Raw genomic sequence first — 72,089 nt, 5'->3', positions numbered from 1 at the left:
GCTAGAGAGCATACGAAAGTCTTCTGGAAGTGGATGAAAGAAGAGGTTGCCAAAAAGAGGAATATTTTAAATAAAAATTAGAAGTTCTTGCAATGGGCCCTAATCAATCAGCTAAGAGATATGGTGGGTATGTAATCAATGGTTACAGATACCATACAAAGAACAGGGATGCTAGATGCACAACACAAAATAGTGGTGTGTTTTTAACGGCCGTGACGACCAGTTTTGCAAGCTTAAAAGATCAGAACCCAATTATTGGAGAAGTCAATTACTATGGAGCAATTGAAGAGATAGTGGAACTTGATTATTGGGGGGAATTTTCTGCAGTTTTGTTTAAGTGTTGTTGGTACCAAGAAGAAAAGGACTTGTATGGGCTGACTCGAGTGAATTTTAATCAAAAATGCCAGAAATCCGATCCATATGTCATGGCTTCACAAGTATAACATGTATTCTATGTAGAAGATCCAGTTGAAAATATGATGTACAATGTCATCAAGAAACTTTCGCAGGACTGGTGTGATGTAGAAGATGATCAAGAACAAGATGAATCAGTTATACATGATGCACACCTTGGTACAGAAATGGAAAATGAATACGAGGAGATTTGGTCAAGGGATAATGTTCCAACCAGACAAGTCCTTATCGAGACAGACATAGTCCAAGCCCCTACCTAAAATGTTTATGCAAAAAGTTAAATTTATTGATTTTCATTAAATTGTACTTTTTAATGTGATCAAAGGGCTACTTGCATACTAATGTTTATTTGTGTACTGTAATTATCGAACTTAATCTTTATTGTAATGTTAATGAAGTCAAATTAATTAAGTTAAGTCCAGGAAGTTTATTTCTATACATTTAAGTGCTTTTTATCCTTTGTGTTTTATGACTTGCCATTTTATTTAATCAAATTTGAACCTTGTGCACTCTCTTTTCGTACTTTAATATATCTGTTTTCTTATTTTTTTATAGGATGGAAAAAGTAGTTCATCTCAGATTCCACCATCAAGGTGAATTTCAGGGTACACACTGTGTTCATGGGGAAGAGACTATTATATGGGCTGTCGACACTGAAAAATTCTCATATACAGTCCTAATGGAGCACGTGAAAGATGACCTTGAGTATTCAGAAATCGGAGGAATTTATGCTGGTCCAGAGGGTGATTGAAAGTTGTTGACTAGTGATGTGGAGCTTAATCGATTGGTTGACCAAACACACAGTGGAGATCATATTGATTTTTACATCGATAATGTCATTGACATGACTGTAAAGCCAATGCCAAAAATGCAGCCCCATGTGGTCATGAGGCCAAGACCTAATCTATTTGTAGGTACATGCATCTTTTTTTTGCAACTATATAACCTTGTTTGCAATGTATTTTACAGTAGTTTACATTATATAAACTTTTACTTTAAACTCTTGTGTAACTACCTCATTTTTTGTAGCTAAAAACCACCAAAGCGCCAATTCATGACGACTCATCAACTACAGCTACAACATCAGCATAACAAAAAAATAAAGTTGGTTTCAGATAAGAAAGGGCCACTAGAAGCAACTCGAAAGTCACCACGACTTCATAAATTGGGAGAATGCAATGAGACACCTGTGACTTGTAAGCCTTCAGCTGTCAAAAGGAAATTGGATTTACGCAAACCACATGTAACAGAAACAATGGGAGAAAATGAGGTTCAGGTTAGATATGTTCCTATAGTAAATTCTCAATAACATATAAAATAGTACTTTCCGAATAAAGATATGTGACAAAATTTTTAATTTTTATATGCAGAGTGAGAGGACCATTCTACCCCCTCCACCACCTCTAACAGACTATGAAAGAGAGAGGGCAGTAAGAGTGAAGATGAATAATGAAGTTCTATGTGCTCTGAAGTTGCCTACACTGTCAGCGGGATTAAAAAGATGCAAGGGAAATGAGAAATCCCAAGATAAAAGTGAAGATTATGATCCAAGAAAGTATGCAGGACACGATGCGGTTAGTGAAGGTGAAGCATCAGTGACTCCACCAAAGGTTTATTGTACCCATAGTTCTTTATTTATAAGTTTCTGCATTAGAATTCGATTATTGGGACGTAATAAATTTTGTTTTGCAGGGTAAAAAGAAGACAAACAAGAAAAAGCTGTTAATGGGACATGGACCAACAACACGTTCCCAAGCCAATTCAGCCAAGCCTGCAACTCAGGACGCAAGTGAGAAGGAGGACACATGTCGATCTGTACATGTAACATCTCCAGCTCCTATAGTTGACTTACCAGAAGTAGATGACGACAAACGTTCAATGGCTGCTTTTTGGGCTATGCGAAAATGACAAAAGGAAAAGGCTAAAAAGGGAAAAGCTCAACAAGAAATAACTGAAAAGGAAAAAGTAGTTGTTAGTGCAAGTAAGAATATTGTCGAGGAGAATATAATCCCTGATATTGATTTTGAGGAAGGCGCTGAGGAAGGTGATGAACAAGGTTAGCCTATTCTCTTTCTTTTCATTTTAAATTTCAAATTTGGTCCTACCTTCCTGTTATTATACAAAAATTTCAAAAAATGCAGTTGTAATTCCTCAAAGGATGAGAGGAGAAACTAGGATGGACAAAGTTCATATGAGAAGCTTGGAGCAGAGAATTGTCATCGGGATGAATGATGATTACCAGCCTATTGCAGAAAATGATAAAATATTATCAGAATTAAGTAGCTTCATTGGAACGCTCGCTAAGCGATGCGTGTCGCTAACTTATGTTACTTGGCGCCATGTCCCGATACAGTTGAGGGAGACTTTGTGGAATTATGTCAAGGTATTTATGACTATATATCATTGTTTATCTTTACTTTTTATTTCTGTCAAGGTAGGGACAAATTATGTTCAGTTTTAATTATAATTTATAATTAGTTTTATAGGTCTATTATCATTTATAATTATAAGGATAATTTATGAAAAACTAATTAGGGAGGACTATTTTTTTAATTTAATCTCATTAATATTTGCAAGGCCCTATATATAATTCCCGATGAGTTGGAAAATTGGGTGATCGAGACAATTCATTCATGTTGGAAGACGTACAAGAGTCGAATTAAGGCAGGTCATTTTACACCCTATGAGAACGATGAACTAAGATTGGTAAACAGACCATATGACATTCCACTGGAGACTTTTAAAATGCTCCTGGAATATTGGAATGATGAGAGTGTTCAGGTATACTTCTGTGATGTTAAGCATTTAGGTTGTCTCGGTATCATTATAATTTAATCTTTTATTATTTTTGTAGAAGAGAGCAAAGAAAATGCAACAAGCCGTAAGGCGTATGTTGAGACTCATACTCTTGGTCCGAAAAGTTTTGCCCAACATCGGAATAAGATGGTATACCTAGTAATTTGTATAATTTCTCTGTTTGCTTGACTGTCTTGTCCGATTTCACTATATATGTCTAAGTAGTGCCACAATTTTGCTCATTTTATCCTGTTTGTTCTTTTTGGTAGAAAACCAAGGCGGTAGTTGAGCCTAACATTGAACCGTGTGATGCGGAGGTCTTTTCTTGCTCAATTTCAGTATTTCATTATATATGTCCTAAGTACTACCAATATGTTACTCATTTTTTCATGTTCTTTCTTTTTGCTAGAAAAAAAGGCGGCAGTTGAGCGTGGACCTTGTGATGCAGAGGTTTTTATTAAAACTCGGGAGCGAGTTGAAGGACGTGTGTACAAGACCAATCCATAAATAATCAAAAAGAAAATTGTATGTATTTTATTTCCTCGTTTCCTAGTTTACTGCAGATTTGTTGTATATTTTGCTATCTTGTTTTTGATGACCAGTTCTCTTTTTAATATTTGTTTTATATATGGGAAAACATTAACAAAAAACTCAGCAGTGGAGATGCTGCTTGGGATGAACTTGGTTACAAGGCACAATCCGAAGTGGCTCAAAGGGAGATGCGTTAGGCCAAACATGCAGAATAACGTGCAAACAGGTACGTATGTCAAAGAGCTGACCGCAAAGATAAAAGAAGGCCTTGCTTCTGAACTAGAGGACAAAGTGAAGAAAGTTGAGTCCGAATTCCAGGAGAAAGTAAAAAAAGTTGAAGAAGATGTCGAGCTAAAGGTACAGAAAAACATGGCAGTTGTTCTTAAAAGACTTGCGGAAGCCAACCCGGATATAAGAATTAACATCCAGGACTTGTGCGTGATTTCTACAAGTGACAATGATGATGGTACACCAATAACTGGCCGCAGCAGCTTCTGGTACCAGTGTTTTTCAAGTTTATAAGCGTATAACACTATCTATTAAGTCGTGAACTATTTTAACTTTTGTTTATGTAGTTTCACTTTTTTTGGATGTTGGATGTTTTAGTAGGGGGTTGGATGTTTTAATAGGATGGTTGTTGGATGGTTGGATGTTTTGGATTTTTTTGAATTTGGGGTTGCTTAAATACCAATAGCACATTTTCAATTTCTTATTTGTCAAAGTGTTACATTAGCTTCATAAACTGTTATCGTAGATAGTGTAAAATGTTTCAGTAGCTTGCTTACAAATGTTACATTAGCTACTAAAAGTGTTACCATAGGTTCTTAAATACACCATAAAAGTGGGACCCACATGCCACGTCACTACATATCACGTCATCAGTGTGGGCCCCACACTGCCACATCAGCATGCCACGTCAGCATTACATGTCATTTTGAAAATTCTGTGTCTCTCTAATGTAACATACATTTTACGTTATATTTGGACTATTTTGTGTTACCTTAGGGGCCTAGGGTAACAAAAAAGGCAATGTTACAGTATGCGACGTTTTATGTTAGATTAGGTACCCTAAGCTATCACCGAAAAAACTAACTTAAATTTTATGTTACCTTAGGCTGTTTTTGGCCTTTGGTAACGTTAAAATGGCCCTGTTGTAACATTTTTTTGTTTTTGGTGTAGTGAACATATATCTGTACCAAAAGTAAGTCCTTTCCATGGTTGAGGTAGAACAGTGTTTTATCAATTGTACCTCTGTGAAATCCACTTTCTAGAAGGAATTGAGCTAAAGTCTCATACCATGCTCTTGGAGTTTGCTTAAGGCCATAAAGTGCTTTGTCAAGCCTGTAGACATGATTTGGAAATTTTGAATCTACAAATCCTGGAGGTTGTTCAACATAAACCTCTTCTTCCAATTCTTAAATTGAGAAAAGCACTTTTTACATCCATTTGAAAGACTTTAAACTTTTTGTGAGCAGCATAAGCCAAAAAGATTCTTATGGCTTCTAATCTAGCAATTGGTGCAAATGTTTCATCATAATCAATACCCTTCTGTTGAGAGTAACCCTTAGCAACCAGCCTTGCTTTGTTTCTTTTAATTATACCATCACTGTCAGTTTTGTTTCTGAACACCCACTCTGTGCCAACAACTGATCTGTTCTTTGGTCTTGGCACTAGGGTCCAGACTTTGTTTCTTTCAAATTCATTTAACTCTTCCTGCATTGCTTGCACCCAATCAGCATCTTGAAGAGCTTCTTCCACTTTCTTTGGTTCAGTCTGAGATGGAAAAAAATGATAGAGACATTCATTTGATGTTGCAGTTCTAGTTTTGACACCTGCTTCGGGATCTCCAATAATTAAGTCAGGTGTATGTGATTTGGTCCACTTTCTTGCAGATGGAAGTTGATTTCTAGAACTGGATCCTCCCCCATGATCCATGATATCTCCATCAGCATTTTCTGATGCTCCCCTTGTAGTTATGCTCTCTGAGACTTCAGAATTTAAGTTTGATCATTCAGTATATGAAGAATCAGAGTCTCTAGAACTATCAGAATTTGGCTCATCAGAATTTGAAGAGCTAGTTACAGGTTCTGATGCTTCTTGAGAATCTTAAGTTGTGGTAGGATCTTCAGCTTGCTCCACCTGGACAGGTGCATTTCCATTTGGAGTTGTTACCACGGTTTCAATGATATCAGAACTTATAGGATCAGAGTATAAGTCATCAGAATTTACAGAATCAGAATTTAAGTCTTCATTTTCAAATCTCAGCTGATCGTGATCATTGAAATCTTCAAGTCCAGTAAGCTTCTTATCATCAAAAGATACGTTGATAGATTCCATGACAACCCTTGTTCTTAAATTATAGAATCTGAAGGCTTTTGTGGAAAGTGGATATCCAACAAAAATTCCTTCATCAGCTTTTAGATCAAATTTTGACAGCTGTTCAGGATGAGTCTTAAGAACAAAACACTTACATCCAAATACATGAATGTATTTCAGATTTGGCTTCTTTTTCTTCACCATCTCATATGGTGTTTTTTCATGCTTGTTTATGAGTGTTGCATTCTGTGTAAAACAAGCAGTCTACACAGCTTCAGTCCAAAAGTAGGTTGGTAGCCTTGCTTCATCAAGCATAGTTCGTGCAGCTTCAATGAGAGTCCTCTTCTTTCTTTCTATAACTCCATTTTGTTGTGGAGTTCCAGGTGCAGAAAATTCCTGTTTGATTTCATGTTCTTTGCAGAACTCTTCCATTATTGAATTCTTGAACTCAGTGCCATTATCACTTCTTATAATTTTAACAGAATCTTTGACCAACTTATCCAGCTGTCTGACATGATCAGTTAGAGTGAATACAGTTTCATTCTTTTTGTGCGAGAAATGCACCCAAGTGTATCTTGTGAACTCATCCACTATAACCATAGCATATTTCTTCTTTGCAATAGACATGACATTGACTGGACCAAATAGATCAACATGCAGTAGGTGATAAGGCTCAAGAATTGAGGTTTCAGTTTTGCTCTTGAATGAAGATTTTCTTTGTTTTGCCTTTTGACATGAATCACAAAGGCCATCAGGAGCAAATACTGATTTTGGCAATCCTCTCACAAGATCTTTCTTTACAAGCTCATTTATGTTGTTGAAATTTAAATGAAAGAGTCTTTTATGCCAATTCCAGCTTTCTTCAATTGATGCTCTACTCAACAGACAGATTGCAGAACCATCAGTACTTGTTGAAATCCTGGCTTCATAAATGTTACCATGTCTGTAACCTTTTAGAACCACTTTGCCTGTAGAATTGCTTACAACTTCACAGTGTTCTTCAAAGAAATCCACATGATAACCTCTGTCACATATTTGACTCATACTTAGCAGATTGTGTTTAAGTCCTGAGACAAGAGCTATTGATTCAATGATGACATTCCCAATATTGATATTGCCATATCCCAAAGTTTTTCCCATATTGCAATCTCCATAAGAAACTCCTGGGCCAGCTTTCTCCACAAAGTCTGATAGCAGGGCTTTATTTCCAGTCATATGTCCTGAACATCCACTGTCCAACACTAGGATATCTTTCCTGTTGCCCTGCAGTCACAAAGACCACTAATGATTAGTTTTAAGGATCCAGACTTACTTGGATCCTTTGGCCTTTTTTAAGTTTGTTAGCATTTGCAGCGGATTTAATATCAGAGTTTATGCTAACATGCTATTTATCAGAACTTATATCAGACTTTGCATCAGACTTTACACTAGAAGGAATTAAAGTAACTTTCTTCAATGAAGGTTTTATTTGATAATAATCATGGTACAAACTATGATATTCCTTACAAGTATAAATGGAATGCCATAAACTACCACAATGAAAACAAGGATTTTGTGGCTTAAACCTAACAGACTGACTCTTAATTCCTGACTTAGGAGGTAAAGAGTTTATATTCTTATTCTTCCTGCAAAAAGAAGCAAGATGGTTAGAGTTTCCACAGTTATAACATTTCTTTCTAGGAGCATTAGGAACAGGCATATAATTATTGCTTTTATTCACACCTTCCTTACCATTCCTATTTTTCCTAGCTGCCTTTACCTTGTTGACATTACTGATTTCTTTCAGCTTATGCTTAAGCTGCTTCTTTGTCATTAAGCCTATGTTAACTTCAGCTGGTTTATCATGTTCTAATTTGTCAGAAGTTGACTTTTCCTTAACTTCTGCTACAAACTCTTTCATCTTTTCAGAATCAGACTTTACAGTTTTAGCTACAAACTTAACAGGATTCACCTTTGGCTTAGCAGTCTGTTTAACAACACTTGGCTCAATTTGTTCAGTTCCTTTTTCACTTTTATCATCTCCATAACCTAAGCCCTCTTTCCAGTTTCCACTACTTAACAAATTCTGAATTGTTCTGCCAGAGTTAGTCCAAGTCCTGATAATCTCTCTTTCTTTTTCTAACTCAGTTTTTAGAGATTCATTCAATTTTAGCACTTCATCTCTAACATAAAAAGCATTATCTATTTCTTTCTGAGTTTGGTGGAACATAACTAACTCTTTTTCTAAATAGTCATTCCTTTTCTTATAAGCAAGATTTTCAGAAGTTAATCTTTCACATGTTAAAGTTTGATCTCTGTAACTAATAAACATGGTTTTAAGATATAATCTCAACTCAGTAATATCATCAGTATTTAAAGCATAAGTTGTTTGAGGTACCTTCAATTCAGCAGTTTCAGGGCTGCCATCAGCATTTACCATCAAGGCATAATTATCCTCATCTTCAGAATCTAAAGAATCTGTCCAGCTTTTCTTCTTTATGACAAGTGCCTTGCCTTTATCATTCTTTCCTTTCTTGCAATCAGGAGATATGTGGCCTCTTTCACCACAATTGTAGCATTTGAGTTGTCTCCTTTGTCAGACATTGCACTTTTGACTTCAGACTTTATGAACCCTTTCTTATCAGCACTTACACCTTTCCTAAAAAACTTATTTCCCATTCGGAATTTCCTGTAGGCTATCTTTGTGATACCCTGTTAGATATATTTGATAATGTCATGGCTAATATGTTTTATGTTTAGCTTTCAGATCTTAATTGAACAGGATAAATCAGTACTTAACTGTTGATCAGTACTTATACTGGAAGTCAGGACTTAAGGATATCGGTACTTATGTTATCAGGAGATAATCATCAGAAGATAGATATCAGAACTTAAGTGCTGAAGGACGATCAGATAAGGACAGTAGCTGATTAAAGGAAAGAAGATCAAGATAAACATAAGAAGAGATATGCATGAAGAAGGAATTCCGTGAAGAATGGAATACTTGGAAGAAAAGATATCTAATTGATATATTTTAGGAAGCATAATTATATTCCATATCAATTAGCGATTATCTTGTAACTATGTAGTATATAAACACAGACATAGGGTTTACACTATAAGTGTTATCATTATTCGAGAAGATTATTCATTATAACCCTAGCAGCTCTCGTGATATTTGTTCATCACTGAGAGGTAACAGTTTCATACTGTAACAGAGTTTATTGTTTCAATAAAGTTTGTTTTCTGTTACTTAAGTTCTTAAAGTTCGATTTGAGTGTACTATACACTATATTCACCCCCTCTACAGTGTGTGTGTGACCTAACAAGTGGTATCAGAGCCTATCTGTTAACACACATACAGTTAAAGATCCAAACACAATCATGTCGGACACAGAATCTCCAACTAAGCCTACCAAAACTGAGGAACCACCAAAGACACAAATTCAGAGTCGGTATGAGACCATCAGAGTTCCCATACTGAGACCATCTGAATATCCCATATGGAAGGTAAGGATGACCATGTTCCTGGAAGCAACAGATCCAGAATACCTTGATAGAATCAAGGAAGGCCCTCACAAACCAACCAAGCTCGATGTTGCAGTTGCAGGTGAAGCAGCAAAGACCGTACCAAAGGAGAAGAGTGATTATACTGCTGAAGATATAGCATCAATTGCTAAGGATGCCAAGGTACGACACTTACTGCATAGTGCCATTGATAATGTAATGTCAAACAGGGTAATCAACTGCAAGACTGCTAAGGAGATATGGGATGCTCTGGAAACAAGGTGTCAGGGAACGGAGACAATTAAGAAGAACAGGAAGACAATACTCACTCAAGAGTATGAACACTTTGACTCAAAGATTAATGAGTCATTGAATGATTTATATGATAGATTTGTCAAACTTTTGAATGATTTGTCATTGGTTGATAAAGAGTATGATCTTGAAGATTCAAACCTTAAGTTCCTGTTAGCTCTTCCTGAATGCTGGGATTTGAAGGCAACGATAATAAGAGACAACTACAATCTTGATGAAACAACTCTTGACAAAATCTATGGAATGCTCAAGACTCATGAGCTTGAGATGGAACAAAGAAGCAAGAGGAAAGGAGGAAAGTCAAGGACAGTTGCTCTTAAGGCTGAAGAAGAATCCCCCAAAGCAGCTTCCTCAAAGATTGACAAGGGTAAAGCTCTTTTCATAAAGTCTGATACTGAGTCATCAAGTTCTGAGAGTGATGATGACTCAGATTCTGAAAGCTTGCCTGAGACTGATGCTGATGAGGAGATGATGAAGCTGTGTGCTCTTATGGTGAAAGGAATCACAAAGATTGCATACAGGAAGTTCAGGAAGGGAAAGAAGTTTTCCCGGAAAGGCATAAGTTCTGATAAGAAGAATTTCAGAAGATCTGAAGGCAGAGGAGGAAAGTCTGACAGAGGAGATTACACCAATGTTAAATGCTATAACTGTGGTGAGAAAGGCCACATATCTCCTGATTGTAAGAAGATAAAGGGTGACAAAGGCAAGGCTCTTGTCATAAAGTAGAAAAGCTGGACAGACACCTAAGACTCTGAAAGTGAGGAAAACTATGCATTGATGGCAAATGCTGATAAAGAAAGTGCTGAGAGCAGTTCTGAAGCTGCTGAAACAAAGGTACCTCAGAGTACTTATGTTTTTCATACTGATGATATTAATGAGTTGAGAAGATATCTTAAAACCATGTTTGTTAGTTATAGAGATCAAACTTTAACATGTGAAAGATTAACTTCTGAAAATCTTGCATTTAAGAAAAGAAATGATTTCTTAGAAAAAGAGTTAGTCATGTTCCATCAAACTCAGAAGGATAGAGATGATGCTTTTTATGTTAGGGATGAAGTGCTAAAAATGAATGAATCTCTAAAAACTGAGTTAGAAAAAGAAAGAGAGATTATCAGGACTTGGACTAACTCTGGCAAAACAACTCAAAATTTGCTAAGTAGTGGAAACTGGAAAGAGGGCTTAGGTTATGGAGAAGATAAGAATGATAAAGGAACTGAAGAAATTAAGCCTGTTGATAAGCAAAAGCCAAAGTTAAAACCTGTTAAGTTTGTAACTGTAAAGTCTGAAAATGAGAAATCAGAAGTTACAAAGGAATTAACTTCTGACAAACTAAAACAGGAAAAGACAGCTGAAGTGAACATAGGCTTAATGACAAAGAAGCAGCTTAAGTATAAGCTGAAAGATGTTAAGAATGCAAACAAGGTAAAATCACCTAGAAAAAATAGGAATGGAAAGGAAGGTGTGAATAAAAGCAATAATTATAAACCTGTTCCTGATGCTTCTAGGAAAACATGTCATAACTGTGGAAGTTCTAACCATCTGGCTTCTTTTTGCAGGAAGAATAAGAATATTAACTCCTTACCTTCAAAATCAGGAGTTAAGAGTCAGTCTGTTAGATACAAACCACAAAATCCTTGTTTTCATTGTGGTAGTTTATGGCATTCCATTTATACTTGTAAGGAATATCATAGCTTGTACTTTGATTATTATCAAATAAAATCTTCTTTGAAGAAAGTTTCCATTGTTCCTTTTAGTGTAAATTCTGATTCAAAGTCTGATAGTGTAAGTTCTGATAAGAAAAATGTTGACATAAACTCTGATGCTAAATCCGCTGCAAATGTTAACAAACTTAATAAGGCCAAAGGATCCAAGCAAGTCTGGGTCCTTAAAACTAATAATTAGTAGTCTTTGTGATTGCAGGGTAACAGGAAAAATATTCTAGTTCTGGGCAGTGGATGTTCAGGACATATGACTGGAAATAAGGCCCTGCTATCAGACTTTGTGGAGAAAGCTGGTCCAAGTGTTTCTTATGGAGATGGCAACATTGGAAAAACATTGGGATATGGCAATATCAATCTTGGAAATTTCATAATTAAAGAAGTAGCTCTGGTCTCAGGACTTAAACACAACCTACTGAGTATAAGTCAAATCTGTGACAGAGGTTATCATGTTGATTTCTTTGAAGAACACTATAAAATTGTGAGTAAATCTAAAGGCAAAGTTATTCTGAAAGGATACAGGTGTGGTAACATTTATGAAGCTAAGCTTTCAACAAGTACTAATGGTTCTGCAATATGTCTGATGAGTAGAGCATCAATTGAAGAAAGCTGGAATTGGCATAAGAAACTCTCTCATTTAAATTTCAACAATATAAATGAACTGGTCAAGAAAAATCTTGTGAGAGGACTGCCAAAGTCAGTATTTGCTCCTAATGGTCTTTGTGATTCCTGTCAGAAGGCCAAACAAAGAAAATCTTCATTCAAGAGCAAGACTGAATCATCAATTCTTGAGCCTTATCATCTACTACATGTTGATCTATTTGGTCCAGTAAATGCCATGTCTATTGCAAAGAAGAAGTATGCGTTGGTCATAGTGGATGAGTTCACCAGATACACATGGGTGTATTTCTTGCACACAAAAAGTGAAACTGCATCTATCTTGATTGATCATGTCAAACAGCTGGATAAAATGGTCAAAGATTCTGTGAAAATTTTAAGGAGTGACAATGGCACTGAGTTCAAGAATTTGATAATGGAAGAGTTCTGCAAAAACCATGGAATAAAGCAGGAATTTTCTGCTCCTGGAACTCCACAGCAGAATGGAGTTGTTGAAAGAAAGAATAGGACTCTCATTGAAGCTGCACGTACAATGCTTGAAGAAGCAAAGCTTCCAACCTATTTCTGGGTTGAAGCTGTGCAGACTGCTTGTTTTACTCAAAATGCAATACTCATTAACAAGCATGGAAAAACACCATATGAGATGGTGAAGAAAAAGAAGCCAAATCTGAAATACTTTCATGTATTTGGATGCAAGTGTTTTGTTCTCAAGACTCATCCTGAACAGCTATCAAAGTTTGATCTAAAAGCTGATGAAGGAATCTTTGTTGGATATCCACTTTCCACAAAAGCCTTCAGAGTCTATAATTTGAGAACAAAAGTGGTCATGGAATCTATCAATGTCTCTTTTGATGACAAGAAGATTACTGGTCTTGAAGATTTCATTGACCATGATCAGCTGAGATTTGAAAATGAAGACTCAAATTCTGATACTGAAACTCCTGACAGTCTAAGTCCTGATACTGTAAACTCTGATGGATTAAACTCTGATGTTATTGAAACTGTGGTAACTACGTCAAAGGAAGATGCACCTATGCAGGGGGAGCATACTCAAGTTCCTACCACAGTTCAAGAAACATCAGAACATACATCTGGCTCTTTAAGTTCTGATTCGTCAAGTTCTGATAAGCCAAGTTCTGATAATGCTGAAAATCTAAATACTGAAGACTCCAACTCAGAGAGCATAGTTTCAGGGGGAACATCAGAAAATGAAAATGAAGATAGCATGGATAATGGGGGAGCATCCAGTTCTAGAGACAACCTTCCATCTGCAAGGAAGTGGACAAAATCACATACACCTGATTTGATAATTGGAAATCCTGATGCAGGTGTCAGAACTAGAACAGGTACTTCAAATGAATGTCTCTTACAATTCTTTTCTCTCTCAGACTGAGCCAAAGAAAGTTGAAGAAGCTCTTCAAGATGCTGATTGGGTGCAAGCAATGCAGGAAGAGTTAAATGAATTTGAAAGAAACAAAGTCTGGACCCTAGTGCCAAGACCAAAGAATAGATCTGTTGTTGGTACAAAATGGGTATTCAGAAACAAAACTGACAGTGATGGCATAATTACAAGGAATAAGGCAAGACTGGTCACAAAAGGATATTCTCAACAGGAGGGAATTGATTATGATGAAACATTTGCACCAGTTGCTAGGTTAGAAGCCATAAGGATATTTTTGGCTTATGCTGCTCACAAAAAGTTTACTGTCTTTCAAATGGATGTGAAAAGTGCTTTTCTCAATGGAGAATTGGATGAGGAAGTATATGTTGAACAACCTCTAGGCTTTGTAGATTCCAAACATCCAGATTATGTCTACAGGCTTGATAAAGCACTTTATGGACTTAAACAAGCTCCTGGAGTATGGTATGAGACTTTAGCTCAATTTCTTCTGGAAAGTGGATTCAACAGAGGAACAATAGACAAAATACTATTCTACCTCAACCATGGAAAGGACTTACTTCTTGTCCAGATTTATGTTGATGATATCATCTTTGGATCTACAAATGACAGACTTTGCAAGAAGTTTGCCAAACTGATGCAGTCAAGATATCAGATGAGTATGATGGGGGAACTTAGCTACTTTCTGGGCCTTCAAGTCAAGCAGATCCAAGAGAACCTCACTTAACAGCTGTGAAAAGAATCTTTAAGTATCTTAAAGGAACAGCTGATCTGGGATTGTGGTATCCTAGAGAATCAGACTTTAAACTAATAGGTTACTCAGATGCAGATTTTGCAGGCTGCAAAATTGACAGGAAAAGCACAAGTGGAAGCTGCCAATTTCTTGGAGGCAGATTGGTTTCTTGGTTCAGCAAGAAACAAAAGTCAATTTCCACATCAACTGCAGAAGCAGAGTATATTGCTGCAGGAAGCTGTTGTGCACAGATTCTTTGGATGAAGAATCAGTTACTGGATTATGGGTTAACATATTTCAAAATCCCTATTTACTGTGATAATCAAAGTGCTATTGCTATGACAGGTAATCCAGTTCAACACTCTATGACAAAGCACATCAGCATCAGGTACCACTTCATCAGGGAACATGTGGATGAAGGTACAGTGGAATTGCATTTTGTTCCCACAGATCAACAACTAGCAGATATCTTCACAAAACCACTGTGTGAAGCTACTTTTACAAGATTGGTAAATGAACTTGGAATGGTTTCAGGTTCTTTCTCTAAATCTGCTTAGTCTTGTTCTGTGTTATCAGACTTTATGCTCAGTATTTACAGAATTAATCTCATTGTGTATTCTCTGCTTAATTGATAAATGTTTTTAAGTACTGACTGTTGTCTGATATATATTTCTCAACTCTGATAAGTGATATGTCTGTTTAAGTAATTATTCAATCCTATGAGGATAACTGTGCTAGATACTGACCTAGTAGTCTTCAATAAACAAATGATTCCATGTAAGAAGTAATTATTTCAGTGGAAATCTTATGACACTAGCAAATTATGATAATTGAGCTTAGTTGAGTTTACTTTGTATATCTTATTACTAAGTCACAAATTAGAATAATGCTACTCATCTGTTAAGTTCTGATACTAGTAAAACTGCTGAATGTACTAAGTGCTGATAAACCTCACTTATCAAAAAAAAGCAAAAAGATCAAAGAATAACATCAGGTACTCCTTTGAGATCTAGAGTAAAAATGTGGAAGGGACGACCCAAGTGCATTGCTGGTATTAAGTAAATATGCATTAGAAAAGCAAATTATTTTCTTGGTGACTGTTCACACTCTATGATTACTGGAGAAATACACTGATAAAAGCATAAATTCTGATACGCAGTCGTGACTCACTTACACTGAGAAGCCACTGTAACATAGAATTTGAAAAGATGCATAAAATTAGCACAAAACAGTTGAGGTGGACTCATGCATGACCTCATTCATCAGTAGGTTTCAGGATAATGACAACTCTTTAGCAAAATTTTAATTATGCCTTATTTCTAAGATGTACTGAAGTGAATCAGACTTTACTCTTTGTCTGTTATTTAGCTTAATACACACACTAATCACTCCATATGAATGATGAAAATTACTGTGGTGGTCTATGTTATTTTAGATAAACAGTCACTGTGTCACTTTGCACAAATTCTGAGGACAAGTTCTAGTTACACGTTCTGATGATTAAGTCCTGAAGTCTATAACTCAGAACTTGTATGAGGATTTACTAAGATGGGCATTCCTTTTTCGAGTTAAGAAATTATGTTCTGATGACTGTTAAGTTCTGGTATAGGTCTAAGTTCTGATTTCTCAGTCTAATCCTTTACTTGGCTTATCTGTGAATAAAATTTGATAACAGTCTCAGTTCGAACTAGAATATGTTGAAGTGGAAGATTAATAGTCACTATGATTAGGATTAATGGTATTCGTACTTGAACAGTCCACTGTTTCTTGTTTCTTGTGCGTTTTAAACCATGATTCCTCTTTCCAATGAATGTTATTCTTTTTCAAAGTCTAGGGTGACGAGGTAGAATTAATTCTACCTGTCAGCATTCAATTTCTTTGCGTCTCCTGGCATTCTCTTGCCTATATAAGCAACCACTTCACATCAGCCTTCCCATCACACTTTTATCACAAACTCACTCTCGTTTTTCATTTATCATCATAAATGGCTGCATTTGGCTGGTTCTACAATTATGGTGACTGTGCATGTCTTTTTGAATGGAATTCCAACTCCATACCCTATCACCAACATTCCTCACAATCTCTGGATTCAATTTCCAGAGGTTATCAAATGTGATCTGGTGGCCGTTCGAAGAGAACTTCATCTTCATCGTCTCCGCCAGCAAGAGCGAATTATCCGACTCGCCATTCTGTTTGTCGAGAGTAGGAAGAAGAAGATGACTTAATCTCGTCTTCTTCCTGTTTTTCTTCATCATCAGCTTTGTCAGGCTTCTTAGCTAGGACTAAGGCTGTTGATGTTAGGTTTAGAAGCTTAGGGAAAATCTTGTATAAGTATTGATGTAATTTCCATTTCATGAATGTATTGTCTTGATATATTAATGAAAGTTGTTTTTACTTCAAGATTTTGTCTCTGAGTTATTTTATCTTGTGTTGATAAATCCTGATTGATATTCTGATGACCTTATAAATTTTGTTTTATATTAAGTTCTGATTCGTTTTCAGCACTTATCTAATTTATCTTGGTCATTTTCATGTGATTTATTTTCAAAATATTAATGATGCAGTGAAAAATAATTCAATCAGTGATAACGGTTTAAATTTTGAATTAAAACTGTTTCTCTTGATAAATGGAACGGTTTTTCCTTGAAACTAGGCAAATGGGTAAGTAATGATTCCTGTTTTCTCGAGCCCGGTAACTATCCGTTATTACTACATGTCTGACAGGTGTCCAACGGTAACATTTTTGTTCAGAGTATAAGTACAACAGAGAGAGGATTTCTTTAATCTTTTATTTCCTTCATATTTTTTTTCTCTTTACTTACTTTTACTCTCTTTCTTCTCACGTTGGTTTTTCATACAGCCATCTTATCAAACACCTAACAGGCACTTTTGAATCTCAATTTTTCACATGGCACCTAAGGATTTAATCATTGATGGAGCTAAGTTTGTTCTAAACAACTACGCTGCAATTCTTAATCATGCTGAAGCTCCATCTGAATTGCATTTTGTGCAAGATCTTCTTGCACACAGTGAGATTGTGTAATAACCCCAATTTTTGAGAAATTTTGAAACCCTTATGAATAGTGTTTTTACTGAACGAGAAAACTTTTCATGCCACGCTATGTAGGGGTTCTGTTATTGATCTTATGGGATATTATTAGTACTCTATGAGGTATATAAGTGTATGTAAAGATCGTCAGAATCCAATTACGAACACTTTGATTTTTCCCGGAAATCCACAATATACGGAGAGAATTGAGTATAAGGTAACAGGATAAAAAGGATTTAAATTAAAGGATTATAAGAGAGGATCATAAAAGGAATACAATGTATTGAGAAAGGTTAAGGGAACCTAAGTAATAAGATCCCGGGTATGATCCTTCAAACGATAAACGAGAACGAAAGTTAAGCGAACCGTATAACAGATCAGCGGTCATTAGGCAAACGATTAGGAAGTTAATCAAAGGGATTAATGGGAATGATGTCATCCAACCAATAGAAAGAAGACAAGGAAGGAAGGATGACATCATGAGGATGAGGTAAGCATGACATGGGAAGGAAGGAGGTGTGGTTGAATAAGGACCACACAAATTCAAGGGCAAGGTAGTAATTTGCTAAATCAAATACAAAAATCAATCAACCAAGCAAATCATTTCATTTTCATCAAACAAAACACAAAATCCTCCATTCTTCATGAAGCTCTCGGGTGGTTTTCTTAAATTTTGAAAGTCCAAGCTCCTCCACTTGTTATTTTCCAAGGTAATTATCCTAGCTTCTCCTAGTTAAGTTACATACTTCCTATAAGTTTAAGCTTCTAATTCCAAGCCAATCTTTTTCTATAAATCATCAAAGAAGATGGTGAATAGTGTTTTCAAGAACTAAAATTTGTGTTCTTGAAGTTTTGTTTAGATTAAGCTTGGATAAGGGCTTTAAAGGTGATTCCAAGCCATCCTCTTCATTCTCCACTCTCCAAGGAAGGTATAAACTACAAACCCTAGCTTTAGTTTTGAGTAATTAGGATTGAATGTGTTTGATATAGCATATGTGAAGCATGATGCTTGATTGGTTGAAGTTTGGTTGAGTTGTAGAGATTAGTTGGTTTTGTTGCATTGTTGGAGTTGTAAATCTTGGTAATTAGTTAAAGAACCTAAGTAAAGCTTTTAGTTCATGTGAGGAATAAGTATAAATGGTAAATGTTGTGGTTTTGATTAAAAGAACTTAAGTATGATTAAAGTTAAGTTTAGGCATAAGTATGAATGATTAAATTAAATTGATTGGGGTTGTTATGATGTGATAAGGATGGATGTTTGTTGTATGATGGATTTGAGGTTGGATTTGGGGTTGATTTGGAATGGGTTTGAATGGTTTAAAATATTGGAAATCGCGTAAACATAGCCGTCGTAACGTCTGATTTTCTTTGGACTGTTTTTGTGCATAGCATTAGGACCCGAGAACCCCCTGCTAGATTGTGACCACTGCCATGTTTAGATAGCTCATGTTACGAGCTTCGTTTTGATATGTAGTTCGTTCGATTCCGATTTACGGTTTAGGAGAAACGACCGTTTCAAGTAACGGCGTTTCGCGAACGAAACTTTTTCCCTCGCCTTACTTTGGAATGTAGGTTAAAGACCAAAAAGGGTTAATTAATGTGTGAAACATTTATGGTAAGTGTGTTAGGCAGTTGGTAAGTCATTCGCGAAGGAATCACTTTAAAACTCGTAAAGGTTAAATTATTAAAAATGGTGGAGCCGAGGGTACCCGAGTGACTTAAGCAAATCGGTGAGCGCAAAACAAGCGTTAGAGTCTAAGTTAGTTAAAGTATAGATTTACAAGTGATTTTGGTTTAATTCCAACTTACTTGTTGTTTATAGGTTACCAGACTCGTCCCGAGCCTTTCTCACCCCCAAGTCGCTCAGGCAAGTATTCTATCCGATACACTGTTGTTGTGATGTAAATGTATGTATATGCATTATCTTGTGATATTGCATGATTGTTATTTAGCAAATGTTGCGATATATTGTAGCATGTGATATGGTATATATGCATGCCTGTTTTATATTCTTGAGATATATATCTGTTGGTTTATTTGATAATACCTATGCTAGAGGATAGTTGTATCTTGCATATACCCTTAGTATAGGGACTCAAAGGTGAAAATGTTTTCAAAAACCGGGAGTCGAGGATCCCGAGTAGATTTTATATATATGGATATGGATATTTATTTATATATATATTTATATATGTATATGGTTATAGTTTTCCAAACTATTAATCGAATAAGATTTATTCAATAACTTTAAACTCTATTTTATATTTGAATATTATTTCGAATATTATTCGAGGGCTTATGACTCTTTTATTTAATTATCTGAATATTATTTGGATATTCATTCGAGGACTTATGACTCCTTTATATTATTATGAATATTATTTAAATATTCATTTGAGGATCTATGACTCCGATTATGTGCTGAATTATATTCTTTATTTTATTAAAGAATAAGGTGTTAATAATCAAACTTATTTTCGATTATTCAACTAAAGATAATACTTTCATATAAGTATATCTTTGGTTATTTACTGTTTATTTCAAGTATAAGTTTTAATACTTCTACTTCTATTATTTTTATAAAGATTATTCTTTATGGGAATATTATATTAAATAATAATATTCAGTCACTTCTAAAAATTCTGGGGACTGATTTACTTCATTAAATCAGCCTTACTCCAAACACTCTTTAAAGTGTTTTCGAGTCTTCAAAATGATTTTTAAAAGTCAGAGCGGATCCCAAAACTCATTTTTATATTTAAGATCTTCCTTTTTAAAGGGGACTTAAATACTCGCTCAAAACCTGGGGAATCCGGCTCTGTGGTGTATTTTATATTCGCAACGAGGTTGCAGATTTGGTAAATGATTTGATTACTTGCCCAATGTTCGGGAAGTAAGTCCATTTGATTGAGTCGGCATAAGCGACAGGCCGGGGTACGGTCTATTATTGTGTAAGTGGCTGGGTGGCAGTCCATCAACGCATGAGGGGCCGGGGTACGGTCGAGCGCGAGGTCCTAATGCGGCCAGGGTGATGACCGGTGAGGAATTCATCCATCTACTAGTAGAAAAGGTTACTTATTGGTATCTTTGCCTGATCAGCAAGATATCGGGTTTATGCCAAAATTCTTTTCCTTTCCCAAAATTCATTGGATGTTTCAAACTCTGTTCATACTTTACATAACAGAGGTTCCAGGAAATGTTTAAAGGGGTATATATGTGTGGATATATATATATCGGGACTAAAGAAAGTATCTCATAACTTTTTCATTCAATAATATTTCAAAGATTGAATCTATTCAAGTCTTATCTTGTGGTCTCATCAGTGGGATGAACTTTTGAAATTGATTGTAACTTGAACGGTGGTAGTTCAAGTAGTATTAGGGAATGATATAAGTGTAGTGAAGTATTTGGTAACTTCATCTTTTAAACTTATATCTAATTAATAATTGTCTTATGTATGACAAAGATTTTCAGAAAAATGTTGAGACAAGGTTAGATATATGAGATCACCTTGCAACGATATTTTTTTATATACAGTTATACACTGGGATTTTGTGTATATTATGCATGGAAGAGGACTTCCAATATTTTGAAAAGTATATATGTATATATATGTACTGAATATTTTGCGACTTCATCGCATTAAGTTATCAACTTGGTTCATTTCTTTTGACCAAGACTTTCATGAGTATTATGAGTAGACTCATATATTGTTAATCATTATACATATTATTTTGGTGGGCTTGCTGCTCACCCTTGCTTTCTTCTTTCATCACACAACATCAGATAGATAAGATGAACAGGACCAAGCTCCCAATTCGCGAGCGGATAGGAAGCGTTCCGCAGCTTCCTATAGGCATTGAAGTCACTGTAGCTGAGGTAGGGAACTACCAATAGACTAGGCTTCAACTTTTGATGTACCAGATTTATGTATACTTATGAATTGTAATAATGGCAAAGAAATGTAAATTTATTCAGAACCCTTTTAAGGTGTATTGACTTATAATTGTGGAATAAAACGACTTGTGATTATTTGTGGATGTTCATCTCTGAGACTATAACGTGTGGTGTGTGTTTATTGTGGGGTCACAGTACAGAGTAGTTGATTGTGTATTAAGATTGGGTGTTATTAAGGGAAATGGATCTCGTGACAACCCGGATCCCCGACCCCGGATCTGGGGGTGATACAGAAATGGTATCAGAGCTAAGCGTTATAAACCTCAGAGATGATGGGACGTTAAGATAATAAGTTCACTAAGATAATAAGAACTCTTGCCAAGTTCATAGTCGGGCTACCTAACGTAGCACTGACAGTTAAAACCCTTATGGGAACCCTTATAGGTATCGTGATAGTAACATAGTTTGTTCTCGTATAGGGCAGCGGGGCACCAAACCTTGAGGTTCAGGAGCATCAGCATGAGGATGTTTTATTACAAGTTGGAGATCAAATTGTGAATCCGATGGAGTACCCTAATGAGGGACCGGATGAGGTTCAGATAGAGAATGCTGCGGTTGAGGATGTTATTCCGGAAAGGATTGTGGCTGAGGAGGATCTCATGGAGGATCCTGATGAGAATGAAGAGAGGACCGTTGAGGAACAGATGACCGTAGTCAGGGCGACTACCAGAGCTAGAATGGCCGCGAGGGTGGCCCTAGAGAATGAAGAGTTACCAAGGGCACAAAGGTTAATGAGGGCAGAAGGAGTGGGGCCTTCCACGACCCCAATTATACCAGTATCAGACCCTCTTCCAGAGGCTCCTGTAGACATCCATGAGGTTCCACCAGTTTCTGTTCCCTCCCCTGTACAGAGCCCAGCACATACTGAGGAAATGCCACCTTTATCCCCTGCACCATTGTCACCTGATACCGTGCTTGGTTATCCATTTGGATCTCCTGGGTCTGCACCACCTGTCCCCCATGGACTGCTAGATGCTACCACTCAGGCTTCTCTTATCGCTGATTATCATATGACTTTGGGTGGCCTGTCAGAGGCCAGGAATGTTAGGAGTGATCTGTTGGATTGACTTACTGCACCAAGGATTGAGGGTGGGATACTTCCGGCAGGATTAGCGTATAGCATGGAAAGGATTGAGGCTACCACCCGTGTTACAGCTAGAGGCCATCTTGAGGGTCAGGTTGATCCAGCTCTACTTGCGACTATCTTAGACCTCATCACCTCTGTGATGGAGCAGGTTAGGGATGTTGTGCGTGCTCGCACCTCTTAATCCATGGTAGTGTGCAGAGCCAGAGCAATCAAACAAGGGTCTCATGTAGCACCGCTTTTGGAGGATTAGCCTAAGTTATGAATGATTAGTTTTAATGACGAGATGACTATCTATGGTAGTACTTTTGGGATAGGAGCGATAAGTTCATATGATGTAATCCTCTTTAGTATGTTCAGTTGTTGTACCCTCGAACAAATGGTTATGTATATATTCGTTAATTTCAGTTCAGGTCAGTTTAATTGTGATAAATCACATTGTTAATTGCTCTATTAACACTTAAGAGAGTGTCATGAAGTTTATCGAACTTAAGAATTCATAATTTACAATCGTGCAAGGACTAAACGAGGGGAAGACTTAAGCAAAGTAAGTAAGACAAATATCCGGAGATTCTCAAAATTTTCCAAGTAATATGCCCCCACAAGGAATAAGATTAAGGGCAAACCTTGAACATGATAATCGGGGAGGCCGCAATTAAGATATAAAGAACCCGGAAAATAATAAAGTGGAAAATGAAGATTTTAAATTAAAAGATGACTCCAATTATGGGGAGTAGGAAGAAACATTTAGACTGAGGAAACAAAAGTCGAGTAAGGAAAGGAGACCCGAGATGGTACCCCTATACGGCAATTCATGGACCTGTCTAAAAAAAAAAAAAAAAAAAAAAAGAGAACTTAGACTATTATCCCCAACCACCACCTTGAGGAAACAATGTAGTGGGAAATTCTTTCAGGACCTTTAAGTCGCTAAGCTCTCTGAGTTCTAAGGAACAAGCTGACCCAGCCGAGGCAAGAGCCTGCCTAAAGGAAATATAGGAATCATTTGAGATTCAAAATGATTGATGAACCATCAAAGACTGTTTTCGTCACTTACCCTCCTAAGAGAGAAACCACCCGCCGGTGAAAGATCAAGAAAGGCACGGAGCCAGAGGTTAGAATAAACTGATTAAAGTTCAATCAATTGTTTTCGAGAAAGTAATTCCCAAGGTTATGGAGATAGTGTAAAAGCTTTAGAGCCAGAACAAAGGCAGACGAGTATGATGAATTGTGAATCTAAGTTGTAAAAAGTTGTCAAGATTCGTTCTGAGGACACGAATCCAGAATGACGGGATGTTTGAAATCAATGCTTATGTTGTGTTGGTTCATGAAATAATGATAAGAGAAAGGAATATAACGGCAATAGAGTTTGAGGAATGATAAGGGAGTTGGGTATGAGGAAACCCTAAAGACTCATAGCAATAGAAATAGAAAAGTATGTAATCGTCAGGATGATGATGATTCACCATGAGTTAAAATTGATGGTTGAGGGCATAAGAGATACATATATTTTGTCCCCTGTAAGTTGGGAAGATTCGAGGAAACCTTGAGATAATTCGAAGGATAAATAATGAGACGCGGATAGACTAAGGAGACAAGGAAGTAAGAAATTAGGAAAATTGGATGAAGGAAGTGACCTTCAAGAATGTGAAGTGTAAGATCGGTGGCTTGATACCCAGATAGGGAGACGCCAGGTATGAGAGATATCCCAACATTGAGGTGACTGTTGAGATAAACAACAAAAGTAAATAAGGAATTATTAAGAAGAAGTTCACGTTGAACACGACCAATATCTTCCAGAACATCCTTGTTATCGTTACCAAATTAGGCAAGATAAGCGGATAACCGTTGTTATCTTTTGGAGGCCATATTTATTGACCCCATTTTGAATACAGACGTTATTGTGAAAATAGACATGTACTATCAAGGTGGGAATGATTGAATAAGATACCCTTATCAGGGATATATGACTTGAGTTATCCATGGAAGGATGCATGTACCTTTTTAAAGGCGGAATTAAGGATAGAACATCGGTAACTTAAAATGAATCTTAGGGGAATGCATAAAGGTGGACATTTCACCCTTAATAGGGATAGTATGAAATCTGACAGTATGAATTGGAAAGGATTAAGGTAATAACAACCTTTAAGAATCAGTGGAGAAATTTTTCAGAAGTATATAGACAATGGTTCTAGTATTAGTAAATGGTATTTTGATATGCCCTGTATCTAGGGAATACAGGAGGAACGATTGAAGGATAACCTTAGAGGTTTTACAAGGAGAAAGGAAATATTCAAAATTCTCAAGAGTAAAAATATTGATAAAGGAAATATGACGTAGTTATAATGATGCCAAGTGGGGCACGTGTTAAACCACGAGAAAGTATGGATCGAACCAGTAAGGGTCGAAATTGTTCAGGGCAATTAGGGCCTAGGATAAAAGATGTTCTAAGTATGATTGAGAGTCCGTCGTGACAGTGATTAGCCTCTAAAGACTGAGGCAATAACTTATGGAAAAATGGTGATATTTTTTTTTCCCATCTGATTTTAAGGAAAATATCTTCACTCAAGCAGTGGTCGGAAATAAGGTAGAAAATTTATTTGGAGGTGGTTAAAAAGACATTGACTGTAAGGAAATTTTACTATCAGGAAAGGCCAAAGAGGTGGCCGACACTTTAAAGGTAAGAGGATAATTATAGGCGTTTGTGCCAAAAGAATATAGTAATGATGGTTAAAACTGTGAAGGTTGTATTATGGTTTGGAAGATTGACATTCCTTCTGATGACTGTGCAATACCCAACCGTAATAGTAGTTGGTAAAATTTAATTCGTGTAATCGCCATGAACGGGCTATCTATCTTAGGAGGTCCTATCTTGGGATAAGCCAGGACCATGTTTCCAAAAGGACTAAACGAACCTTTGAGTTAAGTCTTCTATCGAAGGCATATGATTAAGAATGGTATTAACCTGCTATCGTTGCTTTGAGCGAAACTCTTCTGCAATTTTATCTGCTTCATGTCATGTATGTATGTCAGAATCAGGAGTGTTCTTCATGAATCGTGAATGGTGATTATGTTACCTCCTTAGAAGGATTTGATACGACATGTATGGACTCCGTATGGTTAGCTATTAAGATTTCATGGAATGTGAATGACGACAGTAGGTCAGTGGTGGACCATAGTAAGGCAGCAATGATTCTGCGAGTAGTGAGCTGATTACAACCGTGAGAGTTGTATTGGAACGGGTGTTGAGATTGAGTACCACTAATCGGGTCGTGGTAGTGTATAAGTTATCATTGATAGACTAATTAAGTAGAGTGTCTACCTAGTGAATTATTATTCTTTCTTATCAATAGGGAGTCGTATTATTATACGAGGAAGGTTGCGGTGCAAGCATAGAATTCTAGTAACGATGATGTCTAGAATGAGATCCCAGATTCGATTTTCGATGTCGAGGGAGTTTCAAAGGTGATTGTGTATGAGCTCGAGGAAGAGCATGGGTCCATAGAATGATGAACGGAATAGAAATATTTAGACATGGGAAATACGATGTTATAATACTTGATGCTGATATAAATACGTTTATGTTTTGTTCTCCTATGACAAACCTCTATAATTCAGAGGTAGGTTCCAAGCCAGATATTTTGTGGCAGTATATTTTTTTTTATATATACAATTCTCTTCAATTCGTTCTTTTCTCTTCTTTCATTTCATATAAACTGAGAAGAACAACCCTTCCAGGAAGGGGAGGTATTGCCGAATGACTATCTATCTTTGTGATAGAAGCCTAGTAGGATACCACATGTTGTTTAATTGCTTGTCAAGTACTAAAGGCTGGCCACCTTCTGTACTAACTATGCGATATAACAAGTGTTCATGATCATAGTGATCTCTCAACAAATTCCTTTACTTCTATTTGATTGATCAAATTTTGGAAAATAGAAACAACTGAAAAAGGAGTAATAAAGTGGTGGTAGTATGCGGAATGGGAACACATTCGTGATACTAAGGTTGACGTGGTTATTAAAAGGGTTATAGAACGCTAGCGAGCAAAAGTATGACCAGTATAATATTAGGAACGGAAGGTGATAGCGATTACGAACTGGAAAAGAATGGGTATTGAGAAGCAAGAGCTCTAATGATTGGAAGCTATGATGAGAGTCTGTGCAATAGACTTGAAAGAATTTGGAATGATCACTTAATTCGGATTGAGTTATCTTACGACAATAGATCATATGTCATTATCGAGATGTCGCCTTATGAGATCCTTGAGGGAAGACAATGTCGATCTCCCTTATGTTAGGATGAAGTTGTAGAGCGCAAGATGCTCGGACCCGCAGTAGTCCAAAGGACCAAGGATATGATAGATCTAATCAGAGGACGACTGGTAGTAGCCCAAGATGGACATGATGAGTATGTTGATTTGACACGAAAGGATAAAGAGTATGAAATAGGGGACCTAGTAATGTTATAGGTATCCCTTGGAAAGGATTGATGAGGTTCGGAAAGAAAGGAAAGCTAAGTCTACAATTTATTGGACCCTTGGATATGTTAAGACGTTTGGGAAGTTAGCATATGAGCTAGCCCTAACCCCGAACATGTAGCAGGTCGTAACGTGTTTCACGTATCAATGTTAAGGAAGTGTAATTTAGATGCCAGATAAATAGAGGCATATGAGCGCATAGACATGCAACCAGACGTAACCTATAAGGAGCAACCAGGAAGGGTTGTAGAGTGAAAAGGGAACAAGTGCTCAGGAGAAGGATTATCAAACTAGGCAGAGTTTGGTGGCAGAACCACAATGTGGGAAAATTGACTCGAGAGTTAGAAAGTGTAATGCTAAGAAAGTATCCCCATTTGAATTCTATCTGATTCCGGGACGGAATCCTTTTAAGGAGGGGAGACTGTAATAACCCTAATTTTTGAGAAATTTTGAAACCCTTATGAATAGTGTTTTTGCTGAACGAGAAAACTTTTCATGCCACGCTATGTAGGGGTTCTGTTATTGATCTTATGGGATATTATTAGTACTCTATGAGGTATATAAGTGTATGTAAAGATCGTCAGAATCCAATTACGAACACTTTGATTTTTCCCGGAAATCCACAATATACGGAGAGAATTGAGTATAAGGTAACAGGATAAAAAGGATTTAAATTAAAGGATTATAAGAGAGGATCATAAAAGGAATACAATGTATTGAGAAAGGTTAAGGGAACCTAAGTAATAAGATCCCGGGTATGATCCTTCAAACGATAAACGAGAACGAAAGTTAAGCGAACCGTATAACAGATCAGCGGTCATTAGGCAAACGATTAGGAAGTTAATCAAAGGGATTAATGGGAATGATGTCATCCAACCAATAGAAAGAAGACAAGGAAGGAAGGATGACATCATGAGGATGAGGTAAGCATGACATGGGAAGGAAGGAGGTGTGGTTGAATAAGGACCACACAAATTCAAGGGCAAGGTAGTAATTTGCTAAATCAAATACAAAAATCAATCAACCAAGCAAATCATTTCATTTTCATCAAACAAAACACAAAATCCTCCATTCTTCATGAAGCTCTCGGGTGGTTTTCTTAAATTTTGAAAGTCCAAGCTCCTCCACTTGTTATTTTCCAAGGTAATTATCCTAGCTTCTCCTAGTTAAGTTACATACTTCCTATAAGTTTAAGCTTCTAATTCCAAGCCAATCTTTTTCTATAAATCATCAAAGAAGATGGTGAATAGTGTTTTCAAGAACTAAAATTTGTGTTCTTGAAGTTTTGTTTAGATTAAGCTTGGATAAGGGCTTTAAAGGTGATTCCAAGCCATCCTCTTGATTCTCCACTCTCCAAGGAAGGTATAAACTACAAACCCTAGCTTTAGTTTTGAGTAATTAGGATTGAATGTGTTTGATATAGCATATGTGAAGCATGATGCTTGATTGGTTGAAGTTTGGTTGAGTTGTAGAGATTAGTTGGTTTTGTTGCATTGTTGGAGTTGTAAATCTTGGTAATTAGTTAAAGAACCTAAGTAAAGCTTTTAGTTCATGTGAGGAATAAGTATAAATTGTAAATGTTGTGGTTTTGATTAAAAGAACTTAAGTATGATTAAAGTTAAGTTTAGGCATAAGTATGAATGATTAAATTAAATTGGTTGGGGTTGTTATGATGTGATAAGGATGGATGTTTGTTGTATGATGGATTTGAGGTTGGATTTGGGGTTGATTTGGAATGGGTTTGAATGGTTTAAAATATTGGAAATCGCGTAAACATAGCCGTCGTAACGTCCGATTTTCTTTGGACTGTTTTTGTGCATAGCATTAGGACCCGAGAAACCCCTGCTAGATTGTGACCACTGCCATGTTTAGATAGCTCATGTTACGAGCTTCGTTTTGATATGTAGTTCGTTCGATTCCGATTTACGGTTTAGGAGAAACGACCGTTTCAAGTAACGGCGTTTCGCGAACGAAACTTTTTCCCTCGCCTTACTTTGGAATGTAGGTTAAAGACCAAAAAGGGTTAATTAATGTGTGAAACATTTATGGTAAGTGTGTTAGGCAGTTGGTAAGTCATTCACGAAGGAATCACTTTAAAACTCGTAAAGGTTAAATTATTAAAAATGGTGGAGCCGAGGGTACCCGAGTGACTTAAGCAAATCGGTGAGCGCAAAACAAGCGTTAGAGTCTAAGTTAGTTAAAGTATAGATTTACAAGTGATTTTGGTTTAATTCCAACTTACTTGTTGTTTATAGGTTACCAGACTCGTCCCGAGCCTTTCTCACCCCCAAGTCGCTCAGGCAAGTATTCTATCCGATACACTGTTGTTGTGATGTAAATGTATGTATATGCATTATCTTGTGATATTGCATGATTGTTATTTAGCAAATGTTGCGATATATTGTAGCATGTGATATGGTATATATGCATGCCTGTTTTATATTCTTGAGATATATATCTGTTGGTTTATTTGATAATACCTATGCTAGAGGATAGTTGTATCTTGCATATACCCTTAGTATAGGGACTCAAAGGTGAAAATGTTTTCAAAAACCGGGAGTCGAGGATCCCGAGTAGATTTTATATATATGGATATGGATATTTATTTATATATATATTTATATATGTATATGGTTATAGTTTTCCAAACTATTAATCGAATAAGATTTATTCGATAACTTTAAACTCTATTTTATATTTGAATATTATTTCGAATATTATTCGAGGGCTTATGACTCTTTTATTTAATTATCTGAATATTATTTGGATATTCATTCGAGGACTTATGACTCCTTTATATTATTATGAATATTATTTAAATATTCATTTGAGGATCTATGACTCCGATTATGTGCTGAATTATATTCTTTATTTTATTAAAGAATAAGGTGTTAATAATCAAACTTATTTTCGATTATTCAACTAAAGATAATACTTTCATATAAGTATATCTTTGGTTATTTACTGTTTATTTCAAGTATAAGTTTTAATACTTCTACTTCTATTATTTTTATAAAGATTATTCTTTATGGGAATATTATATTAAATAATAATATTCAGTCACTTCTAAAAATTCTGGGGACTGATTTACTTCATTAAATCAGCCTTACTCCAAACACTCTTTAAAGTGTTTTCGAGTCTTCAAAATGATTTTTAAAAGTCAGAGCGGATCCCAAAACTCATTTTTATATTTAAGATCTTCCTTTTTAAAGGGGACTTAAATACTCGCTCAAAACCTGGGGAATCCGGCTCTGTGGTGTATTTTATATTCGCAACGAGGTTGCAGATTTGGTAAATGATTTGATTACTTGCCCAATGTTCGGGAAGTAAGTCCATTTGATTGAGTCGGCATAAGCGACAGGCCGGGGTACGGTCTATTATTGTGTAAGTGGCTGGGTGGCAGTCCATCAACGCGTGAGGGGCCGGGGTACGGTCGAGCGCGAGGTCCTAATGCGGCCAGGGTGATGACCGGTGAGGAATTCATCCATCTACTAGTAGAAAAGGTTACTTATTGGTATCTTTGCCTGATCAGCAAGATATCGGGTTTATGCCAAAATTCTTTTCCTTTCCCAAAATTCATTGGATGTTTCAAACTCTGTTCATACTTTACATAACAGAGGTTCCAGGAAATGTTTAAAGGGGTATATATGTGTGGATATATATATATCGGGACTAAAGAAAGTATCTCATAACTTTTTCATTCAATAATATTTCAAAGATTGAATCTATTCAAGTCTTATCTTGTGGTCTCATCAGTGGGATGAACTTTTGAAATTGATTGTAACTTGAACGGTGGTAGTTCAAGTAGTATTAGGGAATGATATAAGTGTAGTGAAGTATTTGGTAACTTCATCTTTTAAACTTATATCTAATTAATAATTGTCTTATGTATGACAAAGATTTTCAGAAAAACGTTGAGACAAGGTTAGATATATGAGATCACCTTGCAACGATATTTTTTTATATACAGTTATACACTGGGATTTTGTGTATATTATGCATGGAAGAGGACTTCCAATATTTTGAAAAGTATATATGTATATATATGTACTGAATATTTTGCGACTTCATCGCATTAAGTTATCAACTTGGTTCATTTCTTTTGACCAAGACTTTCATGAGTATTATGAGTAGACTCATATATTGTTAATCATTATACATATTATTTTGGTGGGCTTGCTGCTCACCCTTGCTTTCTTCTTTCATCACACAACATCAGATAGATAAGATGAACAGGACCAAGCTCCCAATTCGCGAGCGGATAGGAAGCGTTCCGCAGCTTCCTATAGGCATTGAAGTCACTGTAGCTGAGGTAGGGAACTACCAATAGACTAGGCTTCAACTTTTGATGTACCAGATTTATGTATACTTATGAATTGTAATAATGGCAAAGAAATGTAAATTTATTCAGAACCCTTTTAAGGTGTATTGACTTATAATTGTGGAATAAAACGACTTGTGATTATTTGTGGATGTTCATCTCTGAGACTATAACGTGTGGTATGTGTTTATTGTGGGGTCACGGTACAGAGTAGTTGATTGTGTATTAAGATTGGGTGTTATTAAGGGAAATGGATCTCGTGACAACCCGGATCCCCGACCCCGGATCTGGGGGTGTTACAGATTGGGTATGCATTAACTCATCCTGAAGTCTTTTCAAGTCAACAAGTTCTGACGTTTTGGCGGACTGGGCACTTTGATGATGGTGGTAAACATGGCACTCCCGGTATTGTTTTTGAAGTGGGTGATTCATCTTATGCAGTCACTCCTGGTACAATACGTAAAGCTCTACATCTCCCAGCCAATTGTACTTTTTCAACTCCAGAGGACTCAGCACTTCAGGAGTTAATGGCTGATTTGGGATATGAAAAGAGTTTGGCAAAGCTTGGGCAGTTAAAAAGGGCTAATATCAGAAGAGAATGGAGTTTTTTCTTTGACTGCATCACCAAAGCTTTTGGGAACAAATGTTCAAATTTTGATGCTATCCCAATTATGAGTCAGCACATAGGGTATGCTATTATCCATCAAACTCATTTTGATTTTACAACTGGAATAATTGGTTCTATTGGGGATAGGATGACAGAGGATAGAAATGTTGTCTATTTTGCTAGATTCTGTCAACTTATATATACTTTTTGTACTGATGAACCTCAATTAGTCAGTTCCTCAACCCCACCTTTTAGAGTTGCAAAACGATACTTTAATGATCTGGTAAATGCTGATACAAAGAAAACAGTGGTTAGACCATTACATATTCCTCCATCTGTAAAACAGATCCTAGTAAATGCTGATCCTGATACTTATAGATCTGTTTACTCTGATGTCCAACCAACCTCAAACACCTCAAAAGAGGAGGAGGACTGTATTGAGAGATGAATCTGATACTGAGGAACAGGTTCCTTCTTCAGAACCTGTTGTCGGTGAAGCTGAGAAAGTGACTTCTCAGAAGGATTCTGGAATTGGGGGATCTAGGCATCTCAAACGGCTTAGAAGAATGACAGTTCCTGAAACTCCCAAGGAATCCAAATCAACAATGAGATACAAGAAACAGAGGGCAAAAAGGCCAGTTTCAGATGATGAAGAGGAAGCAACTAAGGAAGGGGATCAGGAATCTCTAATCTCACAAGACAAGGAATTTGCTCCAGTCACTTCTTCTCCATCAACTCCATCTCAGGAAGCTGTTTCTGAAAAGGCTAACACACCCTCTGTGTCTTCTGTTGATCCAGGCACAAGTGCTGATATTGATGTTCAAAACTTGGTTGTGCCTGCAGTAATTCTCTTAGAAGCTCCAACAACAAATATTCCTTCCACAACACCTGTTACTGATGTTGTTCAAACTCCAGAGTTATCAACAACACCTTCTCTGCATCAAGATGCTGATGATCAGAATTTAGGTGAGCATCAGGATATGGCTGTTGATCAGAAGTAAGAACAAGATCAGCAATTAGAGGATGCTGAAGCCTCCATTGCTACTCACACGGTTGTCTTATCAGAAGATACTGATTCTTTAAGTTCTGATGCTGCACATGCTGGAGATACTGGTGATGCTGCTCCAACTGCTCATGTTGTAGATACTAATGCAGCAGGTCCTTCCGGACATACTCCTCAACAGACTCTTCCTAAGTCTGAATTGGTTAAGCAGTTTATTACCGGGGAAGCACCAGTACCTTGGAGTGAAACTCCTGCAGGTCAGGAGTGGACTAAGGAATGGAACTCAGTTTCATGTGTTCCAACTGAAATACATCTTGTTGAGCACTTGACTAAAGCTGATGCAATGTTAAATTCTGATGATTTTAAAACCCAGCTTAGGGTCACTGCATTGAGTATTAAACATCTACAAGGTCTTCATTCAACTACTCATGCAGAGTTACACAAGATTCAGGAGAACTTTATCAAACAAGAACAAGTTTGGAAAATTGATAAGAAAAAGTTCTTCCAACCTACCATTGACAGGATTGCTTATATTGAGAAGACTCAAGATCATCAACAAGCTCAGATTGATGAAATTCTGACAAATCAAGCTTCTCAGCAATCGCAACTTACTGAAATCCAATCCTCAGTGGAATTACTTATCTCTCTTTTACTACCTGCTGATGCCAAAAAGGGGGAGAAGGTAATTAAGTCCAAATGCAAAACTAACAAGACACTGCAAGGAAAGGATGATGGAAATGATGACCAAGGATACTCTGGAATGGGTAGCGGTCATAGTCAAGGTAGAAGGTTTACATCAAGACAAGCTAGTCACAGGACAAGTTCTGATACTGGGAAAAGAATAAGTTCTGCTGCTGGTAAAAAGTTAAGTTCTGATGAACTTTTAGATCTTGATGAGGAAATGTCAAGACGGTTATTTCTTCAAGAAAATCCAGGAATGGACTTGGAAAGTTTAAAGGAAGAAGAAGCCAGACTTAAATCAGAGAAAGTCACATCCAAATCTGAAGCTTCTGGTAAAAAGTCTCTTCCAAAACTCAAAGGCATTGTGATCAAAGAAAGGACACATACTGAAGCAACTTTGGCTAGATCACAACCACAGATAGATCCAAGATCCAAGGGTAAAGAAAAGGTTGGTGAACCTATCAAGGTTTATGTACCTCCTGAGGATGAAGAAATTACTGATGAAAAGGATGATCTTGCTCTGACTTCAAGAAAAGTTCTCAAAACAACCTCTGACATGGCTCAAGTTGTTCAGAGTCAAGAAATTGTAAGTTCTGATATTCAAAAGAAGCAAGTAATCTCTGACACAGCTCAAGTTAACTTGATATCAGAAGATAGACCAAAGTCACTCCTACCAGGATTCACTAAAGCAAAATAGACTCAATCTTTGAAGACTACTGCAAGTGGTTTTGAAGCAAGAGTAGTTACTGGAAAGGAAGCAAGAGATAAAACTGGATTGGGAAGTGCTGATGAAAGAAGAGTACACAACACTACCAATGATCCAACTTCCTTGAGTGAACCAGGTATTGGAGAAACTCCTGAGAGATTGAATCAACTGGAATCTGTACAGATGGTTTACCATACCTACTTGAAAGAATACATCATGTTGTATTTCATGACAGATGGTAGGGTTTATCATATAAGACAAAATGTCATTCCATTGAAGTATTTTGAAGAATTGGAGCATGTACTTTTCTTACTTCAAGTGGATGACAGAATAACAGGGATTGCTGCAAACTACTTAAAAGAACAGATTCAGAGACAGAAAAGGCTTTATTCTGTTAAGTCTGACAGCACATATGTTCCAAAGTACAGAGATCACAATGGTGATATTGTTGATATGAAGCCTAATACTGCACAGATCAGAACATATCTTGGTATTAAGGGACTTGAATTCAATCTAGAGTCTGACAAAGCTTATGTCATAAGACTAGATCAGGAGTTGAGAAAAGCAAAGATCAGTGATCTCAGAGCTGCAATCTTTCAAACTGGTGAAGATACTGCAGAGCTTAAAGATGTCAAAAGGAGAATGATTGATGAACTCAGATATGCTGAGAAATGTTTGTTGAAGAACTATCTCAGAACAACTCCTGACATCAGAGAGATCAGAAAATAATGAAGCCAAGTCGAAGATCTACAACTGCTTAAATTCTGATATTTATACAGACTGAAGTTGTTATCAGAAGTTGAATATTGGTAAAGCTTTAAGGACTGTAAGTTGTAGTTATCTAGTCTAATTCTCATGCATTTGTACTTAATGTTTTTGACATCATCAAATATCTGTTAAACTTGTATATTATGCTAATTTACAAGTTGGGGGAGATTGTTAGATATATTTGATAATGTCATGGCTAATATGTTTTATGTTTAGCTTTCAGATCTTAATTGAACAGGATAAATCAGTATTTAACTGTTGATCAGTACTTATACTGGAAGTCAGGACTTAAGGATATCGGTACTTATGTTATCAGGAGATAATCATCAGAAGATAGATATCAGAACTTAAGTACTGAAGGACGATCAGATAAGGACAGTAGCTGATTAAAGGAAAGAAGATCAAGATAAACATAAGAAGAGATATGCATGAAGAAGGAATTCCGTGAAGAATGGAATACTTGGAAGAAAATATATCTGATTGATATATTTTAGGAAGCAGAATTATATTCCATATCAATTAGCGATTATCTTGTAACTGTGTAGTATATAAACACAGACATAGGGTTTACACTATAAGTCTTATCATTATTCGAGAAGATTATTCATTGTAACCCTAGCAGCTCTCGTGATATTTGTTCATCACTGAGAGGTAACAGTTTCATACTGTAACAGAGTTTATTGTTTCAATAAAGTTTGTTTTCTGTTACTTAAGTTCTTAAAGTTCGATTTGAGTGTACTATACACTGTATTCACCCCCTCTACAGTGTGTGTGTGACCTAACATACCCTTCACCATAAGAGCACACAATTTCATCATCTCTGCATCATCATCCATTTCTGGTAAGCTTTCAGTTTCTGAATCATCATCATCAGAATGTGATGACTCTGAATCAGACTTTATGATGAGAGCCTTTTCTTTGCCCTTCTTTGAGATGACAACTTTAGGAGATTCATCCTCATCCTTAAGAGCAACTATCCTTGACTTTCTCCCATTTTTCTTGCTCCTTTGATCCATCTCAAGTTCATAAGTCTTGAGCATACCATAAATTTCATCAAGAGTAGTTTCATCAAGAACATAGTTGTCTCTTATGGTAGTAGACTTCAAATCCCAATTTTCAGGAAGAGCTAAAAGGAATTTTAGATTTGAATCTTTAAGATCATATTCCTTGTCCATCAGTGACAGATCATTCAAGAGTTTGACAAACCTGTCATATAATTCAATTAATGACTCACCAGCTTTTGAGTCAAAGTGCTCATACTCTAGAGTAAGTATAGTCCTCCTGATCTTTTTGATTGCATCAGTTTCCTGGCATCTTGTCTCCAAGGCATCCCATATCTCCTTTGCAGTCTTGCAATTAATTACCCTGTTTGACATGACATTATCAATGGCACTATGCAGCAAATGCCTTACCCTTGCATCCTTGGCAATAGATGAGATGTCTTTAGCTGTGTAATCATCTTTCTCCTTTGATATGGACTTTGCTGGTTGATCTGCAACTGCAACAGAGAGCTTGGTTGGCTTATATGGTCCTTCATTAATCCTATCTATGTATTCTGGATCTGTAGCTTCCAGAAACATAGACATCTTAACTTTCCATATGGGATACTCAAAAGGTCTCAGTATGGGAACCCTAATAGTCTCATATCGACTGTGGATTTGAGTGTTTTTAGTTTCTTCAGTTTTGGTGGGCTTGGTTGGAGTTTCTGCTTCTTCAGACATGATTGTTTGGATCTTTACTGTATGTGTGTTAACAGATAAGCTCTGATACCAATTGTTAGGTCACACGACACTGTAGAAGGGGGTTGAATACAGTGTTATTACAATCAAATCGATCTTGAACACAAGTAACAGTAAACATATATATTCAATATAATAAATTCTGTTACAATGGAACTGTTCTATCTCAGTGATGAACAAATACCACTAAGAGCTGCTAGGTTACAATGAATAATATATCTTGATAATGATAACACATCTAGTGTAAACCTATGTCTGTGTTTATATATTACACAGTTACAAGATAACTTCTAATTGATATGGAATATAATTCTGTCTCCTAAAATATATCAATCAGATATCTTATACAAGTCTTCCAGTCTTCTAATTCTTTCCATGCATATCTTCTTTTATTTTAGTCATGATCTTCTACTTTAAATCAGCTTCCTTCCTTAACTGTAAGTCCTCCCGTACTTAAGTTCTGATATGACCTTAAGTCCTGATATGAAGTTCTGACTTCCACTAAGTACTGATTCCAATAAGTCCTGATATTTCCTGTTTGTTAAGATCTGAAAACTAAACATGAAACATATTAGATATGACATCTCAAATATATCTAACACTATACATTAGCTTTAATATCTCAGTAATAATAATATTTACTGCAATATTAAATAAATATGTACCACAGAAGTCAAACAAATGTTTGTAAGAGTCATCATTATACAAGCAGCTAGAAATTTGGCATGCATAGAGAAATTAAATTTACTGATAGCAGAAAGGATTCAAGTTTACTTTTAAAAACTTAATAATGCCCTTACTTTAAACCGTAAGTCACACTCCCTCATCATTCAAAGTCTTGATATTTTGAGCATAAGCTGCATCTATTTTCTCAGTAACGAACTTAGAGCCTATAAACAGATAATATTTGAATGTGACGACCACTAGCTGGACTTAAATCACCTAGATATGTCCTAGGTAATGATGTGATACAGCTTACACTCTAAAGGAAGTCTTATTTTTCCTTTTGCCAAGTCATCTGCCAAAGTGGCAAAATACAGAAAAATTAAATGAAAATAGAAGAAATGAGTTGTATTAATTAATTGAGCAACACTACTCTTAGAGTTGTTGCTTCCATTGTGCTCTTAAATTTAAGAAGTCAGCCTTAAAAGCAATACGCCAAAAAGGGAAATATTACAAGAAAGGTTGTGTCATGGGATATCAAGTCACCCCTCAAAAAACCTAACTTGGATCAACTTTAAAATTGGAATCAATATCAATAATTAACTAATAGGTATCAACCTTAAGTTCTCTTAATAGTTAATGTTGCAACTTTTGACATTTCGTAGATTTTATTGGTAAGGTATCTACATCAGATTGATGGAACCATTATTCTCCGCAGGGTACTTACATTTAATCACAACAGTGATGGAAAGGAAACCTTGAAACTGGCAGTGTGCAAAAATTCCTTTGTTTAACTTATATATAGAAAACCAAAGATGGCATTTCAAAGTAGTTAATTTTTTAACCATTTTCCAGAAATAACTTGTTTCCCCAAAGTTGCTTATGCCTAATCACAATAAAGATAGGATGAAAACCTTGAAAATTATAGTATGCTAAATTTGTATATTTAATTTATTTATAAAAAAACCCAAAGATTGACCCCTCAAACAGATTGTCATAGTCATTAAAATGTGAGTATAGAAACCTCAAGGCGTATGGAACTCAGATAAGCTTGAGCAACCAGATATATATATATATATATATATATATATATATATATATATATATTTAAGGGATCTGAGCTTACTTATACTTTCAGGTAGCTTTTTCGGACATATAAAATATGTAAGCTTTTTCGGACTTATAAAATATGTTAGATTGAGTGAAGATAAAACTCTCAAACATTGCAATAAATTTATGAATTTCAGCCAAATTTATACAACCAGATATCCAAGAAATTTTGATTATGAAATCTCAACGTAAACTAAGAATTCTTCACTACTACTGCATTTTTCGGATATCATTAAAATCAGATTTAAACAGTAGGTCATTGCCAATCAGATTAAATCAGGGGATATATAACATTTTCTATTAAGGTCATGAATCATTGCATTATTAAAAATGAAATCAGTTGTAATTGATCATGAGCTCGAAAATGTATCATACAAAATTCAAATAGCCATATTTATTCTTATTATTTTAACCAAATACACTACATAATAAGGTAAAAATATACTTGAATTCAACTTAATATGAATATCACGCTTATGTTAATAATATCCCTCACCGAAAACCCAAGTTTCGGGTATAAATAGCAGGTCAAAATACCTCATACCATGTCAAATACTGACAGTCGAAGAAATAGCTGGGAATTTTTTTTATTTTACTTTTAAGAATTACATCCTCTAATGGGATACCTTTAGTATGTTTTCTTAAACTCAAATCTGAATCATGTGCTCTGTAAAATTAGGTGCTGAATACTAGTACTTAAGCTAACTGACATTTCTAGATATAAAGCCCCTGTATATAACATAATGCTAGTGTATTGGAGTTGTTCCGTTACTAGTATGGGAAATATTTATTATATTTGTCGAATTAAGAAAAAGCCCCAACTTTACGATTTATAAACAATCTACGATATATACATACCAGAGAAACCCTAACTTGAGCGATATAGAGAAGTGAAATCAAGTAGTGAACTCAAGCAATAAATCCCAGCAATTAACTGGTGAAGCCCGGTAATCAATTGGTGAAGCCCAGCACCCAGAAATCAATTGGTGAAGCCAGCACCAAACAACAAATCGAGTGGGGAAAGAGACAGGAGACCAAAAATCGAGAAGAGATTGGAGAGCAATAAGTTCAGTGAGAGGGGAACTGATTCCTTGGAATTAATCATGGTGCAGTTGTGATAAGGGAGTGGATCGAGAGCGGGGGAGAGCCGAGCAGAGGTTGATTGGGAGCAAAGAGATTGTATATGCAATAGAGTGTATTTGAGAGTCTTGTATGATCTCCTCAAGTGGGAGTGAATATACTATTCTTATATTGCTAAGTTATTAATTATTAATTAATTATTAATTATTAATTTAATTTATACAGTATATGATATATTGAATATTGTACAGGTACAGTATAGGTGTTAATATTTTAACATAAAATTGTTTCAGGGGTCGACATTTTTCTAACCAACGCAAAAACTAATCTGTAGCGTCGGTTAAAGGTTCAGCTGACGCAAGAAGTAAGCACAATAGTGTCGGCATTCTGTCTAACCGATGCTAGAAAAACTTTTAAGCATTGACACTCACCAAATCAACGCTTAAAATTGTCTATAGCGTCGGTTATATAGTTGAACCGACACAACAAGTGCGTCATAAATGACTTTAGGCGTCAGCTCAGCTAACAACCGACACAAATACTATATATAAGCGTCGCATCTATATAGAACCGACGCTAAAGGTGCGACGCAAAAAGTCATTTCTATACTAGTGCCAGTTGAAGTTTTCACTGCTCAACATATTTTAAAATTCTGAAAATTTGATACATTTTAAATTTTATTATAACGTTAAAAGATGATCACATCAATAATTCTGTATAGTTTTCTACAGGTGTACAAACTTGATATTAATGTAGTCAAGGCTTTACAAAAAGAGCAGCATGACTCATGTTGGAGGTTGCTTAAATATTACACTATAGATCTTCACACAAATTATTCTCAGCATAACATAACAGAGTCAGAACTTCTTGATGAAATTTGTAGATGTGTGCACTGATTTTTTCTCGCCGTTTTTCTTGTAGAAAGTGAGCAACACCTTCCATAATCACTAATTCCTGCAGAAATGGTACATCTCTTCTCATGCCTCCTTTATGTATATATTCCTTAACACATGTTGTATTATATGTTATGTCCAGATTTCGTATTATAAGTTATGTCCAGGTCTGCAAAAATGAACTTCACGGGCACCTTCACTTGCACACCAGTCCAAGTAACTGGATAATGCTAGTAAGATTAAAGGGAACCACTCTTTTTATTAGGCATGGGAATATAATAAGATTTTATTAAGTCACACATACATCTTGGTTTTTGCAAGTAACAGATACATCAAGTAAATTTGTACTGTTTTGCATTTATTACAAAAATATACATCTATATATAACAAAAATCATTATGAAAATATACAACTAACGGGCTAGATGGATGATCACAAACTACCAGTCTGATCGAAAATATTGCAGCCTTAAATTTTTTTACACTTTTTGACTTGATAAATTCTGGAAAAAGAACTCCACCAACCTTTTGATCTCGTTTCTTCCGTCTATTCCCATATCTCTCCCAAATTCACTCATCTTATACCCTATATAAGGAGAATCTCAGTTGAAAGTAAAGTAGATGATCACATCTACTGCCAAACTATAATTTATGGTATTAGCTCTTCTAATCACCTTATAATGGTCCTGTAGCATTTTCACCAAGAGAAAGATCTATGAACATGTAAAGGCTTAGCTATACTATACAGTATAAGAAGAAAAAGAATAATCAAACTTGAACTTCAGAACTGACATGACAGGACCAAATATTTCTTCCTTTGCGATTATCATATCATCCTAAGCAAATAAAAAACAAAATCCCAACTTGCATAACCATGACCTGACAATATTTTTTCTGATTATCATATCTGAGTTGGATGCAACAAAAGAAAAGGAATGTACCTTAGCATCAGTAAATACAGTTGGATGAATATAAAATCGCTTTTGACCACATCGCTTCCCACCAGCTAACAAAGTGGCACCTTCCTTTTCGCCATGATCAATGTAAGAAAGTATTCTATTAAACTGTTTCTTCTCGACCTGCAACAACAGTAATATATAACATGGTTTCTGATAAACCGCACAACTAATTTTTAAATTCCAAATCAATGCTTTTGTTAGATACATATCATAGTTAAAAGATATTTATAATTCCATGGACATACTTGAGGTCCTTGTTGGGAATCTATACCAAATGGACCCAATTTCTTCAAAAAATCATCATAAATATCTTTCTGGGGAAACATACGGAAACCACCCACACAAATTTCTCCCTGGAATTACACAAACAATATATGTTCCATGTCCTTCTGTATGAATTCGGTGATAAAATTGAGATGGAAAATATAAAAGAATCTACTTGCCTTACTATACAGACTTCTTAGAAGAGCTAGATCCACTACTTTATCAAGCTCTGCATCACTGAATATTATGATGGGAGACTTGTCCCTAGTTCAAGTGAGACTTATTTTAAAATACCCATTGCTGCAGCCTGTATTACTAAACACCCTACCTCTGTCGATCCCGTGTAATGTACCTATTGAACGTACCAAATTTTTTAGTCTAATGAAACATACAAATATATTTATAAGAATCGAGATTTTTTTTTCTTAAGTTGAGCTTGCAACAACCTTATCAATGTCCATATGAGAACTAATAGAAGTACCAGCTACGGGCACCAGCAATGGAATGTCGACTTGTATAACAATTCTTTCTATATAAATTCCTTGGCAAAATTCTAAGAAATTTTTTATATTTATTTGTTGCCTTCGCAGCTGCAACTCCAATCACTAGGCCCTTCCACTCCGCTGAACGCATTATTGAACAGTCCACTCTGCAACAGTCCACTTTCCATGGGTAACAATCCAAAATCTGAGTGAAGTGCCGAAATCTGGTAACATGAAGTCATGTTCTTAAAGTAGGGAAAGAGATATTATAATTAGAATATTCTAAGTCTCTTTTATTAGAAAGAATCACAATAAAATTGGGAAAACACACCTTTCATGGTATTAAAATAGAAATTAAAACCCTATTTTTAATACAATCTAAATGGCACAAAAAATGCATATATACTGCCCTTAACACTTCACCTTATGTATGAGCTAAAAAATATATAACAAAAACTAATCACTAATGATATTCAAAAAAAAATTCTAATATGCCCATACAAAATTACCTAGCTATATCCCGATTCTCGTGGATTTCTGAATCTTTAACCCACAGGAGGTCTCTTGGGAAGATATTCATATCAGAGAGAGTAGCAGTTTCCATATCAATAATTTTGGTACCTTTGTGAAGTATCTGATTTTTTTTTTGACAATCTGCAAATATCAAATTATAATGAAAAATATAGTAGAAGATATAATCAACTCATATTATCCACTGTTGATGTTTAGTATCCTCAATGGACAACGTAATTAAAACTAAAATAGCCAACTCTGCAAGCACCAGCCTTAATCACAACATTTTGTTGTGTGCTCCTCACTTTGTTGTGTGCTCCTCACTTTGTTGTGTGCACCTCCCAGGCCCCCACAAAGTAGCTAATATGGCTACAAATTTCTGCAATGAGCTTTCCTGCTTGCATGTATCCACTTTGTTATCTGAGTTTTCAAGTAAACAATACTCACGCTTGAGAAAATTGAGAGCCCGTATGAAGCATAAATTGAAAAGTATTATAGATGCAAGCAATGCCGCAACTCCTATCCAATACCAGTAGGCATGTGAGAAGAACCCTCGTGATTTCAAGATCATGGCTCATAGTAGTTCTGTTGTGTTAGAAAGAATCTTTGACGAAAATATTACATTAATAACTTATTATCTGAATTGATGAAGACACAAACATAAACACATGCACATGCTTAAGTCTTAAATACTCAATACGCACATGATTTCACTGATGACCGGGAAATTCATTCTCTGCAATTGCATTCATCCGATACATCACAGGCGATATCCAGTAAGCCCATATCTACCAATGTTTTACAGTAAATATTGCGCCTAAGCCTCCCTAAAAAAAGAATATTCTCATAACCATTATCAAGTTCTAAGAATACATGAAGTTTGATTAATTTAATCTACATACAAAAAATATACACAAACTATAGCAAAAAAAAATCATATTTAACATACTAACCTCAACTGGATATGAAGTATATGTATTAGCTGTTGACAACATAAGTTTTAGTGTAATCTAAATAACCTCGAGATATTAGTGAACAACCCATTGGATTATAGAAATACACTAAAACTTTCAACTTAATTGCATCTTTTATATATAATTATAGATAGATCATAGAGATCAACAAATTTTGTGTAGAACTTTTATCAAACACGTGTTACCTGCATAATCAAAGTTGAACAAATTCAAAAATTAGTGTATAAAAAATTATAAACATGTAAGATAATACAAAATACAATCTAGCTCAAGGCCTACGGCGATATTACCCGGAGAATGTAATTCATTCAGATAAGTCACCTTTATTGACCTATTAAACCTCTGGAAACCCGTCATAAAAAAAACCTATGAGTACTATCCAATATAATCCTATAATACAAAATAGTATCAAATATTATCAATATTTGGTTTTGACATGTTAAATTTTTCGATCAATGATCTAAAATCAAGTCAAAAAATTATGAATATAATAAGAGATTATCACCTCTTCTCTGAGGGTTTAAGCCTTAACTAATGAATTTATCTGAGAGTGTCATCTAAATAGTAAATGCATCAAAAGAGCAAAAACAAATAATATATTCCGAAATATAAATATGTACCTTTGTGTTGTCGTAATATTACTAAACAATCAATACATAAAATAGAACACTCCAATGTCATTCTCATATACAATTTATTTTTTCCCTGAAAAAAATAAAAAGCTCTTATTATGTGTATACTTGATAATCATATTCAAAATAATCCTAATATGAATAGATGGACAATAGTATTTAGAATCGGGCTACACTCGATGAGCAATCATAAAATTCGGGATAAAAAATATAGGCATACCTTATTTTGAGAACAATTTGAAATCGTTGGCGCAATACACACAATATTTTTTTGTAAGATCATCCTCATTTTCATATCCTATAAATTCAAACAATCAGACATTAATCACATCTACATATATAAACACTTAAATAAAAAGCGAAATTCAAAAGAGTAAGAATGGGTAAAATGAATGATACAATAGAGAATGATTCAAGAATTAGGGTTATCAAAATTTTTAATTTAAACTCGTTTTAGACGTGATATATGAATGGATATGTTAGGGTTCATCGGAGAGAAGAGGTCAGAGGAGAAGATCAAATGGATGATTTTTTTATATGAAATTTTGTTTGTTAGCTTGGGATGCAGATGATTGATCCGTATAACAAAGAAAGAAGAAGAATATAATGATTATCAAGGAAAGTAATAATGATTTTTGAATTTGAATTACTATAAGCATGATTTGTGGATCTATAATTGATTTGATATAATAACAAATCTATTTTAATAATATGTTTGATCTTTTTAATATTGATAATTGATTTTTTAATAATTTTAAATACCATTTAAGACGTGGATAGTCCATGGATCTATGTAAATTTGTATAAGAAATAGTATGTTTAGGAATATGGGTCGACCCATCGGTCAAATTCAAAAATATGGGTTAAAATATTTACAAAAATGTCATTCTTAGTATAAATTTTTGGGTCTCTTCACTAGTGCTCATCTATACTATATTATAATAACCGGAATGGGGTATAATTTGGTTCAACGGTTATTCCCTAATTTTACCTATTAAAAAAACTAAATAAATAGTATTATATATCCTCTAAACTACTAAATTGTTAAACTACTAGACTTAGAGTACTTAAACTACTAAACTACGATCACAACTTATCATATTATTAAAAAAAATAGTATATATCCGCTAAACAACTAAATTCTTAAACTACTGGACGTAGTTTACGTATCCTACTAAACTACGACCACATGTTATCCTATTATTTTATTATAACTTTATAATTATTATATATATTTATATAAATATTTTAAAATTATAATATAAAAAAATAAATAAAATTTTTAAATAAAAACGGAAACCGTGATTTAAGATAGGTAAGATATAATAGATATACTTATTTTATTTTAACCTCCACCGTCTTATGTTCTAAAAAACAAAGGCAAATTTGTTAAAAAACATGAAAGTCAAAGCGGCTCCTACCAGACGGAGACGGAGGTACTAGTGTTTATTAGTGACAGGTAATAGTAGTGTCTTGTGCTGACTTTGAGTCCTGTTATTAAAAATGGCGCCTGCAATATGTACTACCAACAGCAAGGTATACATACGTATCTATATTTATGTACACACTTTGTATATATACTAGAAGAGTATCTCTTCTTTAATTGAATCTTTTCGTTAAGCATTTGTATTAACTTGTTTGTTGAGAATCGAACCTGAGACCTATTTTAGCACTAGGAGCATATTTGTCACTGAGTCACACACTCGAAATTAATCGTATGAAAAGGACTTGGCAGTAATGTGAGATTAGAATAAATAAGGATTAGAGAAGTTATATTTATTTTGGATATCATGAGTTCTGAGGCATAATTTTGGAGTTTGCAGACTGCTAAATTAAATTACTCAATGGTAAGTGGAAATTGATAGAATTAAAACATTGTGGGTATTTTTCGGACACATAATATGATGTAGTTATCTATATAGATTCTTTTTTTTGTATTGTCTTTGATGATGGACACATAATATGTAGTTATCTTTATGGAAAAAAAATCTGTTGACTGATATTTTAAGAGTCATTACGTTTTCTATAATTGAGCTATATCAACTTAAGTAATTGTGTTTTTGTGTGTATTTGCAAAATGTTGAGGTTATTCAGTGTTTTTTCTGCCCATAGGGTGCAAATTATAATGATGTGTTAGGGCTGGTGAAGATCTCCCCTGCCGTTTCTCAAGCTTTGTCACAAGGGAAAGGAGTTGTGGCTCTGGAGTCCACCATAATATCTCATGGTCCGCCAATTCCATACTTCATGTTCTCAAGCTTCTGTTAATAACTTAATTATGTTGTCATTGTTTAGTACATTATATTATTTTACATTCCAAGCCATGATCTATAGATCTTTGCCCTTATAGTTGTAGGCTTCTCTATCTTCTTTTGTACATAATAAAATTACCAGTAGAGATTCTTAGATTCTATTGAAAACAATCAATGCACAGGAAAGTTAATTCAAGCATTTTAGCTGACTTAAAAAAGCACTTTAGAGCTATGTTCTTATATAAATTAAAGGGGCAGAGAAACAACTCTGTTCTAATTCATGCAACGACAGCCAGATAAATTTGGAGCATAGTGCTCATTCTAATGCGTAGATGGATTTTTTTTTCAAATTATGACTTTTCATCGAAAATTCTTCGTCTATTGTTGGTGAGTATGTTAAAACAGTTATGGTTCTTGATATAAGTTGTCCAGAATCTGATAAAGAAATTGTTTGTGTACTCTTGTATGGCGCTGACATTCCATGCTTAGATGAGCTTTTAGGTTACTGATGATGTCTTGGTTTAGAAAGTTACATATTTACAACAATAATGATTTTATTGGTTTTTCAGGAATGCCTTATCCTCAAAATCTAGAGACAGCGAAAGAGGTGGAGGCTATTGTTAAGGAGAATGGAGCTGAACCAGCTACGATTGCAATTTTAGATGGCGTGCCATGTATAGGTATTATTAGCATATCAGCTTCTTGTTTTTACAGATTTTCTCAGAACACAATTTCGCTTTCAACATCATGTTAATTCGTAGAGGACAAATATTGTGTTATTGATGCTCATCTTGTTTCTTTTTACCAAGTCTGTTTCTTTCTTTTTTCTGGCCATGCATTTTGTATGTCCTTTGGGACCATTCCACAGTAACTCATTAAAGAAAATTAATCACCTAAGACCATCTCCAACCCAACTCTAAATTTGCACTTTTACTTCATTTTGGTATAAAAATCCTCTCCAACCCAACTCTAAAAGTTGCACTATTTTGGTGTCACACAAAAAGTTACACCAAATTTGGTGTCACGCTAAATTGGGTGATAGCCAAAAATACCCTTTTTTTAGAAATTGTAACAAGAATACCACTTTTGGAGTGTATGGCCAAAAATACTCGCCTAATACGCATTTTAGAAATGGGTAAATTTATTACGCATTTGAAAAATGGGTATTACGTAAAAAAATAAAAAATAAAATAAAAAAAGAAGCAGAACATGAGATACATGAGATACGCATGTCACAATACGTATCACCAAAGTCAAAGGTGTGATACACATTTTGTGAATGTGTATCTTAATTTAATTATTTTTTTCTACTTTTTTTACACAAATTACCCATTTTTAAAATGCGTGTTAGTAATACCCAACTTAGAAATGCGTCTTAGACGGAAATTTTTGGCCAAAATTTTCAAGAGTGATATTCTTGTTACAAACTCTAAAAAAAGAGGCATTTTTTTCATTTTTTCCACTAAATTTTTAGAGTTTTTGTATATTCCCATATTGCCCCCATTTGTATCCCACCACTTTATTACTTTTAACTTTACTTTTGTATTTTAGTAATAATATAATCTATACAGTACAAGAATAGTGTAAAATTTAGTGTTGGTGAGTTGGAATTGAATTTGAAGATAGTGTAGTTTTTACAATATTTTAGTGTAAAAATTACACAAAAATTGTGTAATGGGTTGAACATGCTCTAACAAACAAAAATAACGACGAACAAGTTCCCAAAAATTGAATTTACACCAAATAACCTATAATTGAAATTATTTCCCACTACCAGGTAAGATCTAAAAAGGATAACGTTTTAAAACTTTTTCATTTGTGCACTCCGAAAGCAGCCAAAACCATAGTTGTTAAGACGTCGCCTATGCAGAAAGGCGGTAAAAAACGGAAACCGGCGTCCCTACCGTCTTGATTTTAATAGGTTAGGCGACTTAGGCGGCACCTAGGCGAGTTAGGCTGTACCTAGGCGACGCCTTGGCGAGTTAGGTGGTGCGGAGGCGATGCCTAAGCGTACATTAGGCGAGTTAGGCGTCCATAGGGGTGTAAACGAGTCAAACCTATCGTAAGCTGCTCGAGCTAGGCTCGTTAAATATTCGAATTCGGCTCGGTAACAATCGAGCCGAGCTCGAGCTCGAGCTTTTCAAATTATTTTCCGAGCGGAGCTCAAACATCAAGTTACCCGGCTCGTATGGTTCGCAAGCCTTATCGAGTCTCTATTATTTTTTAAATTGTTTTATTTTAAATATAGTTTAATATACTTATTTAGTATTTTTTTTATATATATTTTTATATATAATCAAATCGAACTCGAGTCGAACTAGATCCGAACCTATAATATTTCGAGTTTTTGTTAGTATTTTCTGAAATCTATTCGATCTTGAGCCGAACTCGATTTTATCGAACTTTTTACGAGTCAAGCTTCGAGCTTGAAATTAAAGGTTCAATCGAGCTCGAGCTCAAGCACGAATTATTTAAATAGAGCTCGAGCTGATTACACCCTTCACCTATATGTAAAGTGTAAAATTATAAAAAAAAATGTGATTTGACTTTGCCTATTTTCGTCTATAAGTACTTAAAATTATAAAGTTGTACAATTGAGTATTGGATCATCATACTTACAGCAAAAGTCTCGAAATTAAACAAACAAAAGTTAATGAAATCTATTTGTTTCAATCAAATAAATTAATCTTTATATTAATGTAAATATTATGAAAAACAATCAATATGTATGTACATATTAATATCTAATATATATGCTTACATTTAGTGGAAGAGTAGTGCCAAGAAGAAGCACAAGCAATTTGCTAAAGATTTTTCATTACATGGTGAAGAGTAGTGCCAAGAAAAAATTAACTGCACTGACATATGAAGAGGAACAATGTAATGCTGGAGATAGCTCTTTCCTAGAGCAACTGAATCTTTAGATAATGGATAATACTTTCTGCTTATTTGAGGAGTAGAAAAGTACCGTTTGAGATCCTACATTGAGGATGGGGCTTATAGAGATGTCGTAGAGTTCCATTGCTTTAGATGGATGAAAATGCTTAAATTTCATTTTCTCTAACATGCTGTTGGCAATAGATGGTGAATACCAACGCCAAGGGTCCATGCAAACAAAATTATTGCTCAACCAATGCAGAAACATTATAAACTCTAATCCACTGTATTAGGTTGCTCATTTGGGATTAGGTTCTATTGATAAGACAAGAAATATGGGTTGTTTTCTATGTTCTTATGCTAGGATCAATCTTACATGCAGGCCTGACTACGGAGGAACTGGAAAGGCTGGCTACTCTAGGTACCAAATGTCAAAAGACAGCTCGCAGGGATATTGCTCATGTTGTGAGTAAAGCTTAATGCTACCGGTTATTTTCTCGTTGGTATTCTCATATAATCTTCTGATTTCCATACACGTGAATGTGTTTCTGGGTTCGTCAAAAAAGTATATAATAAGATTGCTGGTCATGCACATAAAGTACTGGCATCCATTTTTCTAAAAAAAAAAATCATTTCTCATTTGGACGGATAGGTATTGTAAACGACTTTCTCATCCATGTTGAAAGAGTGTTGTACTCCGACTTGTGGCTGATATGTATATGGTAGTAGATGAGAAAGTCTTTTACAATACCTATCCAGCCAAATGAGAAATGAATTTTTTTTTCTTGTTAAACCATGCAAATTAATGGCAGCCGATTTTCTTAAGTAAGCTGTAAGTTGTATTAGCAATGACAAATAATTCCAATATCTTATGCTAATTGACCTTCATCTGTAAACTATAATATACCAATATTGGTAAAATCCCAATGAGTTCGATGTGCTTTTTTATTTTGTTAGGTGGCAACTAAAGGTAACGGTGCAACAACTGTTTCTGCAACTATGATCTTTGCTTCTTTGGTAATTACAAGCTGTTACTAGCTGCATTTTCCTTGCTCTCCACCCAACCCCACCCCAATCCACAACCCCCAAGTGTTTGTCATTTTATTGGATATAGTTTTGAAATGTAAAGCTTAAATTTTCAGGTTGGCATTCCTGTGTTTGTTACTGGAGGTATTGGAGGAGTACACAGACATGGAGAAAATAGTGAGTTTCCATTTGCTAAATCCTCAATTAATGAGTTTTTGTTTTTTACGTGATGAATTTAACCTCATTTACCAACAGGATCCGCGTTTGAATGAATGAAATCTCTTTGTAGATCTAGGAACTGTCAGGACCAGTACCAGTAATGAGTTTTAGTAAGAGTAGTAAAAGGCATTAGAGTAATTCTGTCGGCCGTCGGGGTATTTTAGTCTTTTCAAAATCTGTTTTAGTAAAAGTACTATTAGTAGGATTTGGTTCCTCAATATTCAGTTAAGAATTTTAATATATGAAAATGGAATACATTTCCACCTCTCTCTCCCTCTCTTTCTCTCTCTAGGGTTTCTCTCTAAACTACATCTTTTTAAACTGAATTCTCAGTCTTTCTCTACATTTCTGCTCTAAATCTCTCTGTTTCTACCTCTATTCCTCTGTTTCTTTACAAAAGCATTTATAAAACTAGTTCAGGAAATTACAATTCCTAATAAATTGGTAACAGAGCAATGAATTTTGATCAACAACCTGTCTTGTGCTGGTGAAAGCAAGTCGAATGCTTCTGGTAGTGAAGTAATAGCAGTTTTCTATCTCAAGTTATGGGCAAATGATCTCAGGTGCTCTCTACTTATTTATTTTTTTTGCTAAATAGGTGCTCTCTACTTAGTCTTCACAGATCCGTACTTGTAGTTGCTAGGTCTATTGATTTCAGTTGATCTCTAGTAGTTTCTTCTTTCTCGTTTTCAATTATCGCTATTCTTGTGCTTATTTTATCAGAAAATGACAAAAAAATTAGAGATAGTTCTGTTTTAGTTTTGACCCAGTAGTGTTTGGGTTGTGTTGGAGAGTCAAATGATTATGTGTAACAATAGTAGTATGTGGTCAAAGTGCTATTGATTGTTGAAGGTCTCTGGAAATTTTAATGACTTAGCAGTAAAAAGTACATTAGTGATGCAACAGGACTTTGAATTCAAAGTCACCTTTCCTTCACTAATGGAAGATGGAGATGCAGTAAAGTGGTTAAAAATATTGTGAAGAGTGTTTCTTAATCTTTGAGGTGAATCACAATAGGAGAGTAGCTATTGCTAGAATGCACATGACTGAGTTCCAAGAAACTGGTACAAATTCTTTTTGGTGGGAAGAGAAACAGTAACTAGGAAACAATTTACACAGGCTTTTTTAGCCAGGTTTGTGCATGTAATATGAGGCATATATTATATATATATGCAAACATATTATAATTATTAGGCCACCCTATTAGTTATGTATCAGCCCAACAACTATATTATTTGAGCCCAATAATACTATTAACGCTCCTAAAACCAATGTAAGTTATTCTGATTTCGTCATCTCCTCTGTATCAGTCATATCAATTCCGCCATTGAAGCTAGGGGAAGAAAAGGGAAATGCACGCAACTAACTTGAATTGCCTGGTAGAGCATATTAGGATTTTGGCCATTATCTTTAAGTTCATATTGTGCTAAGCTACGGATTTTGTAAGATAATAGCTAAAGCGCTAATATGTTCTATCGGATAATTCGTTTCCTTTAGTCATTTCCCTTCTCTTCCCCAAGCTTAAATGGTGGAATTGATATGACTGATGGAGAGAAGGGGGATAATGACATTAAAATAACGTGTATTAGTTTAAGGAGCGTTAATATTATTATTGAGCTGAAATAATATAATAGTTGGGTTGATACATAACTAATATGGTGACCTAATAATTATAATTAGGAAAATTATCCACAGCCAACGTTAGATGTAATACAACTGTTGCAATGTTTCATTGCGGCTACCGCAATGTTTCATTGCGGCAGTTGAGTGCTACCGCAATGAAACATTGTGGCAGCTGTATCACAGCCAACGTTGGCTGGGGATAAGCTCCCTTATAATTAAAAGAACAATATAAATAAATATACGAAGATGTATCGGGAATTATAGGGGAAGTGGAGACTGAGCTAGTCTTTGATAAGTTCAAGAAGCTTCATCAAGTTAGTGAGGGGTTATACTTGCTGAGTTTGAGAAGTGAAGGGACAAAAATTCCAGGTTGGAGGTCTGCAAGCTGAGATAAGAAGCATGATTAGGCTTCTGGAACCAACTATATTGGGGAAAGCACCGAAATTGGCAGGTTTCATGAGTAACATTTTTCAACTCAGCGAAAGAAAACTTGGAATGGAGGAGGTGTTTCAGAGTCTTTTTTGAAAGGCATTACAGTATTACAGTCAGGGGTAGTTTGGTCTTACAAATCTGTTGAGTAGAATTACTATAATTAGGAGTTGCTTGTTACGTTTTCCGTTATGAATTTGAATATATATGAAAGTGGAATACATTCCACCATTTTTTCGCTCTCCTCTCTCTCTCTCTCTAGGGTTTCTCTCTAAAAATCTGTCTTTCGAACTGTCTCTACATTTCTGCTCCAAATCCCTCTGTTTCTACCCCTCTTTTGCTGTTTCTCTACGTGATTTGTGCACTTAAGGCAAAAATTACACGGTCTTTTGCTCGTCCTATTGGGGCATTTTATTGACTAGGCAACAGATGATATCTTGGTAGAAATCTACTTGTCTCTATATTACCCGTGACATATCTGATCATTCATAAATGCATTCCTAACCTATTTCCACTTGTATATGCTGATTGTTTCTGGATTATTATGAGCGGAGCCTCTTAAAATTCCTTCTTATACTATCAGTGACTTCATATTCTTTTAGAGAGACGAGAACTATGGAATAGGTTTTTTAAATATCTATCTGCCAATTTGCTTTCTGTAGAAATGGGAACCATTCTGTAGAGAGAGCATGGTTTGTTTTCTATTAACTACATATCCAAATCTAGCTTCATCTATGATTAACTCCCTGATTGTTAAATTCTCTGAAGAGATCAATTGTTATTAGTTTTTGTAACATAAACACTTCAGTAGAGTCCAAGATTTCTTTGTCATGCCAATTTTTTTCTGGAAGTTTTTCTCTCTTCGGGCTAAACATGGAAGGAGAAATGAATTCAGTATGTTTAGAGTTGGCAAGTGGTATTCTTTTAACTGAACAAAGTGATTTGTACAGAAACTGTTTTAATCAACTGCACAATCAATGACAAATAGAACGTAAGTTTATTATGCTGACTTTTCTTTCTCTTTTGAATCTTCTGCCCAGCCATGGATATATCTTCTGATCTTACAGAGCTTGGAAGAACTCCGGTAGCTGTGATATCTGCTGGCGTAAAATCAATATTAGATATTCCAAGAACACTCGAGTATTTGGTATACAACATATTATACAAATCTTGAAGAAATATGAATTCAGTTCATCAAGTAATTTGCATATCTATTGCACAGGAAACTCAAGGAGTTTGTGTTACTGCTTATAAGACCGATGAGTTCCCCGCATTTTTTACTGGACGAAGTAGCTGCAAGGTATCGAAGCTTTGTGAGGCCTTATACCGTTGTCCTCTTATAGTATTAAAATACTAGTGTCAAACTGTCAATAATATACCATACAAATTTTGATGTAAATTTTGTTGTAACCGCATCTCTGTCTGATATCGCAAACTGTCAAACTGACCGATGAATATATAGAGAGTTGGAACCTAACAGAGACAGAATCTTACTAAATAGTGGGGGGAGGGGGAGGGGGAGGGGGAAGAGTTAGAAATTATCATTTTTTACAGCTGCTAGCAGTTTTGACGATGCTTTATCTTCTTTAAAGATAATACTACATGCATACCATAAAGTTACATCATTCCTATGTATACAAGTACAGTTATCCTGTGATGTAATTAAAGTTTCTTTAGCCTTCTACGAATTTCTGTTTCTTTAATCCTTGTAATATGATAAACATTAGGCACCTTGCAGAGTAAATTCACCTGAAGACTGCGCTCGGCTTATTGGTAAGCACTGGAGAACCCATTGAACTTTAGTTTCATGTAATAACTAATTTAGTAATATGTTTCAACTCTTTGTTTCGTTATTATCTAATGCAGATGCAAACATGAATCTTCATCTTGGTGCCGGAATATTGATAGCCGTTCCAATCCCTGAGGAGCACTCTGCTTCAGGAAGCTTAATTGAATCTGCAATACAAAGATCCCTTAAAGAAGCTTGGTAAAACATCATTCCCAGCATCAACTTGAAAGATATCAGACTTCATATAGTTGCTGTTTTCTTTATACTCATCATGTATTAAACTATTTGTCTCGGCACCAAATTCAGGGATAAAAACATTACAGGCAATGCTCAAACTCCTTTCTTGCTTGCAAGAGTGAATGAACTCACTGGAGGGGCCTCTTTGACTTCAAGTATCCTTCTGTGGTTGCTCTCTAAGTAGAGTATGTGGCATCCGAAACTGGTAAATGTAGCCACCTGTATCTAAAATCTAAACGTGGTATCATTTGTCAGTTTAAATTATTAGCTGTGCATATTTCTAATTAATATAAATAATTAATGATGTACATATATAATGTGTTATCATTTATCAATAGGCTAGGCCTCCTCACCTATGCTACTTCCTTTTTATAATAGCATAATATAGACAATTTTTTATACTCTCTGTGCCTTGGTACTCAAAGGTCATTATTTCTTTTACTTTTACTATGATTGTGTCAACGATGCTTGGCTATAGTCCCAATCTGGCGGATGTACGGCTAAATAGAAACATTTCTGTTGCTGGTTATTGCCATTATGTCTATGTGATCAATTTCATGAGAGCCACACGAGTAGTGGTGGGAGTTCGTACAGTTTAGGATGCATTTGGTGCTGAGAATTAATATAATTAGTGAGATACATATGAAGAAATTTTTACAGCTTTTTACTGGTTTTTGATTTGTTATCATTGTTAGAGATTAAGAGTTATATTACACTACGATTTTTATTATTGAGCCAATAAAATCCGTATCCTTTCCTTTTATTATTGATATTCTTAAGTACTAGTTTAATTTGATCATTATTTGTATTGTTGAATCTTGAATCAAATCATACTCCATCACTATATGGGTCTGATCAGTGATCTATAATCCCAAATGATACATCATAAAAGATCATAGCTAGATTTACATTAGTTTTTCCCATGGACTGGCTTCATTAGCAGTATGTTCTCTCTGTGTAGGTTTAAGATAATGTTGTCTTTTAGGATTGGAATGGCTGAATGAGTGCAGGGGAATGTAGACATGGAGTACTGGGAATGGAACGAGAAGATCAGTTGATAAGATAAACGAACTAAATGGACTACCTCATTTCAAAAAAATGAATTGAAATTATAAATGTGATGGAACTTTAATAACAAGATAATTGGACTTTTTCCGAGCAAAGGAATAGTAGAAAAGCTCTGCATATGGGAAACATGTATAAATATACCTGACAAGTGACTGAAGATATGTATCAAGCCCTCAGTCCACACACATATATATGACTATGTTGAGTACTATTACCCTGTAATCAAGTTTTTTAACTATTTGTGGGAACAGAAATTGTTATTTTACTTGGAATTAAGGGTAGTCATATTGCTTATTATACTTGTAATCTGTGGGGGGATTGGGGTAGCCACGCATCCGACAATTTTACCATGATTGCACTTGTAACTAAATTTGTAATTGATCATAAATTGCTCTGCCCCTACTTGAAATTTCCTTAATGAGCCTAAGACATTGCGCTTGTGAAAAATAACGCACTTGTGGGAGCTGAAATAGCCACTTGCCTTGCTCAGCTTCGAAGAACTAAAGGTGAGTACTATTGTTTATTGTTGCTTATAATATTTATATAAATATGTGGTACAAATGAAGGTGTGAGAGGCACATTCCTAGAATTAATTCATATGTTGGTGAGACCTTGATTTATCTACCTCAAGCTTTTTAATTGCTATTATCATTCTAATCAGAAGACACATCGTCGCTGTTTGCTGAACTACGCCTGGAATTCTAATCAAAACAAATTTGCTTTTTTCTTACAGTCGTAACTTGTTCGAAGTTGTAGGTGAAGTGTAAACAACCATCAAGGGCTTACTGGATTAAATTGGAGTTTATCTGTTGTTGATTTTATCATTGCAAAATTTATAAATAGTGTATGACAGTAAGAGTGATGGCTGCAGAGATAAATATACAAGTGTACAACGCAACCATATAAGTCTCTAGGTGAGTGAATTTTCTCCAAGTTGGCTATTTTCTCTTGTTACAGTTCATACAGCTACTTCGAATGTTCACTATGGTCACATGTAATGACAAATTTCGGTAGCTGTTCAGAAAAAATTGTTACCGAGTAATGATGTGCAGAGAGGGTGGTCTTTTTTTATTGTTTTTTTGCTTTTGACAGGAGAATATGAGCTTGTTTAGTTTGTTTGAATAGATAATATTCATTTTAAAGTTATTTATATAATTTGTGCAAGTATTTTTTAAACAAAGTTTAGTTTGTACTATAGTTTAATTAATTCATATTTCATAATATGTAGCTCATAACTATCTAAAAGAAATCAAATAAGAAATTAGATTTTAAAAGAGATTCGCTGAAGTCTGAAAAAAGTGCATATACAATGAACTCTTCTTAAATAAACAGTACTCCATATAATAAATTAAAAAGTCCTCGTATCACAGTCCATAGATCGTTTTGCTATAAGAAGGCGGGAGTCTGAATAGTAGTGGTGTATATGGATGATTTGATACTGATTTTTTTTAAAAAAAATTATTTGTTTCTCGATTTATTATTTTTTGTTATATTATAATTTAAGTTATTAAAATTAATTTTGGAGGTGTTTGATTTCCGACAAAAGAGGCAAGAAAAAAGTTGAGTGCGATTAGAAATTAAGTTGGATAATAATTCATAGAGTTCATAGTTATATTAGATATATGATTTATTTTTCTTAATTAAAATTATATTTTTTTAAACTTTATTTTGGAATATATTAACATATTTTTACGAATGTGTTAACCAAATGAAACAATGTTTCGCTTATAATAGTATAGTATAGATATATTAATTAGTTTGTTATATTATAATTTAAATTACTAAAATTAATTTTGTAAATGTTTGGTTCCCTACAAAAGAGATAAAAAGAAGTTGAGTATGATTAGAAAATTAAGTTGGATAATAATTTATAGAGTTTGTAGTTTTGGAAGGTGTTAATGTATTTTTAAGGAAGGTGTTAACTAACCAACCAAACAAAATCATGTTTCACTTATAATAGATAGTACAGATATAATATATAAAATAAAACGTAACAACATATATGACACTAATTAAAACAAATACTGTCACTTTAATTGTATTTAACAGAATAATCAGAATTAATATTTGATATTTAGTTAGAGGCACAAATATTTATATTAAAATCCAATTAGTTTAATAAATATTTTAATTTTGACATGTAATAAAATTTCTCCCTTAGCCATTTAGGTTATCTCGCGTATATGAGATATTCGCTAAATATCCCTCCAACCGTGTGCATGAGACACACAATAAGACACATAATAACAACGTACACACCTATATTTATTAGTAGTTGCATACAATAATACCATACACACCGGTGGTGGTCATAGGGCTAAGCAATCGGTCGGTTCGGTAACAAACCGAACTGAATTAACCAAAAATCGAAATGATAATTTTTTTTTGACCGAACCAAACCGAACTTACACATAAACCGAACCAAAAATCTAACCGAATTATTTCGGTTTATTCGGTTCGGTTTAAGAAAACCGAAATAATTATTTTTTTTACATGACTTGATCAAAAGTAAACAAATAAAAAGTTAAGATGTTAAAGTTTACAAACTAACATCTCAAGTCACAACAATTAAGTTTTAAAGTTTACAAAATACAAACTAAAACACGGGGGCATAAATTATGTCTTCAAATTTCAATTACACAAATCCAATCCAACACAAAAACAAAAGTTGCTGCAGCAGACCGCAGTACGCGTGATCAGCTCGCAGCCTAGCAATCTCAGTCTCTCACCCCTGCCTGGAAACTGAGAAATCATTTGAATTGCAAAACAAAGTAAATGTATGGTCAGATAATGTTTATTTATAGCAGACAAAGTAAACATGATAATGAACATAATGGTCAATGGACATCATGGTCAAAACACGATTTTTAACCTATTACAAAGCTGTAATGCCATCTAGAAAAAAGTATAGCACTTGGAGTAGCTCAAGGTTTGGCTTTCCTCCATGGATACACCTCTAGTCCAATTTTACTCTTAGACCTTTCGAGTAAAAGCATCATGCTGAAGTCCTCAAAGGAGCCTCAGCTTGGAGACATTGAGCTTTTTAAGGTCATTGATCCTACAAAGAGTACGGGCAGTCTTTCTACTATTGCTGGTTCTGTTGGCTATATTCCTCCAGGTATGCAGCTATGAGATTATACTATATTACAGTACATCAGATCACCACTTATCTGTAGTAGACGTCGTATTCTATAAGACTATAACTAAAACAAGAGTGTATCAGAGATGTTTAATTGTACAATCTACTTGGATATTCATTATTGGAATTGCAAACGTAATCGGGTGCTTCCAAGGGTTCAAGTTATATTACTGACAGATCCTTTTGTAGCTGCCATGTACATTTTTGTATATTCAGTTAATCAGTTTTATTTGAGCATAGTGAAATATCTTAATACCGTAGTTTTATTCCTCTCAGACATGAGATTAATTTTATATGTGTTTCCCAGCAAGTTAAACTATCTTCCACTTGTCTACTTTGTTTTGACAAAGTACTTTTTACCAGATGTCACAATAAAATGGGACTGAGATAATCTCAATTCTCAATGTCACAATAATAGCTTGCAAATTAATGGACTAATAGCCAACAACAGGCAATACGCTGATATCTCAACATCCAGAACTATATAAATCAAGTGCAATAGAATTTCACTCTACAAGTTTCTATATAAATCAAGCCCTGCAACACCTAATTGCAGAACTAATAGAATTATACCTGGAACTCACTTGCTAAATGCATCCCAGATTGACAGAACCAGAGCTCCAGAACAGCAAGGCCTGAGAAAGAAAAAAACAAAATAAATTCTGTATAGCAGGAGGACGTTAGTTACAGGACAGGACAACATGACATCAAAAGGAACATGACATTAAAATTTCTGCAGATTGACTAAATCTTATATATGGCAGGAGTGCAGGACAGTAACATTTATGCAGATTGAGAGTTACAGTAGACAACAGATTGAAAGTCATACCCATACATATTTGTCCAGGTCAATAGTTGCCCCTGCATTGTTTACCTCCTTGTTCACATTTAGAGAAAGGGCAGAAAAAGCTGTAAAAGAAAAGGACATATAAACGCAATCAAAATGGGCATGCTAATGGATGGAATTATATTTAAATAGCAAAACACATGATTAATCTTCAAATTTCTCAAGATCATCTATATCCTCTTCAATTGTTTTTGGTCGCTTGGCCCACCGCAACCAATCTTGAGCACAAATCAAACCCTCAACAACTTTAGGCGACAAAGAACTCCTATATAGATCAAGTACTCTTCCACCCGTACTAAAAGTGGACTCCGAAGCTACGGTTGAAATAGGAATTGCTAGTACATCACGAGCAAGTTGTGAGAGGATGGGGAACCTACTTGAATTCACTTTCCACCATTTCAAAATATCAAACTCATCATTATCTTTCATAACATACACATTCTCTTTAAGATAAATATCCAATTCACTCTTAGATTCTACTTCTCCGCTTTCCATTTTTTGTCTCATAAATCGAGCTCCCAATGTCGATTATGTTCTTGAAGATGTACTTGAATTTATGCTTGAAGATGTACTAGAAGTTTGAGCTTCTTGATTACCTTGGGTAGTTTTAGGTTGACAATTCACTTTATATTCTTCAAATATCTCTCTTATTACTAGATTTGTGTCACTAGCCAACTTCCAACCAACATCTTTTCCATATTCTTCACAAAGTGCAAACTCAATAAACTCTAATTTGTACCTAGGATCAACAACTACCGCCACATAGATAAGTTTGTTCACTTATGCACATCACCCCAATACTTATCATACTTATCTTTCATTTTTCCACCCATCGACCTCACCTCACCATCATCACAACTCATCCATTCATTCAATAAGTAATTAACATTACTAATCTCATGATAGAATATATTAGATGTTGTTATGGATATAAAACTAAGGTTATTATTTGCTGTATTGATTACTAAGGTTCGGGAGCTCAAGGCCTTTAATGGCTGCTATCGTGTTTCGTAGCTTAACTCTGCCTTTACGAGATGCCTACGTATCTCAGCGAATTAGAGAATCAAGCCAAAAAATGTAGTTCTGATATGTGGGGTGAGACCCCTATATAGATGCTGGGAGTCCTTGAATTGGACTTGGCATAGGAGACTTGGTGGTTAAGACTCTGAATTAGAATGGACTTTGGAGTCCTAGGAAGTAGGAAGCTAATTCCTTATCTTATGAGGTTCCTTGGAGGCTAATCTACAAGGATTTATGTCCTTATTGGGACTCTTCTCAATAGCTGATTTTCCCCTTATTAATTAATTACGAAATTAATTAATAATCAGGGTTTTGGGCCTTCTTTGTTCCATCAGGCCTGATCTGGTCCATCAGGTCTGATCAATGTGTTAACCTTTTTGGTCTGAATATCATACATCTTCTTATTGGGCCATGCAACCCAAATCATATGTAATTAATACAATATTAACCACGCAATCAGGATTTATTTATTCCTTATCATTTGCCCCCCAACTTTTGGGAAACAGTGACTAGGTTTCGCAGAAGTTAAGTTCATTTATTCCCTTACAAGGTATCGTTTTTGCGTAAAGTGTGGAGTGACCTACACATTTACAACGATTTACTTTCATCCCTTTTTATTTAGAAATTATCTTAATTTCCAGGAATTCTTCCCTTAATTCTGGGATTTTTCCTTAATTTTATGGAATTTTTCCCTTTATTCTGGGATTTTTCCTTAATTTTCTGGAATTTTTCCCTTTATTCTGGGATTTTTCCTTAATTTTCTGGAATTTTTCCCTTAATTCTGGGATTTTTCCTTAATTTCTTGGCTTAAAATCGATCAGAATTCATACCAAATCGATCAGGAATCCTGGTCGAAATCGACCAGGATCCTGATCGATCTTACTGTGATATTGTTATTCTAGTCGATTGAATCATCGATCAGGATTCCTGATCGATTTCGATCAGGATCCTGATCGAACTAGCTCAGAAAACAACACTCTAATCGATGGAATCTTCGATCAGGATTTATGTAGAATTGATCAGGATTCCTGATCGATTTCGATCAGGATTCTGATCGAACTAGCTCTCAATACACCACTCTAATCGATGGTATTTTCGATCAGGATTCATGCAGAATCGATCAGGATTTCTGATCGATTTCGATCAGGATTCTGATCGAACTAGCTCACAATACACCACTATAATCGATGGTATCTTCGGTCAGGATTCTTCTTTTTGTCGATCAGGACTCTGATCGAACTAAGTGAGTTTCTACCCTTTTGACTGAATGAAATATCGATCAGGACTCTTTTCTTTGTCGATCAGGACTCTGATTGAACTAGGTAAATTTTTACCCTTTTGATCAAATGAAATATCGATCAGGATTGCAGCCCAAATCATATGTAATTAATACAATATTAACCACGCAATCAGGATTTATTTATTCCTTATCATTTTCCCCCCAACTTTTGGGAAACAGTGACTAGGTTTCGCAGAAGTTAAGTTCATTTATTCCCTTACAGGGTATAGTTTTTGCGTAAAGTGTGGAGCGACCTACACATTTACAATGATTTACTTTCATCCCTTTTTATTTAGAAATTATCTTAATTTCCAGGAATTGTTCCCTTAATTTTGGGATTTTTCCTTAATTTTCTGGAATTTTTCCCTTTATTCTGGGATTTTTCCTTAATTTTCTGGAATTTTTCCCTTAATTCTGGGATTTTTCCTTAATTTTCTGGGATTTTTCCCTTAATTCTGGGATTTTTCCTTAATTTCTTGGCTTAAAATCGATCAGAATTCATACCAAATCGATCAGGAATCTTGGTCGAAATCGACCAGGATCCTGATCGATCTTACTGTGATATTGTCATTCTAGTCGATTGAATCTTCGATCAGGATTCCTGATCGATTTCGATCAGGATCCTGATCGAACTAGCTCAGAAAACAACACTCTAATCGATGGAATCTTCGATCAGGATTTATGTAGAATCGATCAGGATTCCTGATCGATTTCGATCAGGATTCTGATCGAACTAGCTCTCAATACACCACTCTAATCGATGGTAATTTCGATCAGGATTCTGATTGAACTAGCTCACAATACACCACTCTAATCGATGGTATCTTCGATCAGGATTCTTCTTTTTGTCGATCAGGACTCTGATCGAACTAAGTGAGTTTCTACCCTTTTGATCGAATGAAATATCGATCAGGACTCTTTTCTTTGTCGATCAGGAGTCTGATCGAACTAGGTGAATTTTTACCCTTTTGATCGAATGAAATATCGATCAGGATTCTTTCTCTGTCGATCAGGACTCTGATCGAACTAAGTGGCTTTTTACCCTTTTGATCGAATGAAATATCGACCAGTATTCCAGCCTTTTGTCGATCAGGACTCTGATCGAATCATTTCTTTAAATTCTGGTCAATTTTTGACCCTTCAGTTTCCATTAGTGCTTCTAGATTATTCCTGACACTTCTCGACAATGGGTTTTTTTCAAGTTGGGCCTGGCTACATGGGCCTAAAAACGCCTCGTATTCCGAGCTTTTCGCTTATATAAGAGAAGTGAGAAGTGAGAATCCTCACTTCACTCCTCATTTCTCAAACTTCCTCTCAAAATTCTCTTAGATTTCTCTCTTAAGAAGGCGATTTCCGGTGAATTCAGTCACCGCAGCTCCACCACCTTCAAGTTTTTTCTGAGTTTCAAGCATTCATCCGAAGCATATCAATGGCGGATCGTGACTTGGCTCGTTTGGGGAAGATGAACACTTCCAAGAGAGGTACAAACATTTAAATTCAATCTCCGTATACTTTCTTAATCGATATGATAAACTCTAGAGGTGATGAATATCCCTCTCTATCTGAATTAGATTCATATAACCATGGTAACATTTTTTATGAGTTAGAGGGTAGAATTGAGTCCATGAATACCCTGTATAAACTTCCACCCTATCTTTGGATTACCCCAGCTGCCCCCGGGGATAGGAAATGTAACTGGGAGGGGGATACCTTGTTTATTTATCGAGGAGCCCTGAACGCGGGTCTTAGGTTTTCATTTCACGAATTTATTCCTCGTCTGCTTGTAGATGTAAAAATTAACCCTTGTCAACTTCCCCTAACGCATGGAGGAATATTCTATGTTTTATGGTTCTTTGTCTTAGAAACAATTTTCCTCTTTCTGTAGCTGTCTTTAGGAAAGTTTTTCAATTTTATAATAGTTCCATGGGTCAACCGGGCTGGGTTTTAATTCGTCAACGACCCAAAATTCCCCATATTTTCGATAACAACTCCATAGTCGAGAACAACCCTAAATGGAGGGATGAGTTTGTTAGGCTGACCTGGGCCGGGGGTGATTGGGCCACACTCTTTCGTAGGCCCTTTTGCAAAGTATCAGATGGTAGTCCTGGTAGCATCAGGTTAACTGATGAGGAGGAGGTGGCCTATCAAGCCTTAATTTCAGATGATGGGAAAACAGGCACTTGGACCCTTTTAGAGGAGTTTTCTTTGAAGAAAGTTGGTCTCTCTCAGGCCAGTGATAAGGGTAAATTTATACCTGTGTAGCTATTTTTCCTTCCTTTTAATTGCAACTTTATTATCTTCTGAAGTTTAATATTCCTTCTACTTTTTCTTTCAGCTTGTGAGGCTATTAATAATGTTAACAGGCCCAAGGAGGGGGAATCTGGCCGCCAGAAGAGGGCCAAGCTAAACTGGGACCCCAGGGGCAAGCCTGATGCTCCCACCTTACTTAGGCCCCACGTCCCTGTTGTGGAGCTGGGGGATGACGTGGATCCTCCACATAAGGCACACTACTTCAGGCCCAACTGGGGCTTTAGGAGAAGTGACACGGTGGTTGGATCCACCAAACATGCTAAGGATTGGTCGTACCATTCCATCACTCCTCATGACTTCACTAACATCATTACGAGGAGTGACATTGAGACTATTGAGCTTCTGGGTTCTCAGGCCCAAGCTGCGGTAACCTTCTACTCTTTCTTTTTTAAATTCCAATTTTCTTATTTTTCAATGAACTTGTGTTAACTCATGTTTCTTTGTGCAGAGTAACACCTACTTCCAGGCGGCCCTCCATCAGGCTAGGTCTTGGAAGGGTAACCCTGATGAGTTTGAGAAGGAGATGAAAAAATGGGAGGAGAGAGCTAAAGCCCTGGAGAAGAAGGTGGACACGAAGAAGGAGGATCTGGCTAAGGCTCATTCCGAGCTGGTGAAACTTAGGAGTGATGAGGAAAAACTCATCGATGATTACATGGATTCTGATAAGTTTAACAATCTCATGGAGATTCGTGATGAGGGTCTTTATTCCCTACAGTTTACCCAGGGATGGGATGCGGCCGTGAAGGCGGTTTCTGAGAGGCATCCAGGCTTAGTCGACCCTAAGGACTTTATAAGTCCTGAACAGGCTGAGACGGAGGACAACATATATGCCCTCTTCAACTCCCCTCAGCCAGATGATCGCATCTTGGATCCTAACACTACTTCTCCTCCCGCTTCTCCTGCGAAGGATGCTGAGAAAGAAGGTGCCAATAAGGAGCAAGGGAATGAAGGCTCCCACATGGAGGAGTAGTTTTTCTAGTTTGTAATTTTATTCTTAACTTATGTTTGAACTTTGTTTGTATCAGAACTTATTACCCTACGGGGTTATTTTATGCTGCTTTTCTTATTCGCATCTTTCTCCTTTATCTTTCCAGCACTTAATATGCTTTTAAACTTGAACTTCTTGGCCCTTTGAGTTGTGCAACATGCACTCTTTATAATAAAAAAATCCTTGAAGTCTTCTTCTTTCAACGTTCAAAGCATGATTTTTGTTAAAATCACACAAGGTATTATCACAACTTAAACATCCAAAGGTTGAAATAATTTCAAACTCATTAATATGAAGTCTAGTTTTCCAAAACCTTACATAGTATGGGTTCGACCCTTAACAATAATGACTCGACAATGTAAATTCTACTGGAATCTAATAACTCTTGGATATCTTGGTGGAACAACATTTGTTCATATTTATCTGATAAATCTCTCCAAACTCTATGCCTCTAAGTTCACAATCCTATTGTGGTAACTTAGTTAAGTCATACCCAATAGTCAAAAGTATCAATATACTTCAACACATCTCCCACGATAGATGGGAGTACTTCTCTTTGGCGAACCCACTCCTTATCGATCTAGGGTTAACGCATTAGACTTATTGGAAGGCATCCGATCAACTTAATATTAACTTTAGGGTTTTGTTAATGTTAAAATGATCATGATCCCATCATAAAGAGATTCCCAATTTTTCCTTGAAGAAAATACTTTAAATCAATATTCGTCAATGGTTTGATTTCTAGGTAGTGAGGGAGTCACAACGGTCTCGCTTAAAACCCATAACCTTACAAGTTCAAAGAACTTGCTTTTGACAAAATCGCCCCATGTCAGAAATAAAGAAAAATTTTATATTATTCCGTATTTCATAAACACGAGAATCTCATAATCGTTTGTTCATTTTAAAATCTTAAGTCTTTACAGATTTTATCTTGTTTAGCAAGCATGGCATGGGTGTCGTATCAAATACATACATCCTTAATCTAATTAAGCATGCATCTTTATAAACTACTCTACACATACATTCATCATATGCGCATATATATGTAAAGTGCAAGAAATAAACGTAGTTGGTTATGGCTTTATCCTAAGTGATCTTCATCAAGCTAATGACAAAGATCTAGGTCAATCTAAGGTGAAAAATAAATACAGGCTAACTATTACATGTCTTCTTTCTTGTATTGCTTCCTTAGATGGCCTCCATGTGAGATTACACTTGATCTTTAAATCTTCATGTCTTCATGTACATTACAAGAATGAAATATGAAAACTAATCTAATGAACTTACAAGAAAAACTCGAGTTACATTCGAGATTTAATAATTACAAGATTAAACGATATGCAAGCCGTATTTGAAAAACCAAAACCATTAACCTATAGTCATAAGCCATAACAATCCACCATGCTCAATTAACATAAAATAACATGTTAAAACACATAATCTGATCTTAACATATCATACCCATCATGATCTAATCATAAAAACCAAATATTGAAAAAATCAGAAAATTCGAAATTTAATCTGATAACATTAAATCGCAGATTACAGGGCCTAAACAACTTCAAACGCCTTACAGATCAGTCGATGATAGCAAAAGCTATCTGTTTCGTTCAGACGCTCGATTCCATATGAAATAGCATATTCGTTCGCCAAAATCGGACACCAGACCCAGATTTAAGCAAATCTGCTGCATCCGATTCAGAATCGTATCAAATACGATTCTTATAATAAGAACAAACAAAAAACATGTATATATCAGTATATATACATATTATATAATCATCATATGATTATACAACTCTCATAAATATCATATATTCAAAACATATATATACATACGCATATATAAACATAACAACATGTAAAACATACAAAATCACATACATAACAGTCATGGAATATTGTATAAATGTTATCATCATAAAACCAGTAAACACATAAATGAATTAAACACTTTTCGCAAGCAGCTCTGATGCCATCGATGGGTTTTCAGCACATAAACGCAACGGAAATAATAATTAAAAACGTAAAAAATCAGAATTTTTGAAACCTGCCGCAGGATCCATGCAAAAAACATATATTTTTAATTCGTAGATTAGATTGTTTATCTTAAGAAGCTTTACCAATTGGTTGACTAATGGAGATCCAAAGCTTGTTCAATCACCTCGCATCCCGCTCTCGCGATCTACGCTCTATCGGTATCCACACGAATGCTTGAACTCAAGGATTGGATGTGTACTAGCACAAACTCTTTTTTTCTTTCTCTCTCTATCTTCTCTCTTGGTGGCTAGGATTTTAGTAAAATTCTTGCACCAAAAAAATCAGCCACATAAGAGATATTATATAGAGAGTAGAAAAAAAAATTATAACTCTTAACTAATTAGGAGTTATTATTAATTCAAAATTTCTATTTGTATTATAATTAAGTCTCACATAATTATTTAACAAATAAATTTCATAATTAATATTAGTAAATTTGAATATCATTATTTATCTAATTAATTAAGTCATACTTAATTAATATTGTAAATAATTCGAATTACTTTAATATAATTTAAATCCAATTTAAATTAAATAATTCTTCAAGCATTCTTAGTGTGTGACCCAATAGGTTATAATTACGTTGACAACGAATTTTAAATCTAATTTAAAATCGTAAATAATGAGCGGCATCTAGTTATACATTATTTCTACCCAAGTAATAATAATTGAATCGCTGATCGATTAAACATTTTGTGAATAATGTACAATGTAATATAATCCCTATAACCAAATATTATAGATTAAACTAGAGACATGTAATGTGTCATCCTCATCAATATTTAATCCAAGTTTCCTTGATCAATGAGTAGACTATCATATCAAATCAACATTTGAGCGTGGCCACGCATTTCATAGTCTAGCTCACACAAGAGGCCAATAGTATCACTCCTAAAATAGGAGGGTTAAATCACATCAAGATCATTCATATTTCTCATACGATTCATAATATACCCAATGTCCACTTTTATCATTACCCGGTCAAGAATAACTTTTAATGGAATCAATGTATATTAATTCTCGTATAATGACTTCAGGTCTAAGGACCATTACATCATTATCACTGTGAGAATTACCTATGACACAACAGACATGTAGAATCTCACATTGGGTATGTCCAGCACCATGTACATATACATCTACCTGTATTTTTGACTTTAGTATCATCATACCTATGATCAATGAGATGTGATTATCAGTCAACAAACACACCAGTCTTAATATATTATTATTGTCCCTTAATAATAATACTCGACTAGAGACCTTTAGGAATATTGATACTATTCTCATAATCTCATTTCTAAGTCACGTACTTACAGATATAGAATTGCATATCATATTCCAAGGATATTTATTAATCTAACATTTATATCGCAGTAAATTAAGAATTAATAAATTATAAAGAGAATAATCGATAGAACATAAACATTAATAATCCTAATGTCTTAAACTAAAACATCATAGTGTTGTCTCTAGGGCACAAACACTAACAATCCGCTCGGGCGTTGATGTTCAGCTTTGACTCGTTTGCACGTGTAACACTTACTGACCCATTCCGCTATCTCTTTCTTCATATCTGGCCACCAAAAGTTTTCCTTCAAATCTCTAAAAATCTTGGTGCTTCCGAGATAAATTGAGTATCTTGAGCTGTGGGCATCTTGCAAAATTTCCGCTTTCAATTCCGGTACATTAGGTATCCAGATTCTCGAAGCAACTCGAAAAATTCCCTTGTCATCTTTCTGGCTGGTAATTTCCTCTCCTGGCAAATTGTCGATTTTATGATTCATTACTTCTTCTTGACACCTTCTTATCTTCTCCAATAATTCTGGCTGAAAAGTCATTGCATACATTATTTCAATGGTTCTTTCTGGAGCACGAACTTCAATTTCCAATTTATCAAATTCTTTGATCAAGTCCTCTGAAAATGTTAACAGGTTCAATCTTTCCTTTCGGCTCTATGCATCTACTACAACATTTGCTTTGCCTGGATGATAATTGATTGATACGTCGTAATCTTTGATTAGCTATAGCCAACGTCGTTGTCTCATGTTGAGTTCCTTCTGCGTGATAATATACTTCAAGCTTTTGTGATCCGTGTAGATTTCACACCTTTCCTCGTAAAGATAGTGTCTCCAGAGTTTCAGTGCGAATACAATTGCTGCTAGTTCCAGATCATGTGTTGGATACTTTTGCTCATGAGGCTTTAGTTGTCAAGAAGCGTATGCGATTACGTTGTCATGCTGCATCAAAACACATCCAAGTCCTCGATAAGAAGCGTCACTATAAATGACAAAGTCCTCCTGATCATCAGGTAAAACAAGTACAGGTGTGGTTACTAGTCGATTCTTCAATTCTTGGAAACTCTCTTCGCATTTCTCATTCCATTCGAATTTTTCATTCTTCTAGGTCAACTTGGTCAATGGTGTGGCTATCTTTGCAAAATCTTTAACAAATCTTCTATAATAACCTGCTAACCCCAAGAAACTTCTGACTTCCGTTGGAGTCTTTGGTCTTTCTCAGTTTAAAATAGCTTCAATCTTTGCTGGATCGACTTGAATTCCTACCACACTAATTGTAATATCCGGGAAACATATGTGAATATTATATGTTAAATGAGTAAATATTATGTGTTTTATAAATTTAAAGTGATTATTGCAATGACATTATATGTTATAGCTGTTATGTGTGTTTTTGTGCGGGCCAGAAAAAAAAAATTTGATTGATTAATATGTGTTTAAACTGCATTAATATGAATTGATTTGCAATCTGTACTCGTATTTAATTGTGTATTTACCAAGGTACTCGTCTTATTTCATTTTACGCGTGTTTGAATGCATTTTATGTGATATCGGATTTTATATTAATTTAAGTATCATTTTGTTTTCCAAAAATCAGCGGACCGGGACCCCACCAGGACGTCAAACCCCACAAAATAAGTGTTTTTATTTATATAAATTATTTGTATCTCAACTACCCAATATCTTTGCATTTTTGAATTATTCGCAATTTTTGGGGAATTTTGACATTAATTTTGTATTTAATTATTTTTAAAAAATTTCCCTGTAATTATTATTTTGGGGCCTATTTATTTTAATTACGGGAATAAAAATACCCTTAATTTATTTTGGGGTATTGATTCTACATAAATATAAATAGCAGAGTAAATTGTTATATTTTATTTTATTTTCAGAAAAATTATTAAAAATATAATAAAAATCAGAAAAAGGAAGTGGGGGTGAGAAAGTGTTCTTGCACAAAAATCAATCATCTGATCTGTTCCTGAATCCGTTTGGATCGAGTGATATACCAAATCAAAGAGCTCTTCAAGGTGGTTCTTTTGGTATAAATATTGTGATTTAATGTTAAGTATTTTACAAAATCAAAGTTTATATAGTTCTTTTGATTTTTGGATTTTCTGAATCGTGGTTGATGTGTTGAATGATTTAGATTATTGAGAATGATTCTAGATTCCCAGAGCTTTATTTTGGTATATATATTGTATCGTTTTGATTTGATTTCGATTAAAGCCAAAATTTGAGTTTATTATAAATTTTGATTCGAACTTTTGGCTTGTTCATGATATAGTTTACTGATTTGATGTTATGAATATATTGGGTATGTTCAGAGCTTTTATTTCGGATACAAATCGCACGTTTAGGTTGTGATTTGGGTGATTGCGTTGGTTGGCCGAAAAACTCCGAGTTTCGCCGGTTTTAATGGCAACTCGGCCGGCGATTGACTTCCCGGACTCGTGTCCGACGGCTGAGGCTGTTGCTGACCTGTAGGATTGTCTTGGATTATTCAGGGATCAAAATCAGAGGTTATCGGAGGGATTTTGGCCGGTTATGAACTCGCCGGAGTCCGGCGAAGGGCCGCCGGAATCTCGAATTTTTCCAGAAACCGGTGGGTCTTCAAACCCGACCCGGTCGAGTTCATACCGACCCATTTCAGTTGATAAAATACCCGGTTTTGATTTTTATTCCCCAAAATCCAGCCATAAAACTTGTTTGTGAGATTTCTTTTTTGTTTATTTTCAAAATTCATTTTCAAAATTTTAAAAATCATTTATTTTACTTTTAAAAATCATTTATTTATTATCTTAAATTTTAAAAAATATTTCCTTAATTATTTTAAATTCCTAAAATTCTTTTCAGTTATTTATTTTCAAAAATCTAATTTGATTTAATTATTTATAATTATTTTAGTTAATTATTTATGAATTTAATTAATTGATTAAAATCGTTTAATCACTTAATTTTATTTATAAATAGTTAAATAAATGTAAATTATTTATATTTAATTTAAATAATTCCTAAAAAATTATTTTTAGGCATTTAAAAATTATATTTTGGTATTTTAAAGTTAATTAATATTATTATTAATTGATTTAATTCTATTTATTTCTTATTTTATTCACAATAATTAAACCGTTCGTCCGTTTAATACGAAACGAACGCGTACAGACTCGGAAAAATATTACGCTTTCAATAAAAATACTTTTGAGTCCTAATTTCTTTTTTATTGCAATGACATTTGATTTGTGTATCGGTTTTAGTTGGTATCTGATCGGTAAATATTATTAGTGACCCGAATTCAATTCTGAACGCACTGAGACATATCTTTTAACAATCTGACTTATGTGTTACATGAAATATGTGATTATGT

At 35.1% G+C, this 72,089-nt stretch overlaps 1 protein-coding gene and 1 long non-coding RNA gene across 2 annotated transcripts; one reads left to right on the top strand and one right to left on the bottom strand.

Moving 5' to 3' along the window:
* The first annotated feature begins 45,647 nt into the window (after nt 1-45,647).
* LOC141684651 (pseudouridine-5'-phosphate glycosidase) lies at nt 45,648-56,981 on the top strand. Its single transcript, XM_074489726.1, has 13 exons — nt 45,648-45,820; nt 46,397-46,508; nt 47,103-47,213; nt 49,793-49,875; nt 50,368-50,427; nt 50,553-50,613; nt 53,748-53,854; nt 53,930-54,007; nt 54,435-54,480; nt 54,574-54,694; nt 54,803-54,888; nt 56,230-56,307; nt 56,535-56,981. Exons 1-13 carry the CDS (start codon nt 45,788-45,790, stop codon nt 56,555-56,557), a joined length of 999 nt encoding a protein of 332 aa, XP_074345827.1. The 5' UTR covers nt 45,648-45,787; the 3' UTR covers nt 56,558-56,981.
* A 1,379-nt stretch (nt 56,982-58,360) lies between these two features.
* On the bottom strand, nt 58,361-60,075 carry LOC141687017 (uncharacterized). The gene is made up of 3 exons (XR_012560896.1): nt 59,770-60,075; nt 59,514-59,575; nt 58,361-58,543 (listed from the first exon to the last, which is right to left on the bottom strand). It is a non-coding gene; the product is annotated as an uncharacterized LOC141687017 (long non-coding RNA).
* Nucleotides 60,076-72,089: the final 12,014 nt, after the last annotated feature.

The sequence above is a fragment of the Apium graveolens genome, chromosome 9 (assembly GCF_009905375.1).
Source record: "Apium graveolens cultivar Ventura chromosome 9, ASM990537v1, whole genome shotgun sequence".
NCBI classification, from domain to species: Eukaryota; Viridiplantae; Streptophyta; class Magnoliopsida; order Apiales; family Apiaceae; genus Apium; species Apium graveolens.
This window is presented reverse-complemented; position numbering and strand designations above follow the sequence as displayed.

Excerpts from the sequence above, each read along its gene's own strand:
- LOC141684651 (XM_074489726.1), top strand. The coding sequence starts at position 45,788 with ATGGCGCCTGCAATATGTACTACCAACAGCAAG. Across the intron at positions 49,876-50,367 it reads GCAGGGATATTGCTCATGTT|GTGGCAACTAAAGGTAACGG; the intron begins GTGAGTAAAGCT and ends TTATTTTGTTAG. Across the intron at positions 54,008-54,434 it reads CTGGACGAAGTAGCTGCAAG|GCACCTTGCAGAGTAAATTC; the intron begins GTATCGAAGCTT and ends GATAAACATTAG.